The sequence below is a fragment of the Silene latifolia genome, chromosome Y (assembly GCF_048544455.1).
Source record: "Silene latifolia isolate original U9 population chromosome Y, ASM4854445v1, whole genome shotgun sequence".
NCBI lineage: Eukaryota > Viridiplantae > Streptophyta > Magnoliopsida > Caryophyllales > Caryophyllaceae > Silene > Silene latifolia.
In genome coordinates this window covers 399,706,455-399,778,543 of record NC_133538.1, presented here as the reverse complement: position 1 = coordinate 399,778,543, position 72,089 = coordinate 399,706,455, and the positions used below count along the sequence as shown (strand labels likewise).

General features: G+C 39.6%; 1 protein-coding gene and 2 long non-coding RNA genes across 5 annotated transcripts; all 3 read right to left on the bottom strand.

Annotated features, from left to right (window-relative positions):
• Window positions 1-42,028: 42,028 nt before the first annotated feature.
• LOC141631723 (uncharacterized) lies at window positions 42,029-43,691 on the bottom strand. 3 transcript variants are annotated; one of them, XR_012537697.1, is made up of 4 exons: window positions 43,638-43,691; window positions 43,497-43,544; window positions 43,312-43,386; window positions 42,029-42,363 (listed from the first exon to the last, which is right to left on the bottom strand). It is a non-coding gene; the product is annotated as an uncharacterized LOC141631723 (long non-coding RNA). The 3 variants fall into 3 exon arrangements; XR_012537698.1 differs by having other exon boundaries at window positions 42,497-43,544; XR_012537696.1 differs by having other exon boundaries at window positions 43,312-43,544.
• Window positions 43,692-43,696: 5 nt separating this feature from the next.
• On the bottom strand, window positions 43,697-45,539 carry LOC141631722 (uncharacterized). Its single transcript, XR_012537695.1, has 4 exons — window positions 45,266-45,539; window positions 44,959-44,992; window positions 44,490-44,608; window positions 43,697-44,348 (listed from the first exon to the last, which is right to left on the bottom strand). It is a non-coding gene; the product is annotated as an uncharacterized LOC141631722 (long non-coding RNA).
• Window positions 45,540-46,017: 478 nt separating this feature from the next.
• On the bottom strand, window positions 46,018-47,664 carry LOC141632186 (protein FAR1-RELATED SEQUENCE 5-like). The gene is made up of 2 exons (XM_074444753.1): window positions 46,977-47,664; window positions 46,018-46,583 (listed from the first exon to the last, which is right to left on the bottom strand). The coding sequence occupies exons 1-2, from the start codon at window positions 47,662-47,664 to the stop codon at window positions 46,018-46,020; spliced, it is 1,254 nt and encodes a 417-aa protein (XP_074300854.1).
• Window positions 47,665-72,089: the final 24,425 nt, after the last annotated feature.

Sequence of the window (72,089 nt, the reverse complement as noted above, 5' to 3'; positions counted from 1 at the left end):
TACTATCCTCGGGCAACCGAGATGGTAACGCCCTTATATGCTAAGGAAGGCCTAGTTAAGGCTCATCTGCATATGGGGGTGTTACAAAGTGGTATCAGAGCGACGATTTTGGAACCTGTAACAAATAAAAATAATAAACGTAGGGAGTCTAATAAAATGAACCTGGTGTATGTGGAATGGGAGCCCCAGCTGATGCTAGGTTTTGGGTGAGTAGGCGCCCTTATTTCAAAATCTTGGCACCATGATACTTAAGCCAGTCACATGGTACGGGAATGTGGAGTCCGTGTGTATATGTGTGACGTGTATGCTAATTGTGTCGGAGTTACTTGTAGTTGATTCTTGGTTAGAGTTAATAAAGATATGATAGTTGTATGTGGGTCGTGCTTAGTGAAGTTTTGGGCATGCTTAGTGAGCTTGTGTGATGACTGTGAGATATGTGACAGAAGTCTATTCGATAGAAATGGTTGGGAATGTGAATGGGTGTGCTACAATAGAAGGATGAACATGTTGGTGATTGCTGTAAATTGATGGTGATGGTAGTCATGTACGAGTTTACAAACTCTACCGTGAGTACAATGATGATAGTTATAGAATTGTTGAATTATAATTTGAAACATAACATATAGTAATGCGTTTATGCCTTGTTTATAAGTTGAAATTTCCACTGCGTAATAATTGATTTGTATAAAATGATTTGCTTATGATTGAAGGTAGAACATGATAGAGTAATTGGTTATGAGGATATACAATTATATGTTATAAGAAAGAATGGATTAGTGTTAATTATATGTTTCATGTTATTGTGAACGCGAGTTTGGCAGCGATATGTTAAGGCGAGTTTTAAGTGTAATATGATGACGTAATTATGTTCATGAATGACTCGGTAGCAGGTAAACCGAGTTGGGTAATTGTGTAGCGTAGTGTGACATACACCTTATTTGTCAAGACATTGTTTAATGCTTCAGTATTAATAGTAATGCGAGAATGAGCGTGACAATTTGTGCCGAATTCCGAACTTGGTTTGGAATCGACACGCGGTGTTGTTTTGCAGGTATTTTTCGATTTACTTTGTACTTCCGACTAAGCACTTAGCTATAATTGACCGAGTGCGAGTGTTTACTAGACCGAGTAGACCTCACTCGATCTAGTTAGGAAGCTATGACGTCGGGATGTGGAAAGATTTCCCGCAGATACTCGACGAAATAGCTCCTACTTGATCGAGTAGGGTGGTACTCGATCGAGTACCCTAGACACTCGATCGAGTAGGTTACTGTACAGAGAATCCTACGGGTTTCTTAAAACCCCTCTTCTTTCTATTTCTTCTCATTATTCCTCTATATTTCGAGCCCTAAAGATTGTTTCCTCTTAAAATCCTCAAAATCTCTCATACTCTTAGGTTAGTGATGATTCTTGGGGTTGATTTCTTTGTTTAATTTCGTTTCTTTACTTTGCTACTCAATCAAGGTATGCTTTTCTTCCTAATTTACATGATTTATTGATTGGAATGTGTTAGAATAATGATGCAATCCGAAATTTTCGATTCATATGGATAGATTGTTGCTTTTAATAGTTGCAATATGATTCACATGCCTTCATTCCATGTTTGTTGGTGATTAATTGCTGTAAATTAGACTAGAAACTGCAAAGTTGAAACCGAAATTTCTAGGGTTTACAAAATTGAAATTGATTTTTGATTGTTTTACTTTGATTAGATGATGGAGTTGTGTATCCTACATTGTTTATATCATGTTGAAGGATGATTTTTGATGATTTTTACATTAGAAAGTTGCCTTAAAACTCCGTCTTAAAAGTGCCTCAAATGGAAATTCGTGATTTATAATTGGAATTTGGTGTTGTGTATGACTGTTTAAGTGTAAGTTGAACTTCAATATGATTGTAGTGATCATAATGGATGAAAATATGCCAAAATTGTTACAGCTGTAAAGACCGTCTGAAAAATTTAATTAAGTTGTTGTTTCTAATATGGAAGATGATGATGATATGTTCTAAGTTAGTTTTTCATGAGTTAGTAAGAATGCCTCACATGTGATCAGGATGTGTATGGAACAACCTTAGAATCATGTTAGGATATCCGAATTTGTTGAGCATGTGCAATCACCATGATAAATTTTTCACAACTATGGCTTATGAGTAGTAGTAAACTGAGTTATATATCAAAATTGGGAGACTGCTGGTGAATGTGTGTACCTAGCTGAGTATTCAAAGTTAATGGCATGAATTATGTGCTTCACATGTCGAATTTGTTGGTGAATTTTAGTGCCTAACTGAGTATGTAAAGTCCAAATTACATGAAGTTTATGCTTTACGTGTTTATGCAAGTTGCTTAAGTCATATGCTGAAACAGATGCCGAGACTGAACATAGGAACTCGTCAAAGTAAACGGGGAAGAGGTAATCCGACTGAGGTTGGGGAAGGGAGTGGACCTGTGGTACCCGCAGTTCCGGAGTACCCTTCTGTTGTTTTTGTTGATTTCAAACAGCGAGAGCGTTTTGTAGTTTTACAAAAACGCAAGATGAGACCAACGAGGTGTATAGATACTACACTGTTAGAGGAGTTGGAGATAGAGACGGATGTCTGTCACATATTTGAGATATTATGCCTTATGGGTTTGTATAGGCTGAGGAAGAACTCTTATCCTTTTCTTACCTTGGAGTTTATGAGCTCCTTTATCTATGACCCCGCTGGCCAGACCGTTGAGTTTCGGTTGATGAACACTAGTTTCTTGCTTACTATGGACCAATTTGCTTCTCACCTTGGGTTGGCCAAGCCTCCCAAGGACTCCATCACTGATATCCCTGTTGAGTGCGGTGTCTGCCGCCTAATGCCTTGTCTGACCGGGAAACCAGCCCCCACCTCAAGTAACTTGCTGATTAATGATGTTCAGCATGTCACATTGAGGATCTTTCTTCGTTCCCTCTCGAACCTCCTTTATGATCGACCGGATATCAGTAAGCTGAACAACCATGAGGTGTTACTTCTTATGTCTTACTTGAACCCGGAGCGGACCAGGAGAGTGGTCTTTAATGCTCCTTCCATGGTTTGTGCGGCCCTTGCCTTGATGGCTACTGCCTCTTCCCGGTACTTGAGTTGTGGCGCTATCGCCAGTCGGTTAGCTGAAAAGATAACCTCTTTTGAGGCTTCTTCGGAGTACGTGCCTCTAGCTACCCCAGTGCCCACTATGGATCGTGACTACTATCTCGACCTGAAATGGTTGAGGACCTTGGCTGACGGTAGCCTAGCTTGGAGGGTGTGGGGCATGAGTTGGATGAAAATTCCAGCTCCTGAGCACCTCCCACCGACGGAGCCCTTAGAGCCGGCGGTAGTGACTGTGGACTCTGATGATGAGAAGGAGGAGGAAGAGGATGTTGATAGGCCCCGCCATCTGCAGACCTACCTCATCGACGACACGATTCTCGAGGTGATGCCAGAGCCGAAGAAGGGTGAGAATGCGTCGGTTGTGGTAGCGGAGAGACCTAGGTTGGGGAGAGGACCCCGTCGAGTGAGGGAGAGGACCTCGGAGACTAGGCCACGGCCGGTGGCACCACAAAGAAGAAGAAGAAGATCCTTTCCGTGCTACCCTTACCTCGACACCCCGGAGACGCGATCCAGCTACTTGGCGGAGAGAGTGTCATCTACTTTGACACTCTGGAACATGCACGAGATGGCGTACGCTCTGGGGATAGGGACCGAGGGACCGCATCCGGTTTGGTGGAGTGGAGTTGGGGACTACACATGGGTTTTCCATTCCTACGGGGTGGATCAGTCGACGTGGGGGACACCTCAGTCCTTTGCCTACGGTGGCTTGACCCCATGGTACGTGAGCCCAAGAGCAGGAGCAGGAGTGGATGAAGAGATTGGGTCATCAGGAGCGGGTACTTCCGGAGGTAGTGGTGATGATGAGGTGATGGTTGAGCAGCAACAGCAGCAGCAGGAGGAGTGATACTCCTTGTTTTTATCTTTGTTGATGGTAGTTGGTTTTAGTGGTTGGTAGTGTTGTTAGACGTTGGTAGTTGTTCCCATCGAAACTTTGATTTTGGACTTGTATTGTTGGCCATAAGGCCGGATTTGATACTTTGACCTTCTTGCAGGATGTTGGGAGTCGGGGAGTCATCCCGACTCGATTTATATGACGACTATGTACATGTATGTTGGTTTATGACGAGTTTTATAGGCACTTTGGCCTGTAGGTACTCGACAGAGTACCCCGTAATCTATCGAGTAGCTACAGGCATGTATGAAGTTAATCATTCTGATCTGTGGGCTACTCGATCGAGTAGCCAAGACACTCGATCGAGTAGCATGGCAGTCGATCGAGTACCGCTACATACTCGATCGAGTAGCACTGTTACAGGAGGTTTTCGAAAATTAAAAAAATGTTCAATTGTTTTATAATTGCAAGTTTGATGTTTAATGTAGTTGTTAGTGCGTAGTAACACCTTTGAACCGTTAATTTTATATGTTGGAAGTCAAGTTTCGGTTTTATATGCATATTTGTAACAATTAGTGAAGTGGTGACGGTTTCTTGATTGTTTTAATATTACATATGCCATATTACCATTCATTCATTGAAGTTACATTTCTTCATACGTTTGTGCATACGATATTAACGTACTTTATCGACAGCGGCGAGTTATCCCGATGTATGTATATGATTTATAATTTAACGAGTTTATGCTTAGCGAGTAATGTCCATAATAAATAATATGTTTCTAATACATGTTATGAATCAAGTAATTGATAATATGTGTTGTAATTTTGGTGGTGAACTTCGGGGACGAAGTTCCTTTTAGAGGGGAAGAGTAATGTCGCAAAATAAAAAGGCTGAATTTGAAGTTATATGGTTATACGTTTACAATTTTTTGTTGTGTTATGTTGTTACTCGTTACAATGTTTTGTTGTCATTGTAGTACTTTGGTCACATTGCTTATATGAAGTGTAAGTGGTTACTTTAGTTCATTGAAATGAATATGATAGTATGTTGTAAAGGACCGTCGTAAAGAGCTAGTTGTGGCGCAATGCGTCGTAATAGTATGAAGTAGTGAATAACACAGTGGTGTTAGTTCACAGTGGTGTTAGTTGCGCGGTATGAGGTTGATATGAGATACGTTTCGGGTTGATAGTTGTTATCATATGATGAGTGATGGTCGTTTGTGTTGGTTCGTATTGCGAGGTCGATGCTTGACATATAATAGTTTGTAAGAGTTGATGCATACATATAGAGTGACAGTCGATGATGATAATGTTTGTATGATAGTTGCAAGAGTCGATATATATATATATATATGTATGAATAGAGCGTTATACGGTGATGATGATGACATGGGGGATGGTATTTCCAGGGAGTAATGGTTTGAGTAGGAAGTTTGGTGAGGTCGTGTTGTTTCCGTGTCTTGTGCGGGGGATAGGTGAGTTGAACTTCGGGGACGAAGTTCTTTTAAGGGGGGAAGACTGTAATACCCGCCCTTTTAGAGACCCTTTGACCAGCGATGACTGACCTTGGGAGCGGGAGTAGTCTTAGAATTGCGTGCCAAAACCATCTTGGGTTGCGTGTTATGAGTGGTACTCGATAGAGTAGAGGCTACTCGATCGAGTAGCTAGGTTACTCGATCGAGTAGGGGGCCACTCGATCGAGTATGTTGGGTACTCGATCGAGTACCGAGTTTTCAGCGAGGGTTTTATATCGCGTTTTGTTAAATCCGCATATCACTTCCGCCACTTTCCTCCTATCCTTCAGTCGCCTCTTTCCCTTCCCTTCACCTCAAAACCTCCATGGAAGCCTTTTTGAAGATCCTTTTGCCTTAAGAGAGCGTCACTTTAGTCGGGTAGCGGTCTTTTGCTGAGTTTCTCCCTATAGGTATGTCATAATCATCACTCGTGCCCTTGTTCTTTACAGTTAGGGTTTGCTTGATAGTAATAGATATTTGTATTGTGGTTATAGGCTTTGCTTGGTCACTGGATATGTTGTTTGTCGGCATGGATTGGTTGCAATTGCTTAAAGGTAGGTTCGCCTACTCAGTTTCTGTAGACGGTCTAGTATGTCGGTCGTTGTGGTTGTATTGTGATTGCTTAGTATTGTAGTTGTATTGTGACGGTTGTGATTGTGGTTGTGGTTGTTGTCTCTGGTTCTCGAGATGCGTTCTCGGCTGAGTGAGGTCACTTGCGGGAGTGGCTTCACGCCCTTGTTTCGCCCTTCGTGGACCCCGCCACGGAAGGGGATGTGCACATTAATGGACGGGGTTATCGCTCGATATGATGAGCGGGGATTAGGTGGGAACGGCTGCGGTCCCCCACTGGCAGGGCTGGTCCAGTGGACAGTCAGTGACAGAGTTGGTTGGGTTATTGTGATTGTGTTTGAGATTGATAGCATTGTATTGTGTTGATAATTGTAGTTGCTGTTGGCGTATCTTATCTCAGTACAGACCTTGTGTGGTTATTTGTTTGTTATGTGTCTGCCGTGATCCCTTATGGGGAGCAGTCGGTCTTAGCAGGTGTTGATGTTGTTGATAGATGGAGTCCGGGCAGGGATGAGTCTTCACGAGAATTGATAGCTATAGCGAGTAGTCTTTGAGTTGTATCTTTCATATCGTTTGTTGGTTTAAATCGCTTGTAATATAACATAATAGTTCTTTTATCGACATTTGATTATTACTATCCTCGGGCAACCGAGATGGTAACGCCCTTATATGCTAAGGAAGGCCTAGTTAAGGCTCCTCTGAATATGGGGGTGTTACACTCTGTCAATATGCATCTGCCAGACTTCTGTCTCCTTGCTTCCCTCTAAGGTGAGGATCTCCGTATCTGCCAGATTTTGGATGGCTGGGCTGAAGTCTGACACGAAGTCGGCCAGTGCTTGCGATTTGATTGTTGTTCTGGGGTCATAATGGATATCGTACCCACTGAGGTGCACAGACCATTTTGACATTCTGCTTGATAGTTCAGGCTTCCTTATGATAGATTTTAGCGGGTAGTTGGTCACGACATGTATGATGTGGGATTCAAAATAGGGGCGCAGTTTGCGAGATGCTACTACCAATGCTAGTACTAATTTTTCAAGAGATGTGTACCTGGTCTCTGCCGGCAGCAGAGACTTGCTCACGTAGTATACTGGCTCCTGCTCTTTTTCATGCTCTCTAACCAGGACATCACTCACTGCCACCTCCGTGACGGCAAGGTATAGGAATAGTGGTTCCCCCGGCCGGCGACAACAAGCGGCGGGTCGGGCCGAGGTAGTGTTTTGACTCTCGAAGGCTTGCTCGTGCTCCGAGGTCCATTCAAACTTCCGGCTTTTCCTTAGTATGTCGTAAAAGAAATGTACCTGCATTTATCTCAAGATCTTGAAATGAACCTGTTCGGGGCTGCTACCTTTCCAGCTAGTCTTTGAACATCCTTAGGCTTTTCAGGTGATTCTAGTTGTAAGACAGCTTTGATCTGCTCGATGTTGGCTTCTATCCCTCTTTAAGTTACAATATAGCCTAAGAATTTGCCAGGAGATACTCCGAAGGTGCATTTAGATGGGTTTAACTTCATTTTGTATTCCCCGAGGGTGCTGAATGTTCCTGCCAGATGCCGCATGTGATCTTTGGCCTTCTCTGATTTCACCACCATGTCATCAATATACACCTCCATTGTTCTTCCTATTTGTTCTTTGAACATGCGGTTAACCAACCTTTGGTACGTGGAGCCTGCGTTCTTTAAACCGAATGGCATGACGTTGTAGCAATATATTCCTCTTTCGGACATGAATGCCGTCTTCTCTTGATCTGCAGGATCCATCTTAATCTGATTGTATCCACTCCATGCGTCCAGAAATGTCAGCATCTCATGTCCAGCTGTTGCGTCCACCATTGCATCAATGTGAGGCAGCGGGAATGGATCTTTAGAGCATGCTTTGTTGAGGTTGGTGAAGTCCACACATACTCTCCACTTTCCATTCTTCTTTGGCACCACCACTACGTTAGACAGCCATTCTGGATATTTTACTTCTCTTATTTTCTTTGCTGCCAGCAGGCTATCTACTTCTTGGTTGATCACTTTGTTTCTTTCCGCTGCAAACTTTCTTCTTCTCTGCTGGATGGGTTTACACTTTGGATCCACACTAAGTTTATGCGTTAGGACGGATCTATTCCTATCATGTCATCATGTGACCACGCAAAACAATCCATGTTATCCTGTAAGAACTTGACTAGTTGCTGTCTTAAGCTTCCTGTGCATCCTGCTCCAATGAGCACGGTTCTTTCGGGTGCAGCTTGTCCAGGTTGATTTGATCCGGCTCTTCCGCTGGGGTTCGATGTATTCGTCCCGGATAGGTCGCTTCAGAATTGCTATGCAGGAGTGCTGGCAGTGCACTTAAGTGCCTTCTTATAGCAGCCTCTAGCTTCCTCCTGATCTCCTCTTATTGTTTCTACTCCCCATGGCGTGGAGAACTTTATGCACTGGTGGTATGTTGAGGGAACTGCTTTCATCTGGTGCAACCATGGTCTTCCCAAGATGACGTTGTAGGTGGAGGGGCCGTCTACAACCAGGTACCTGACTTGCTTGTTGACTCCTCCCACATAGGTTAGGATGACTATCTCGCCTAATGAGCTGGCTATTTCTCCACTGAAGCCTACTAGCGGAATAGTCTTCTTCTACAAATCCTTCTCGCTGAATCCTATGTTTTCTATGGTCTTCAGCATGATTAGGTTGACCGAGCTTCCTGTATCTACCAAGACCTTCCTGAATGTGCAATTGGCCATTGACAAGGTGATAATAAAAGCATCGTGATGTTCTCGCTCGTCGTATGTATCTCCTTCATCAAAGCTGACCGCTGGTAGGTCACTATGAGAAATTCTGGAAGAATTGGTTGGCATGTCTCCTTTGGTCTCGGTGGCACGTCTTTTAGCTGCTGAGTATGTCAGCCCGCTTAAGTCTGAGCCGCCTGTTATCACATTTATGATTTTGGTGCATGTGGGCGGGTCTGCAGGCTTGGCGGAGCCTACCTTATCTTGCTGCTTGTCCCCACGTGGTAATAGGTGGCTCAGCTTTCCTTGTTCGTACAGGCGCTTGATCTCTCTTCGTAATGTGTAACAATCCTCAGTGTTGTGCCCAATATCACGGTGGAACTCACACTTCTTCTTGCTATCCTTTCTCCATGCTTGCTCTCCTACTGGTGGGTTGGGCCACCTAACTCCATCTCCCATCTCCCTGAGTTCCTTCAAGATTCCCCCGCTACCTGTAGTGAATCCATACTCTGCCAGAGTGGGGAGTTGCTGATTTTCCTCGATTCTGTTGACTCCCCTTCCATATGGTTTGTACCTCTCATCCTTCTTGTTGGTGGTTTGCTTTCTTCCCGATTTCTCCACGGCTGAGGTACTAGAAATACTTGGCGTACTTAGTAAGCTGGCTCTGGCTATGATATCTTCCTCTAATCTGATTGCGGCAGCTGCCTTCTCCTGCACTGCCTCGAAACTGTGGCAGGGATGCATAGTTAGCTGCTTGTATAGGTCGGAGTCGTGGTGGAGGACTCTTCTGAAGGCTTCTCTCTTTGCCGAGACATCGCACTCTCGTCTTTCGCTACCTTCTCGTTGTTGAACCTAGTATTGTATTCCACAATGCTCTCTCTCGCCCCCGGACGATTCCGTACGGATCTCCCGTGTGTTTTCGTGGTTTTTTCGCTTTTGCGAATCGTTGAGTAAATGCGTTCACCAATTCAGCAAATGTAGATATCGACCTGTTGGGCAGGCTCACAAACCATCGAAGTGTCGGTCTTGTTAGGGTGGACCCAAACCCTTTTCACATGCAAGCCTCCTTGACTTGCCCTACAGCTCTTACTGTCATCATTTTCTGCTTGTACTGGCTTATATGATCAATGGGATCTGCTGTGCCGTCGAAGAGAGGCATATTTGGATTTGTGAATCCCTTTGGCATGGCTGTGATGGATATGGTGTCCACGAATGGTGAGTCGGCATAGTTATCTAGTGCTGCTTTCTCGAGTGGGGGTGGCAACCCAGGGACCCTGCTCAGTATTTCTTTTAACTCCAAGTAATGTTGATTTGTTATCTTTCTGAACGGGGTCCGCCGTTGCGCCCTTTGCCGATTCAATATATTGCCTCATGATCTGAGCTCTTGAAGGTTCTGATGTGTTCCCGCTGCTAGAGGAGTCGTTGTAACGACTGTCCCCTGCTACCAGTCCATTTGTTGGTTTGACTCGGATCCTGCTCCATGTGTCTGGTTGATCATGGCGGGGCTGCTGACGGGGATGCCACCTGTTTGTGCTTCCACACAGCTAGCCGCGGGCTAGTTATCCGGCGTGAGGTATCCCAACCCTTGTGGGGTTATTGTTCCATCTGATGGTATTGTGGACATATCCAATCTGGTTACCAGTTCAGTCGGTATCTGCCGAAGTGGATTCCTGCTACCTGATGCCCCATGCGTCAGATCTACTAGTGGAGACCTTCCCGCGTCCGCCCGCCCCCATTTGGGGTGGCAGATCGCATTTGTTTCAGGATGTCTATCGTGCCGAGCTCCTGTCCCTTTTTCTTGCTTTGACCTTGACTTTCCTCTGGTCTTCTCTCATGTTTTCCATAGCTTTCTGAAGATTTTCTACGCCAGTGAGTAAGATTTGTATGGGACTAGGTGGCGGGGTGAGGCCTGAACTTGCTGCTACCTTATCTGATCTGGCTTGGGCCGCGACAGCAGAAGTCCTAGGAGGTAAAGAGGTTTTTGTTGTCGGTATGATTCTTGAGGTGTGTCCGGGAGCCTGTGTAGCAACTGTTGATGTTGGGTTTTGGGTAGAGGGAGATGGTGGCGATGGTTGTCTACTCCCTGACACGGCTTCCGATGCTTGCTTATCCATTGTGTATCTAGAGTATCAGCGATTGACGACCACAATGCCCCACGCTGGGCGCCCGGTGGACGCCAAACTGTTTAGGTATTTTTTACCAAGTTGATTAATTAAGGTCAATGCGGTCTTACTCGTTGGTTGATTGTATGATCGTTTGTATGTTAATAATCAAATAGAGCGCGTAAAGTAAATTGACACGTGAGATTTGGTGACGCGGAAAACCCAATGTGGGAACAACCGCAAGAGGGACGGTACCCTGCCAATTATTGCACTATACTTGAATAGGAGGATTATTACAATCGAGGCACAAAGCTAATCCTGCTGGCACTAGGCGTCTGGCCTGTAAGACGGGTGTATATTTGAGTATAATAATATGTTAATGCCGTGGTGTTGATGTTTATGTGGATGCGTTCTTGAACGTGAATGTGTGAATGTCCTTCTTGATTTGCTTCCTCGGCTATTTATAGGGTGAGAACCCTAGATATGTCCTACTTTGATTATGGAAAGGGAATATAATTTCCATAAGAACTCTTTCCATACTCGGCCGCCTTCCCCAATTCTCCCTGATCTCCCTAACTTCTCTTTCCTTAATCCGGACGCCTTCTATCATGGGCTCCTGATCTTCCTTTAGCCCGTTTCCCCTTTCTCCAAATTTCGGGCTTCCTCCCTCCTTATCACTCCTCCCTTAGCCTTTTATTTTATTAAGTGGGCCTTCCTTATTGTGCTATTTTTAGCCCAAACAGTTAGCACTGGTGGTGTAAAGATGAGTGGTAGGTGGTTCTGGCGTGAGGTGGCGCAACTGTGGTGGTTTGAAGTCGGATACACAGAATAGTACCTTAGATACACATATACAAACTCTAGATACATGTGTATTTGAAGTCGGATACATGTGTATCTGGGTTTGATAAGATGTGTATCTAGCTTTAATGACATGTGTATTTGGGTTATTAGTTTATGTATCTGAGTAGTTCGTGGCACACCAGTGAAAGGTAGTTAGGCGGTGATTTGTGGATATATTTAACTATCAATTCAGATACATTAGTATATTGCTCTAGATACACAAATGAGCTTGTGTATTTCGGGGTACTAGTATGTGTATATGGGGGTACTACTATGTGTATCTAGCTAATTCGTAAAGTGCACACCGTCACATAGTTCGTAAGGGATCTCTTCGTACTTATATGTGATAATTGCGGACCTACAGTGATGCGTAGTGGTAGCTAAAATTGAAGTACCTAAGAAATGTATCTACTATTTACTTAAATTATTAACAAAGGAGATTAGATACACTTCTTAAGTTGCTAGATACAACCTTTTAGTTAGCTAGATACACTCTTTTAAATTACTAGATACATGCTTTTACCTTACTAGTTACACATCTCTAACAAGTTAGATACAATCATTTACTTTGTTAGATACACATCTCTGACAAACAAGATACACACCTTTAGATTGCTAGATACAAACATTTACCTTGCTAATATTAGTCTAACCGACTTAAAACCGGATGATTTACACCGAAAAACCATACTTTGTTAAATAACTTATGAACTTACTAAACGTGAAAAGACATCAAAAACAATATAAGAAACCAAATAAAGCATTACAAATCAAATATTATAAATATAATCATGGAAGATAACATAATCAGTGACTTTTCTTTTTGAGCAAAATAGGATGGATAATATTATTAGAGTAAATCAATGTCCGCTAGCGTTAAGATAGCTGGCGGAATGTCCAACAAACAAAAAATTGGTGCGGCGGTATTTTCTTCCCGTTTGACATGAATACAACGAAAAGAATAAAAACATGGGATGATTCAACTATGTCATCGATGATCAAGCTCCATGGGCAATTTTGGGACCTCTGACTAGTAATTATATTAACTACAAATAAAGAGTTGTTTTCAATGATAGTCTTTTGAGGACCAAGTTGCTTGGCCACATGCACACCATATCTAGCAGCAATCCCGTCTGCAATTTTTCATTCTCAATTGGCCTTTACTCTACAACCTGCTACAATTTTTGATTCCCAATTGGTCACATGCTGCTTTGCCCATAATCTCCATCTTACTCAACTACCCCCAAGTAACAGTAAATGAACCACCAGCTTGTGACTCGCAGACATACTGCTCGAGTGCTCGTCATCAGTATGTATCGCCCATCAAAACAATCAAAGAGTTTGCTCGGATTTTTTATATAATAGACTTAGAACAACAATACTTGCTCAAGGAGAAAGGCAACTGAAGATTACAATGATATTGGAGGATTGGAGAAAGAGGCAAGTTTAACTTTTGATTTTCTAGTAAGGCTGATATCTATGCCTAGTACATCAATTAACTACTTTTTGTCTTCATCAGATTCAAGAGTTAGTTAGGTGAGGCTATAGTTTTGCCAATGATGCACCAAGAGAGGTTTTAGGCTGTAGGCAGGAGTACTTCTTTATGGACCTCCGGACTACTCTGTTGGTATGGATAGACTCAATGCAATTACAATTATCTCGGAGATGAGGGCAAGCTGATGGTCGTTGGGCTGATTATGGTCAATCGCAAGTCGGCAATCAAGCCTTAGCTATTGCACAAGCTGTGGAGGATACCTTTGTTGCTCTTTTGCGAGGAACTCCAACTGAAAGGCAATCTGAGAATACAAGCAATCAACAGTTGGATGCAACGGATGGACAAGAGAAGGGAGTGGGGAATAGTTCAGCTGAGCAGACAAACATGGCAGCTCGTATCGTTTCAGTTGGAGGTGATGTCAGTGCAATCCCTGTGGTTGAGGCGGCGTCTGATTGTGCCTATGAAAATGAACCTACATTAAGTTTTTCACCAAATCTACATACAGAACCACACCACATGTCATCAATCAAAACCGTGAAGTTTTCAACCACAAAGTACAAATTATGTATCATCTACTGTCATATAATAAACACATTGATAAACTCTAATAGCAAATGATAAAAGCTCACAAATTTCAGTCAAAGCTATTAATTAAACAGAAGGATCAGCGTCATTACTCAAACTAGATATAAGCCCAGTAAATTTCGAACTATCACGAGATGACTGACTACATTGATACTCCCGAAGACTGCTATATCGATGATCAACATCATTCATATCACTAGAATGGTTGGGACGGACGGAGTACTTGCTTACACGATACTAGATTCAGAATTCGGAAGCTAGAATTTAGACAATGCATATCCAAAATACCCAACTTGAAACCCAGTTCAAACCAAGTGCTCAAAAAACTTGTCTGTCTTTAATTGCATAACCGAATTATACATATGAACTCCAAAACAATTTAAGATCAAATTCATCAAACCCTAGATTCATAGGGTCTAATTACAACAATTCAGCATATACGTACAATCCAGAAAATAAACTGAAATCAAGGATCCAATCCGACCGAGTTACAAGCTCATTTATCGACATGTAATTCACCAGAGGTATCAGGTCTTTTCTGCCCCTAATCTCCATTTATGCAGTCCATATTCAATACAAACATTTCCAAACACTAAATTATGACCCTAAAACAATTGAAAATACGAAAGTTTTAATGACCAATTTTTAACCCTAAATTTTTATTAAAATTCACACCTAAAGATCAAATTATTTGATTATAATCTTATGTTTTACCATAAAACTACTTCTTAAACCTTAACAATGGAATAAATTCAAAATACTAAACAAATCTTCAAAGATTAAAATAAGAATTGAAGCTAACCTTTTTGCGAGAATAGACAAAACTCCATTCTTGGGATGGATCATCGACGAGAATATAGGTGGTAGAAGCGGCGGTGGAGATGGAGATAGAGGCGGCGGCCAACAGTGGAAGTGCTGGGAGGCGAAGTTCAGTGTTTGTGGTGGGAGGGTGTCGAATTTTGTCTGTTGCGGGTAGAGATCAAAATAAGAAAGCTCGTTGAGAATGGCTTTAATTGGCTAGTTCGTACAGTTCGCATAGTACTTTAGTTGGTACAGGACCCCGCCCATATATATATATATATATATATATATATATATATATATATATAGGGGCGGGATCCCGTGCGAACTAACTTACGGTACGAACCGTACGAACCAACCCATTATACACTGTTATCTTCTTCTTACGCGCTTATATCTTCTTCCACAAAACAAGAAACAGCTTCCATGGTTATCTTCTTCAACCTCTCATGATTCTCTTCTTGGTAAACTAGTTTCTACCATCACTATGCTCTACGAAACAAGCTTCTAGATTTACAACATTCAGCTCATCATTAATTCATCAAACAAGGTTAGCTTCAATTACTGTTATTTTTTCATAAAATAATTTAATCGAAAATTTTACATTTAATTGATTTGGTATTTTAGATCAATGCACATATATGGATTGTAGAGTAGTTTAAGAGGTTAATTTTATGAAGAAATTTCAAATTGTTTGATAAATTAGGGTTTGTACTAACCGAAAAATTCAAATCGTTTTTTTAGGGTTTCAATTGGGTTAAATTCTTCAAAGATGGTAACAGTCTCAACCAATTGTTCTTCAACTTCAGGTACAAATTCTTCATTTTGTTGTGCGATGAACATTTTAATTGCAGATTTTTAGATGCACTTACTAAGATACTATTGTGATTTTAATTGCAGATGTATGTACTCAAGAACATGCCTCAATAACCGAAACCGTAAATGATGAAGATGATTCCCAAATGGTAGATGGTACGAATTCTTTCACTCTTTTTGCATTGATTCTGCATTTTATATTAAAAAGAGATCTCTGCAAATTTGGTTCGTAAAATCTGAAAAAGAGATCTTCTTCTTTTGTTTGGTTGTGTGTATGTAAGAACTGGGTTCATGATAAGTTGGTTATTATTACATTCAAAAGCGAACAATATGGGTATAACAGTGAAGGCCCTCTTTTATTACCTTGTGATGTTAATTTATTCTGTAGAGTTTTAGCTGAGATGGATAATGAGAGTACTGAAGTTATTCATCCTCATTGTTGTGGTAGTTACGGTGCTTATAGTCTTCTTAGCCTGTCTAGATTGCTTAAACTTAACCATGTTTAGCTGTATAAATTTTGTGTTTCGACAATTTGTTCTGATTAAACAGTGCTCATCATATCTTCTGCCTTTTTCTCAGTATTTAGTTTCCCTAAACCTTTGTGCTTGTAATCTTGTTAATGTAAATAGAGTCACAGCAGATGTACCTTAAACTTAATTTGGTTCATAGACTTCAAACTGTCGCATCGAGTCAGGTGACTGCAATTCTTGCAACCATTTTTCTTATGAGTCTCATTAGGTTAATGTCAATACGGGTGAAGGATCATTGCATGTTTGATGTTACCCTGTCAATTTGGGTACATGCCCATTTGGGTATGGATCAATTTTGGGTTAGTGGTTACAGACTTAATCGTCTTAAAATATTTTGAGCGGGAATGGGTTATTTAGACGAAACGTACCCACAATATATGTAAAACGAACCTAAGACTATTTCGAAACGTACCTAGTACGTAAAAGGGATTAAACGGGGGGCGGGTATCCTAAAACGGGACGGGAAAGGGTTAATTGAATAATTTTAATTTTTTTGCTGTGTTAATTGAACAATTGATTATTTGATTGATTGTTAAAGTTAGGTGTTTGCCTGTTTGTATGACAATGTTGGCAATTTTGTTGTTTCGTACACTTTCCCTCGTTACTTTTCCTAATACCCTTTCCCTTGTGACAATTTTAGCTGTTGAATTACATTAGTTCGAGCTAGGATAATCATCAATTTTCAAAATTATTAGCGAATAAGTGCTCATTTGGCCATTCGTTGTTTCTGCAGCTATAGTTGGTGATATTAATGACATGGATATTTCAACAAATCCAGAAGAAGATATATTATTGCTTACTAATTGTCCAGATCAATTATTTGTGAATGATGTGCCAGGTAAATCATTTAGTTTTATTTATTGCATTTTGTTAGTGTGAGGCAAGACGGCAGTTTATAAGTAATTGTTGTTAATTTGAGTCTTCCAGATAGCCCGGAAGTTGTTGCTAGTAGTGAGATTCACGGAGTGCCTCATTGTTCAGAAGAGCTTAAACCATTTGTTGGAATGAAATTTGACAATTTGGAGCAAGGGTTGGATTTCTACAAAGCATATGCCAAAGCTTGTGGCTTTAGTCCGAGATTGGATTCAAATAAAATCATTCAAGGAGTTACTACACATAAGAGCTGTGTGTGTAACAAAGAAGGTAATAGGCAGCATGGTGGGCAAAAAAGGAGGAGGGCAATAACAAGAGTTGGGTGTACTGCCAAGATTAAGTTTAAGAGACTTCCTGCTGGTGAGTATTAGGTGTATGAATTTATCGAGGTGCACTCACATGCAATGGTAACTCCAGCCACAATGATTCACTTAAAGTCATTTAGGAAGCTCAAACTTGTGCATAAGAAAATGATAATGGATAACTCACGTGTTAACCAGGGGCCTGTGAAGACATTTCGAATGTTTAAAGAGTACGTTAGGGGATATAAAAACGTAGGGGCTTCCTTAGAAGATTTTAACAATTTTTCAAGGGATGTAAAGAAATACATCAAAGAATATGATGCGGAAATGCTGATAGAGGGCTTCATGCAAAAAAGTGCTAGGTGTCCCTCATTTTACTTTGATTTTGATGTTGATGACAACAAAAGACTCACTAAGGTTTTCTGGGCTGATCCAATTGCAATTAAGAACTATGCACTCTTTGGTGATTCTGTGTCTTTTGACACCACATTCAATTTAAATGAATACCGTATGGTGTTTTGTCTTTTTACGGGGGTTGACAACCATAAAGAATGTGTCACTTTTGCGGCTGGTTTGATAATGCGGGAGAATGAAGAGTCTTTTACCTGGGTTTTTGACAATTTTATGAAGGCAATGGGTGGGTGTTATCCTACTACTCTGATTACTGACCAATGTCTGGGTATTAAAGCGGGGGTTAAAAATGTGTTTTCAGGAAACACAACACACAGATTCTGTATGTGGCATATCATGAAAAAATTGCCTGACAAAGTTGGTTCAACCATTTACAAAGACACAGACTTTCTAAAAGAGTGGATTTGAGTCGAGTTGGTGTTCAATTATGGAAAGCGGGTCCGCCTAATCCAACCCTAAACCCTTTCCCTTGATATCGGGAATGGGTTATTTAGACGAAACGTACCCACAATATATGTAAAACGAACCTAAGACTATTTCGAAACGTACCTAGTACGTAAAAGGGATTAAACTGGGGGCGGGTATCCTAAAACGGGACGGGAAAGGGTTTAGGGTTGGACTAGGCGGACCCGCGTTTAATCCAACCGTAAACCCTTTCCCTTGTTATCGGAAATGGGTTATTTAGACAAGACGTACCTACAATATATTTGAAATGAATCTAAGACTATTTCGGAATGTACCTAGTAGCTAAAGACGTATCTAGTGCATAAAATTCTCCTTTAAGTGGAACGAGAAAGGGTTTAGGGTTTTGATTAGGCCGCTCGCTACGGGTAAAATAAAATTTCATCTATGTTTTTTTTCGGAGAAGCTCAAAGTTCATGAAGATAGAAAAAAATGAGACCGCTACCAAACAAGGAATTCCGTCAACATAACTTTGACAAGTTTTTACAAAGCGTACAGGACGAAAGCGCGCCATTCTAATTGGACATACAAAGGAATCATAATACTAGTTTGGGAATGATGTCATATATGACACATCTAGAAGGCCAAAACCAAGTCATATTTCAACCAAGTTATATTTTAAAAACGTTGACATCAAACATATGAACCATCATAAATGAGGAGGAAAACTTGGCAACATTAAAGACATCAAAAATTAAAGAAACTATAACAAAGCTTTCACAAATTTCTTCCGTCCATCTCATATGAAGACATGAATTTGTTGTTTTAACATTCATCAAACGCAACATTGAAATTCAACCTAACTTGAAGACCTGCATAAAAATCAAATCATAAGAAAAGTGTCTAAATGGGTGCCATAGTGTTATGAGGCTAGGTCAATTAAAATGAGGAATATTAAATATGTACACTCATCAAAATGTTACCTTTACTGTATTCTTGTCCCATTTTAAAAGTTCAAGCATAATATACCGTCGATAAGCAGCCATATCCTAGGGAAAAAAATAGATTAGCTTCAATTTCATATAGAATGTTTCAAAAGATGTAACATTGAATTAATTTAATTCAAACTTTGTAGTGGTTTTTGTTTTTCAATAAAGTCTCATCAGTTGTTACTGACTTCTAAGAACTTAATAACAAACAATCCACGATCATCCTGCGCAAAAACATAAAATTAGATCTTATAGTGATGTGAATAAATTTTGCTATGGAAAAAAAAATAATGTAGTCGAAAACTAACAAATTGTCTTCTTTGAGGACATTGAAATTGTGATTGTAAACAAGACCATCGACTAAGGTGTCCATAACCAGGTTGGTTGGCGAGAACATTTGCAACATTGCGGACGACATGATAATGGTCTCAAGAGCGCTGCAAGTTAATCTAATAATTAAAAAAGCTGCTAAGTAAGAAAAAACTTACAATCTCTTCCACATATTCATTTCGCTCTCGAAAATTCGTGTAGTTGATGCTCTTGGCTTAAGTGAATCTAATATATAATTTTCCCTTTTCTTTATATCAGAGAGTAAAGCATACCAATGATCACCATCTTTATTACCAATTGTCCAAAACACCTGCAACATAAATTAATGGATGTCACATAATATGTGACACTGAATATATACAATTCATAACCATTGTCCAAACCCGATTACCTTATCAATAGTGCTTCCATTAGCAGGCATATAGTGCATCTTAAGATAGGGCGTGAATGCAATTCTTTGTTTCTGAATCAACCTTAACACCCTGCCATTTTTTGCAGAAAAAGCTATGTTATATACTACTAACTACTATCAACTTTAACACCCAGCCATTGTAAGACACACTGATTTATCACCTTGATTGTTACGGGCAAGTAAAGAATATTTGGCTTATTCAATGTCCACATCACTCCAACTGCATCAATAACCTACAAATATATATATTTGAAAATGTCTAGGTTACACAAAATGTCGAGATAAATGAACCTAGGTCTCTTAAGACTTGAACAAAAGTAAACTATGAATAAATATGAGGAGTCCTTACACTGTCTATTAACCATTTGCCCGCACCGAAAGTTCTTAATTCTTTTCGATTGACATTAATCCACTCTGTGTTAACTAGAATCTCAAACAAGTATCTGACAGGTTCAAGTTCAATGTCAGTGTATGTATAAAATTATTGATGTTAATAAAATCAGTAGTAAATAAAAATATGATAGTAAATTGAGAGCTTACGGTATACTTCTGCGGTTGTTGAAAACTAGATTGCGAAGCTCATCGTCAGTGTATGGAAATGGAGGCTGTGTTCTATTCAATTATTTCTTACTGAAATGCAAATGAATAAAATGAGCATAGATTAAAAAAAACCTGGTACAACTGTCAAGTATAAAATTAGTATAGGTAATACAGTATATATGTATTATTACCTGACACGTGAACAGAGAGCATGGGCATCAAATAGAATTTTGTCTTTGAAGCGATTTTTAGTGAAAGTTACTATTTGGTAGCAAACCCTTGCACCGAAAATTTTGAGCCGCTGCTTCTACAAAATACAACAGAACATCCAATAATTTGGCATTCAAGCTTGGGATTTGGTAGTAAACACTTTATCTACTGGTAAAGTTAATATAACACTTTTAGCAATGAACTTACACTATGTAGATCACTGGAATTATCTTTTTTATCACCTTTGTAGGTCTCTAATAAGCGGAGCATTTAAATCCCACTATCAGCTTCATCAGCAACACCAATAACTGATTTAGGAACTTCCTCAAGTGTATGCCCATATACATTCTCGATAGTAGGCATTTTCTTTCTCAAGTACTTAGTTACATACTTCCTCTGCCAAACAAGATTTAGAAAAACAGTGTTGATTGCTACTTAACATTACTAATTACTGCATACGCATTTGATAACATTGAAACACATACTGCATATTCAATATGATCTGCATAGTCCAGGGAATGCTTCTCCATATGGTGTAAGACTTCTAACTTTTGTTTGGGGAAATTAAAACAAAACACAAATTGCTGCGTGTAGTTGTATGGAACAAAAATCTGAAGATAGAAAAAAAGTCATAACATTTAGCTACAACAAATATCACATGTCAATAATTAACATAGTCATTAATAAAGACTCACAAGAGCCGCTCCTGCAAAATCATCAAAATCTCTTCTAGTCTGAAAACATTTGGAGAAGTCTCTAATTATATGCAAGACGAATAATTTTAATAACATAAGAAATAACAATAAGAAGTAAAAGACTGAAATGACACTTACGGTACACATTCTGAGAGGCATATAGAACCTTGACAATGATTCACATGATTTTGATTTTTCACTTTGATTCAACATGTGACACCACATACATGTAACCGTCTCAGACAGTCTCTCACCGGAGAGTATAGTCTTCAAATCTGCCCGAGCAAGTGAATGGATGGCGTTTTCGAAAAGAATTTCACTGCAAGGGTAAATAGAAAATTTAGTAGAAGTGTATGTACAAGATCAAAATAAAGTATCTAACCTGACTAGTTACAAGTGCACCTGTCATCAAACGACTCCCCAAAAATATACTCCAATACTTCTTTTTCAGACTGATTCAAGTCCCCCACGACACTAACATTCCTCTGTAGAAAAGGTGATCTAAACACCTCAGCAAGCACTCTACTCCTCTTATGTGGCATAATTTCAGCTGGTGGAGATGCAGGAGACGAAGGAATAACTGGCTCTCGCTCTGGTGATAAGGAAGAGACAGGTGACACACAAAGAGGTGATCCAAGAGGGGGCACTTGTGGTGATTTTTCACATGGAGGTGATTGTGGAGAGTCACCTTGTTGCGACTCTGAACTGAGTAGTTTAAAAGAAGGTGGCGTAATAATAGGAGGTGACGGAAAAGAAGGGGGTGTAAACCTTGGAGGTGGTGTAAACCGTCGTGATGTAGATGCTTGCTTCTCAAAGTTCAGTGGCTCAAGTTCCTGAGACTCCGAGTCCACTAAAATGACAGGAGACATCTTTGAGGTGGCAGGTACACTTAAAGGCTCCTTTCTTACCTCACTTACAGTCTCTTTTGGTACCTTACTTAGAGTCTCCTTTGTTACCTCACTTACAAGCTCCTTGGTTTCACTAACGGGGCGTTTACCCAAAGCAATTTCAAGTTTCACAAGGGCTGCCCATAACTCGTCTTCGCTTGAGAATTTGCGCTTAGCAAATTCACTACGTGGATCAGAAGCTAGATCATCAATCCCTCCGGCCATGTTGCATTCATCAGTGTCATTTTCAATCCCCTTTCCATTTACAGAAGCCGTTCTAGCTCCATGATTCACTTCATCTTTGCTTGGCAGAGACGATTGGTAGCCTTGACCCAATGCTTCTGCCATGGACTCCATCTAACGCACAAGATCACAATCGGGCCGCTCTATTTTAGCTTCAGACAGGACATCCAAGAATGTATTATAAGCAACAACAAACCCGTTTGCAGCTTCCGCTAACTTCTTAACAATATAGCTTCCTTCTTCTTGACTTATCTATCGTCTCAGGTGCTTGATCAGAAGGTCCAGCAGGTGGGTCCATGGGCTCTTGGACAGAAGGCCCAACTGTGGTGTGTGATAGGTTGGGATTGCTCTCTCCATCAACAGTAGGCTTAACTATACGAGGTTGAACAACTCCCCTCCCAAACCCTGCCGGATGCTTATCTTTCATCCGTTTTGAAATAGCATTTTGGGACCATGAAGTCAATGTCGGGAAGACTCGTGGAATCTTGTCATGCTTGAATTTAACTCTATCCAGATAGATAAAAACCAGAACCATGACTGGACCTCCAAAATTAGATGTGTCATAATTGGTGCGGTTCCAAGAATCTAAACTGTTAATTAGGTGCTTGAGTGTAAACCCACACCAGTTCAAAGATTGAACACAAGAAAGATCCTTAAGACACTTCAAAATTCGAAGGCTTGCATGAGGACCTTTAACACCCATTAAAAATGTTGAGATAATAAAAACTATGAAGTTCCTTTTAAAGTCATCTCCACCTTCTTTTTGGGTAATCAGCAAATCAAATAGTTCTGATGTCGTTACTTTTGTGTGTCTATCAGTAAACTGCTTCAACCAAGCACCTTTTAGTTCCAAAAACTCCTCATTCGGGTCATTTAAGCTGGCTATTTCTACTTCAGTAGGACCCATGGGAATACCCGTAGCTAGGTGAATATCTTCTTCGGTAATCACAAGTTTTTCATCCATAAGAGATGTTGAACACGTGTTGAATTTGGAAACGAACCAAAAAGATAAATACCCGGGGTACCATGTCAGTGTTAAGCAGTAATAGGCCACCAAAACCCATTGACTGGATATCTGACTTTTGTTTATCACTCATATGTTGCTTGATAAATTTTAAAAGCAATTTTGGTGACATTCTGGTCCTCAAAAATACATCAGGAACATCATTTCTGTCTCCCTCCCCAATGACAATAGCAGTCCGAGCAGGAGATCGTTTGGATGATATTGGAACTAGAGTAGACTTACTTGTACTTGCACGGGCTTTGAATCGTTTGTCGTAATTGCTTGAAAGTTGCCATTTATATATAAAGGAACATGTCACAACGATGATTTCATGTTATGGTAAAGACTGACTAGCAGAAAATGGAAATGCTAAGAAACTGACCTTCAGGTAGAACCATAATGGAAGCATGATCTCTTTTTCTTTTCCTAGCAGGAGAGCCCTTCGTCTTGCTTGGACTTGGACTAGGATCACTTATCGCCTTTTTCTTCATTTCTGTTGAACCAGGAAAAACCAATTTAGAGGAAACTCTAGCAAAGAACTTGTAAGAAGAAACTAAGCTAGCAGAAATCAAAATCATGAGTACAAGCATAGATAAATGCAACAAAATTTGTGTATGTAACGAAATTAGAGCATTCACAAATGCAATGAAATTTGAGTATGTACAAGCATAGATAAATGTATCTAGCATTAAAAGGACAAATGAAGCTACCACGGGAAGCACAAACTAAGCTATCATCAAATCAAAATCAGGAAAACGGGTTCAAATCAAAATTTACGAAACCCTAACTTTCAGAATTGGAATTGTTTAGTAAACCGGAGTGTTTCGAATACAAATTGGTAACTAAATAAGAAATAAAAGTGTGAATTGAAGCTTACCTTTAATTATAATGGAGCCGTAACTATGGAAGTTGATGAATTGCGGAAGAGACGAAGAGTAAGTAGACGAAAGTTGGAGATGAAATGATACTCTTGGTCAGAGCACGACATGCGACGGTCGTCTGGAAGGTCCGATGGTCGGTGGCAATGGCGGTGGCGGTGGAAAGAGACGAAACTCAGGTGGTAGTGAGTGAATAAATGTGTCGGGGGTGTTTGTGTTACTGTTGTAAGAATTGGGAGGTAATTAAATGAGTGTTTTAATATTGGGTCGCACGGTTCGTACCATAAGATGGTTCGCACGAGAACCTGATTATATATATATATATATATATATATATATATATATATATATATATATATAGAGAGAGAGAGAGAGAGAGAGAGAGAGAGAGAGAGAGAGAAAGTCGGGATCCGGTGAGAACTACTAAATATTTGAGGATTGAGTAAAGAGTACAATATCGCGCATTATACTAAACAATAGCACTTCTAAAATAAGGTAACAAAAACAAACACGCACGCTTGTTCAAAATTCATAAACGCGCGACAATTTTTTCGACTATTCACTTTCTCTCTCTAAAAACTGGAAAAAAACACAGAAACTCACGATTATTAAGCGCGAATCACTAACAATTTACGAGAAATACTAATCATTGTTCAATTCAATTACGTTTTGAGTAGAAATCAGGTACAGTTTCTATCTTAATTGTCTCGAATACTTGAATTTTAATGAAATAGTTGTTAAAATGGAGTATTTATGCAGTTGATAGTTTAAGTATCAAAATTATTGCTAAACTTCGTTAATTTCCAATAATTTTCATATAATTGTACAACTTCTTAGTTGTTAATTGCATGTATTTCTGTTACAATTGATAATTACATATTTTTCTGTTTAAATCTCCTAATTTAGGGTTCAAATTGTGCGATTGCAAAATTTAGGGTTCGACATTGTTCGACGTGGAAAATTAGTACTTCGTATTGTTTTGATCAATTAAAAATAGGTTTTAACCTATTCAATTGCGAAATTTAAGTTTCAAAACTGTTCGATTGTGATATTGAAAGTTCAACATTGTTTATTTGTGAAAAATTAGGGTTAAAACTGGTTAAAAACTGTTTAATATAGTACAGTGTTTAATTGTTCGTTTCAACACTATTCGGTTGTGAAATTGAATGTTCAAAACAGTGTATTTGTAAAAAATACGGTTTCAAAATTGTTTGAATCGCGAAAATTAGGGTTAAAAGTTTTGTTAAATGTGCACATATACAGTTTCATATTACTGAATTGAATTTGTTTAACAATGAGGTCCATGAATTGATGGTTTTTGTTCAGTACAATGAGTAATGTTGATATATTTGTTGGCTAAGATAAAGAAAAACTTGTAATACTGTTATTTGTATGCTTTGATATTGAATCTGAATATTAATGGTACTCAATCTTCATGGATTCTGAGTAGTTGAAATATATTGATAGTGTTTAACAGAAATACAATAGTGATGTTGTTTTGAATAAGGTGTGAAATTATTTCTAATGAAGTGTGATATTGAATCAGCAGAATGGAATTGACACCTTCCAACCAACCTGAGAAAACATACAGCAGAAAGAGGCCATCAACAAATGATAAAGTTGAACAACAACCAAACAAGAGGTCAAAGGCTGGTAAAGGCGACGAAATGGTGATACAAGATGACGTTGAAGAGCACCCTATCCTCAAGGGAAAAAAAGGGGCAACCATCAACAAGAAAATCAAAGTCTGATAATATAAAGAAAAGCAACGAAGACGAAATGGTGATACAGGATGCAGTGGTAGAGCAGCCTGAGATAAAAAAAAAAGAAGGCACAACCATTTCAGATTAAATGTAGGCCACTAAAGTCGGTTGAGTTGATTAGAAACTTAAATGAAGAACAAAAGAAGGTTGTTTCTGATGTTGGATTTGGTGGATTGTTAGAGTTGAAACTAACAAAAATTCCACATGGAATTCTGAAGTTGTTGCTGAAGGCATTTGATTACACATGCAACATGTTCAAAATAAAAAAGTTTGATTTTCTGTTGACAAAAGACGATGTGCATGACATATTTAAACTTCCTCGAGAAGGTCATAAAGTGGACGTTGCTCACATGGGAAACACCACTGTTGTGACAGCCACAAAGCTGAAAATGCATGGAGGGCGAAGTTTGAATTGAATAGTACTTCCGCTCCAATTATGGTCAAGGATGTGCATGACAGATTGATGGCATGTAATGACGCTGGAGATGAACTTAAAAGAATGTTCGTAATTTATAGCATGTCTATTTTCCTAGCACCGTCTTCAAATAAATCTCTGGACTTGAAACTGGTAAAGGTTGTTGAGCATGTGACAAGGATAAGCCAATTTGATTGGTGTGATTACGTATTTGAGGAAATGGTTAAGAGTATTAAGGTGTTCAAAGAAGGGGCAAAGTCAACTGTCAGTGGATGCATAATAGTTCTTATGCTAGCGTATATGCATAGGTTCGATTTCAAGGGCGATGTTTTAGAACACACTTTTCCACTCATCCAACATTGGGACGATAAGAAATTGTCAAAAAGAGTGGACAATGAGAAAAAAATTGGAGCTTTGGGGAATGCTCCAATATCAAAGATTCTGTACCCCATCTGCCAGCAACAACAAGTCCCTAAAAAAACACCTTCTTCAGTAGGTCCAGAGATATTACTGACTCAGGCGTCTAATCATGAAGCTGACACTGAAGCTGAAGTGGAAGCAAAAGAGGGGTATATGATAGTGAAGTTGCCCAGTGGTGTTGAAACTGATAAACAAATTAGAGTAAGGGCAATGGATGTAAGCACTAATAAAATCATTCCCTATCTGATAATTATTTTAGCTATGATATTGTTTAATATATTGTGTGATATTGTTAATTGATAAATGTGATATAGTTTTGAAAAGAAAATGGTATTGAATAAAAGATTGTTGTGATATTCATTAAAAGATTGTTGTGATATTGTTTTTGCACTAGTGTGATATTATTTTCAGTATGTTGTGATATTATTATGATATTGATATTGAATAAAATCATTTGATATCTGATAATTATTTTAGCTATGATATTGTGTGATATTTTTAATTGATAATTGTGATATAGTTTCTAAAAGCAAATGATATTGAATAAAAGATTGTTGTGATATTGATTTAAAAATTGTTGTGATATTGTTTTTGCACTATTGTGATATTATTTTTAGTATGATGTGATATTGTTATGATATTGATATTGAATAACCTAATTATTGTTTCATATCTCCTTATTTTCACATATCAAAGAGTATATCTTAGTGTTTAATATATTTATTTTGTAATTTGGCAGCGTGCTCATGAAATTTATCTACGTATGAAGAGGGACAATGAATTGTTCATTGGTAGGTATGTACATAACATGAAAAAGCTCATCACTATAAAAGCAAAAAGTTCAATGGGTGAAGCAACTACATCTACACAATCTGGTGCGAAGGTAGATGGTGCTGAAGATGTTGATCCTTAAGAACATGCTGCTGCTGAATAAGAGGTTGAGAATCCTGAAAACAGTACAACAGAGACTCAAACGCTGCCTTTTATGAGAGATCTTGGATATCATAACTTGATGGACATGTTGATAGCGAGGTCATATGAATTAAAGAAATCAAAACAAGGGCTACCATCATTCGATGTTTGGACAGAAATGTTGAAAGTGCAATACAAAGAATTGCACAAAAAATATGGTGGATGTACAGATAAAGATCTTCAGAACAGTGATGATGAGTTGGGATGCGATGACAAATAGCAAGATGATGATATTAATGATGTTACTAACTTGGACAGTGGTGATGATAAAGACCAAGATGATGGGCTGGATAATGACATGTATTCCTATTTGAACGATTTAATATCCAATATTGGTGTAAGAAAAGGAAGTGCTGTTGCGGAGGAATTCAATGAAGAGTTTAATCGTGATACACTTAATCAAAAAGGCATTGCAAAAGAGAATGAAAAAATAAATGAGGAGACAGATGTGTTGACACAGCTTGATGAAGGTGTAATCAATGTTAGTGTAGGAGGGAGCAAGACTGTTGAGGAGGTTAACACTGATAAACCAAATGAGGGCATTGAAAAAGAGGTTCAGGAAATGAATGAGGAGGCTGGTAAAAGGGATGACGATACGACAAATGTTGAGAACGTACCAAATGGTGACGAGGGAAGTGTAAAAGATGTTGGGAACAATGTTGACAACGTACCAAATGTTCAGGACTTGGATACTAAGCAACCACACACGGAAGGCAGTGGAAATGAGGCTGGAGAAATGAATGATGATAAAAGTGTGTAGCCTCATATGAAGGAGGTTGTTCAAAATGTTCAGTTGGAAACAACGGGAACGAGGAGCATCAATTACTATTTGTTCCACACAGACAACATAAAGAAAATACCTGAATCAACAGATATGGTACCTCATAATTTAGGGTGTACTATGGACTGTGGTTTGCCAGATAAGGATGCTCAACTTGTCTCAGATTCCATGTTCAGACAAGACAATTTATTTGAGACTGTCTTGAAGCGTCGGAAGGAAGTCATGGATTATTGCTTCCTTACAGATCATGCAATTAAGAAGTCGTAAGTTTATTTTTTCAATGTAAGACATTAATTAATTTACTCCATAATAATAATTAAAAACTAATATGGTAATTTTTTTGGAAAATGGTACAGAGAGATTGTCTGCGACTTTGGTATTTACCATGCCATACCAAAGAGTGATATTAAGTCTTTGTTGCCTAACACTAAAATAGAAGCAGTGGTTATTGAGTCATGGGCAATATTGCTCAATCACTTCCAAATGGCACAAAAGGACAGCAACAGACCGATAAGGATTTTCTACGGCCTTGCCCACTCGGTATGGAAAACATAAACTTCATGTGTTCCTCGTGTTTTAAATTACGTAGTGTAAAAATGTGTGTCAATAAGACTAATCAATTCTCTTATAAACAACAGGGTGCTATGGAGAAAATCTTACTTGTAGATGAAGAAGATGTTGATGAACTGACAAGACTTAAGGAAGACGTATGGAGGACATGGGATATGTAGTCAGAACAGTATAAACAGCCACTGAATTTGAATTCCGATATGGTAAGAATTTAAAAATACTTTTAGTTGTGATACTATTAAGTATATTATATGATATTGCCAGAAGTAGGTATTGATATTGTTCCTTAAATTAGTACGATTTCGAAAACGAGTTGGACAACCGAAAATAGGATGATTTTGAAAACGAGGAGCATGTACACCTGGCTCATTTAACTGTAAGTACTATTTTTAAAAATAAGAACTAAGGATATAATGCTTTTGTTAGCTAAGATTGAAATTTGATAGTTATTTATTATAAACATAAACAAGGGGCTATTTATGGGCACTACCTCAACAATAAAGGCAATGAAAGTGGGGTGAAAGTACAGGAGTACGTGCTGATAAATGTGGCCTTTGATTGGCAAAAAAAAGAGTTGAACCTGGATTGTGGATTATTCATGATGGTTCACATAATGTTTTTTGTGGGTGGGGATTTAAAAGTGATCAGAATGATGAAAAGAAGAGGCAGTTGTATATGGGGGAGATTGCAGCGACGCTTATCTTGAGTGATTTAAATAAATGTAGGAGTGAGGTCCTGAGGAAGGTTACAAACCTTAATGCCATCAAAGGAACATTGTTACCTAAATTGCTGACAAAGAGGAAAGCAGCAAGCAAAAACAAGACAGAGAAACGTGGGAAAAAGAATGTTCAAACTCCTGTATAAAAAATAAAAGGTTATTTTCTTTTACACTGACTTATTTTCATTATATATACTCATTGTGTATGCAATAACAACAATTTTTATTTTTCTAGCTATAGTAGAAGATGGTTCTTCCAGTGTCATAGGAAGCGGTAGGAAGGGGAAATCAGATGGCCTTGGCAGCACGTACAACTGTGGTGTGACAGATTCTAAGTTGAAGGCGTCTCAAGGTTTATGAAGGCCAACAAATCACTGTGTGCAAAGATGTTGACCACGAGGAAACAAGTGCTTGACTACTACCTATTGGACGATCACAGTTTCCCATTAAAGTATGGTTATTTTAAAATCTATGAATATATCAGAACTGCTGTTTTTTGTGATACTGTTTCTTTAAGGGTATGATATTGTTTTTAGATTACTCTGTTATTGTTTGGACTATGTTAATTTATTTTGTGTTAATGTTTGGAGCAGTGAGGTGATTGCAAAATTCATTAATGATGAATATCTTGTCAGACACGATATATTGTCGTTGCTTCCAAATGCGCACGTCAGTAGCAATGTCATTGAATGTTGGCCGCTAATTCTGAACCAGATTGAGAGAAATGTGAAACAAGTTTAATGTTTTTTGGGATTCGACACATGGTAAGCTGTCAATTTAGTTTGATTAAATGTAATAACTCTTTAAACAAAATGAACTTTTAACATATATATACGCAACATGAAATAAAAACCGAAGGAACTGGAGATAGGGAATTGGTTAAAGAAAAAATGTTCGTAGAATGGGACGAATTCATTAGAAGAAACACAGTTCCCTGTAACCTGGAAGCAGATCTGGTTTTTATTCCAATGGTATGAAAAGAACATTATTTCTGTGTTTGTATAAATTTCAAAACCGAGACAGTGTAAGTGTTGGACAACACAGAGTACGCCGACTGGAAGCAAACACAAATACACAAAATTGCAGATTTAGTGGTATGATTAATTGATATTTATTTAAATTATTAATGTATATTAACATTGAAATAATGGATTTAAGTGTGTGTGAAATTATCACTAATGGTTAAGCTTAATATTGTAGGCTGAACACATGAGTGACTACCTAGCAAAGAAGAATGTTGAAAGAGAGGATGATATAATAACGTTTGACGTTGTCAACATCAACTTCTCTTGGCAAATGACAGAGATGAACAATACTGAGTCTGGTAACTTCTTACTGATGCACATGATACGGTATGAGGGTTTAATGTTTGAAGCCGACTTGAACCAGAAAGTGTATAGGCGATACTACTGGCTAGAAATGGCAGCAGCATTGCTTTTAGCTGACATAAATGAGAACAGGACATCTTTGATTGAAAAGGTAAAAGAATTTTCAGCTGGAAAGGAAGAACTTTAGAAGACATTAAAGCAAAAGAGGAAGAACAACAAAAATGTGAAGGGCAAGGAGAAAATTGTTAAGAAGGAGAAAGTACCAAAGGTTGAAGTTCAGACAAAAGAGAAGGTTGATGTAGTTGACCAGGAGGCAAATAAAGAAGATGTTCCGGAAACAGCAACGAATGATTGTATGAAGATACCCATTATTAACACAGAATTGCCAATTCTTCGGCAATCTCCTAGGAAAAGGTAAAACCAAAGCATTTACAGTTTTTTTATGCAAAAAAGGTATAAAAGAATTTGGACTGACTATAATTATTGTCAATAGTAACTGACTGTTATTTTGTATTTGCTTTACAGAGAGCTGATTCCGGAAAATATGGTGAAGATGGTAAAAATGAGCCAACAATAACATACAAACATGGTAGGGTAAAGACTGTTGCAAATCCTAAGAACCGAGGTAGAGGTAGAGGAAGGAATTAGGATTACTAGATTTGTTTGCAGAAAGTTGTAATTAAACTAAATAGAATGTAATGTTAGTAGGACAAGGAGTCTAATGGTAACTTCTTATAATGGTAAAGTAGTTGTGGCTCTTTTGGATCTGATATAACTATTGGTAAAGTGTGATATTCTTTCAAGTGTGGTGTGATATTATGCTATAATTGTTGTGATATTGCTTACCAATAATATCACGCAGTTTGGTAAACAATATCAGCACATAGTTTGCTAACCAAAATCACAAAGTTAGTGATATAGTGTGATATTGTTTTTCGAATGTTGTGATATTGTTGTGTACACAGGTTGATACTGTGTTAGAAAAACAGCAAAAGCATAATAAATGGATATGGATAGTTTAATCTTTACTTTGGTATATTGGTTTTATGAATGTTGCGATTGTTGGAGCTGGTGTCCTCCACAAATTAGTGTGATAACATTTGTAAATCTCTTACAGGTTCACAAGGGTATACTTCGTATATTTAATCAGTTGATTAACGTTTACCTAATAACTGTTGGCTTGCTAGAAAGTTTGACGTTATTATCATACAGATGGCGGTGATCAACTGGTCCCTAAAGGTCACACCTATAGGACGTGTTTGAGAAATGTGGTTATAGAAATATAATTACATTGATGCCCAAAATGACTAAAAAGTTAGTCAATGTGTTGATGAGATAATTATTTAATGAAAATTAAATAATATTAAGTTGAGACGAATTAACTGTCAATTCGTAAATTAAATATAATAAGTTATATTTAAATTAAATATATATAAGGTTAGTTTGGACGAATTAATCTGTTAATTCGTAGTTAAATATAATCAGTTGTATTTAATATCAACAAGTTGAATGTGTCATAGTGGTAATAGTGAGGGTACACAAGCCAAGAGGTCATGGGTTCGATCCTCACTAGATGACAATTTAACACACTTTATATATTTTTGGAAAGACCAAAATAAGGAGAAAAATACTCCTTATTTCGGTTCACTTGGCCGAAATTAGGGAAAGTTTTTCTTTTCCTAATTGACTCCAAGTTTCGGTCTGTATAAAAAGAAAGGCAGAGAATTATTTCTACCCTAATGCTTTTTATTGACCTGGCCTCCTCTTTCTCATCATAAGAACACAAAGACAATTAAATTTTACAGAAAATTTTAGATTGATTTCTAGCATAATCAAAGGGCATATCTCAGATCATCTTGGGTCCAACTAATTGGCGAATATCAATTTTGATATTGTTCTTAGGCCATATTTGCTAGGACCGAAGGTTAATTCTAAATCTTTTTACTTATGTTTATGTATTTTATTTTATGACCACTGATCATCTTTATTAAATCGTTATAATCCTTCTAGTTTAAGGGAAGTATACAGATTTATTTCCCACAAGTGGTATCAGAGCACTAGGCCACGATTTTAATTTTGATGATTTTCATAAATTTTGTATGTAAACTATAACCTAATTTTCGAGAAAATAAATTAGGGTTTCGTTTTTTATTTTCGGTTGAAAATTTTTTTAGCCGAGACCTTTTTTTTCTTTCGGCCTGGTTTTTTTTTATTTCGTTTTTCCTTTTGTTTGATGATTTATATTCAATTTCTTTTCATCATATCATTGTTTTAATCGGTTAAAATTATCATATGAAGTATTGGGAAATTTTGATTTAATGCAGATTAAGTTAGAATAGATATAGTATCATCATGTCATTGATACAAGAACTTGTTTTTGCTATATAGTTTTAGCATATAAGATTAATCATGATTGTTAATTCATTTGCTAAACCATGTTCTATTAGCAACTATAAACTTTGTTCTTCATCAATTTTTGTATTAGGGCTTTTTGCCGCAAAAGGAAAATAATTTTGACGGCTCAATTTTTTTTTGGTATGCCGTGGAAAAAAAAAACGTTTTTAGGTTATTTTTTTTCTCTATTACCGATTCATAAAAAAAAAGGAAAAGAAGGAAAGTTTTTTTTGAAAAAATTTTTTGGAAAGTTTTTTTCCTTTTCTTATTGCCGAATAAAAAAAAAGGGGAAGGGGCTGTTTTTTTATGATCAGCCGTGTAGTAGTGGTTAAAAAAAAAAATTTGTTTAATTTTTTTTCAGCCGAACCAATTTTAACTGGTTTTTGGTTTTATTTTTATTTTTGGCCAATTAGTTATTGTGAATCGGTTCACAATTTAAAGATACAGAGTTATTTTAAAGCGGTTTAAAATTTTGACGGATAGAATTCATATTACAAGTTTAATATGGATTGAAATGAAATTAATGTGATTAAATTGCGGAATTTTCACTTAATTTAATTTAAATAGGTGGTTTGGATAAATTAATCAACATAATTAATGTATTGTATTATGTATGTTTAATTTATTTTAGTTGATGCTTTTAATTATGTTGAATGAATCGAATGAATGAGTTTTATTTACGTATTTAATTTTGCAATCGGTTGTAATTTGTAATACTTAGTGTGGCCTTAGTCAATTATGTTTTCGTAATGAAGGAAACATGATTTTTATGTAATTATGAGATCTCGAATCTCCTTTATTTTAGTTTTGGGTTTTGAAATTAGAATGTAATTAATAGGTCAATTATGTAATTTTATTTATTGTAATTTCAAAGAAGACTAAAGATGAAGATTCAAGCTCACTCCCGCTACATGGATCAAGATGGAACATCAAGACAAGCTTCTCGGGTCCAAGGATGGATTCCAAACTTGTATTTATTGTTTATTTTGATAGGATAGGCCACACTAGGACTTTTACTGTTTTTTACGTTTTTCATTTTATTGCTTTTCATTCACATGCTAGTAATTGCATCATATTCCGCCTAAAACCAAACCACCTACTACTAAAATGCATGAAAATTGACTCATATAGTTGTATGTTAGTTTTCATGGACATGCAGATGCCACAGTCTATAAGCCATCACTTTAGTTTAAATCATTCTCACATGCTAGATTATAGTTCAATTAAAATGAATTAAAAATAGTTGATGGGATCTTCCTCTAAAACGGAAATTGAGATTAGTCTTTATAAGGGCAAACATCTATGAGTCCCTTCTTCGTCGGTAGGCCTAATATGACCCCTTCTACGTTGGGTAAGTAGTTGTGTTGACTTAGTTTACCTCAACATCATAGTCCGAAGAGTTTCTCGTGATTATGATGGACTACGGATAGAATTTACGTAAATTTATCGACCGGGAATTCTAACGGTAGAATTAGCTAACAGGTTAGCTTATCAATTTCAGAGAATTGAGTCTTGGGGTCATTTATATAATTCTTGAGGGAGGTCAATTGTATAAATGTTTTTGAGTCTTCGCGTTATGACATTCGTTCATTAGACTTAAAATAAAAACGATGCATGCTTATTATTTTATTCTTCTTTCGCAGTGTAGAACACGCTTATTATTATCAATATCTTTGTTACAACAAATGGCGGAAATAACGCAATCCCAATGCCTAGTGCCATACTAGATCGTTCGTCCTGGCTTAAAATGTTCATGGACCAAATGAATTAGTCCACTCGATCGAAGAATGATGGGTCCAATTTTGGATCGGGAGGCGGCACTACGGAATGTCGCCATCGCGACGGTAAGCTCAAGTATTTAACTGAGCCAATACCGGTCAACCCAGGCCCAAATGCATGAATCAACGAGTCACTCGCTTATAGTGATTTCGTTATGGAAGCGGGTGCGATAAAGAACGTACTCATCTTTGCAATGGAAACCAATTTGCAGAGACGCTTCATTGCCCAAGGTGCAAACAAGATTTTCACCACGCTCACTAACGAGTTCTCAAAGGCACCGAGAATCGTTACATATGAGCATACCTGTCGCTTCTTTGATGCGAAACTCCAGAAGGGCCAAATGGTTAGCCCACACATTCTTCACATGATTGAGAATGTCGAGAAGCTGGAGGCACTGAATTGTAAAATCAGTGAGAGCATTGTCATTGACCGAATGCTTCATTCTCTTCACGATGGTTTTGCCCTTTTCAGGGCGAACTACTACATGAATGACTTGAAAAATAGTCCTCATGAGCTACACTCCCTTCTCGTACAGACCGAGAAGGATATGAAATTGAGTGGGAGCATGAAGCAGGATGTTCTCACAATTTACAATAAAGGTAAAGGTAAGGGCAAGGCTCATGGCGACCTAGCTGTAGGTAAGCCAAAGTTTAAGAAGCCAGGAAACGGTAAGAGTGTGCCTGGTGAGACTAGTGGCTCACAGGGCAAGACAAAGAGCAAGGGCGGTGACATAGAGTGCCACCATTGTCACAAGACTGGACATTGGAGGAGGAACTGTCCCGTCTACCCTGAGGACATCAAGGCCGGCCGCGTCGTTCGTGTTGGTATGTCATCTTATATTCATATAATTGAGATTAACCATGCAAGTTTCGGAACTTGGGTACTAGATACTGGTTGTGGTTCTCATCTGTGTAATCATTTGCAGGGCCTAAAGAACATCATACCTCTCGAAAAAGGTGATGTGGACCTGCTAGTCGGGAATGGAGCACGAGTAGCTGCTGCCTCGAAGGGAACATATGTAATCCAACTCCCTAGTGGTTTTGAGTTATCTTTAAATAACTGTTACTATGTACCCAGTTTATCTAAGAACATTATTTCTGTTTCCGTACTAGCTAAAGACGGTTTTGCATTTTCAATAAAGGATAATAGTTGTATTTTCTCTTTCAATGAAATGATTTATGGCAAAGCTGTTTCCATGAATGGAATTTATATCTTAGATCAAACCACGAAAATATTACACATGAATAATAAGAAATTAAAGGTTGGTGACAAAGATCAAACCTATCTATGGCATTGTCGAATGGGACACATAAATGAGAAACGCGTAAAGAAACTCGTCGATAATGGGACTATTCCCTCATTCGGATTTTCTGCATATGGCACGTGTGAATCATGTCTCATTGGCAAGATGACTCGAATTTCCTTCAAATGTGTTGGAATGCGCGCTAGTGACCTATTAGGACTCATACATACGGACGTATGTGGACCTATGTCAATTACCGCTAGAGATGGCTATAGATATTTCATCACTTTCACGGACGATTTGAGTAGATACGGATATGTCTACTTAATGAAGCATAAAAGTGAGTCCTTTGAGAAATTCAAGGAATACCAGAATAGGGTACAGAACCAACTGGGTAGAAAGATTAAAGCACTCCATTCAGATCGTGGTGGCGAATATCTTTCAAATGAGTTTGATCAACACCTAAAAGACTGTGGAATCTTTTTGCAGTTAACTCCACCTGGAACCCCTCAATTGAATGGTGTGTCCGAAGGGAGAAATTGAACCTTACTTGATATGGTTCGATCCATGATGAGTCACACCATAGTGCCTGATTCATTATGGGGTTATGCTCTTTTGTCAGCTGCTCTTATACTTAACCGAAGTCCGTCTAAAGCTGTCGACAAGACTCCATATGAAATGTGGAAGGGAAAAGTACCTAACTTGTCCTTTATTCGGGTTTGGCGCTGCGAGGCTTATGTCAAGTGGAGACACGAGGATAAGCTCGGCCCGCGATCGGTCAAGACATACTTTATAGGTTATCCAAAAGGAACATTTGGTCATTACTTCTATTCACCAACCAAACATCGAGTTTTTATTGCGGCTAGTGCGACGTTCTTAGAGAAAGAATTTCTCGAGAACAAGTCGAGTAATAGAACCTTCGAGCTGTCGGAGATTCCAGAACCAACAACCGAGGAACAGATGGAGGAAGCTGTACCTCCAACTGATGATACGGTTAATATTCCTGAGGAACCTAGGAGGTCGGGTAGAGACTCTCATCCTCCGGACATATACATTGGTATGGTCGAGGAGAATGACGTTTTACTTCTAGAAAGTAATGAACCCGCAACCTATAAAGATGTTATGGCCTGTTCCGACTCAAATCTATGGCTCGAAGCCATGCAATCCGAGATGGACTCCATGTATGAGAATAACGTATGGGATCTAGTTGATTTACCTAATAAGGTAAAACCTCTACAGTGCAAATGGCTCTACAAAATAAAGCGTTCTGTAGACGCATAACCAGATATCTATAAGGCACGACTTGTGGCAAAAGGTTTCACTCAAGTGCAAGGATTGCATTATGATGAGATTTTTGCACCTGTAGTCATGCTACGTTCCATTCGGATAATCTTAGCGATTGCCGCATTTCATGATTATGAGATTTGGCAAATGGATGTGAAAACCGCCTTCTTAAACGGTTATTTGGAGGACGAGTTGTACATGGTGCAACTCGAAGGTTTCATAGATCCTAAACATCCGAAGAAAGTATGCAAGCTTAAGCGTTCCATTTATGGACTTAAGCAAGCTTCTCGGAGTTGGAATCATCGTTTCGACCAAGTGATAAAAGAGTATGGCTTAACTCGATCGGTCGAGGAACCATGCTTATATATCAAGTCGAGTGGGAGCAAGATTGTATTCTTGATATTGTATGTCGATGACATACTCTTGATTGGGAATGACATTCCTCTCCTATCTTCGGTTAAAGAATGGTTGAAGAACCATTTCCAGATGAAAGATCTGGGTGACGCACAGCGTATATTGGGAATCCGTATCTACCGAGATAGATCACGACGGACGTTATCACTTAGTCAGGAGTCTTATTTGGATAAGGTTCTTGAGAGGTTCAGCATGACCAACTCCAAGAAGGGGAACCTTCCTATGACGCGGGATGCGTTGAGCAAGTCTCGATCACCCATGACGCCTGAAGGGATTGAGCGCATGAGTCGTGTTCCTCATGCATCTGCAATAGGATCGATCATGTATGCCATGATATGCACACGTCCAGGCGTGGCATATGCATTGAGTATGACGAGTCGGTACCAAAAGACTCCGGTGAAACATCTTGGATAGCGATCAAAAATATCCTCAAGTACCTACGGAGGACTAAGGATTGGGTATTGACTTATGGAGGCGATACTAAGATATGCGTAACCGGTTACGCAGATGCTAGCTTCCAAACGGATCAAGATGATTCAAAATCTCAGCCCGGATTCGTCTTCACTCTTAATGGTGCTGCGGTCAGCTGGAAGAGTTCCAAAAGAGTGTTGTAGCAGATTCTACTACTGAATCCGAGTACTATGCCGCTTCGGAGGCAGCAAAGGAAGCGATATGGATGCGTCAATTCTTACAAGGGCTTTCGGTAGTTCCTAGTTCGAATAACCCGATCACCATATATTGTGACAATAGAGGTGCCATCTTCCAGGCTAAGGAGACAAAGTCTAGCAACAAATCTAGACATGTACTTCGGAAGGCTCACCTGATCCGTGATTACATGGAGCAAGAAGAGATAGTGATTGACAAGATTGCGACGGATGATAACATCGCGGATCCTCTCACCAAACCGTTGAATTATGATAAGCATGTAGGGCATGTTAATTCCATGGGAATTAAACATGTTCCAGAGTTGTAGTACTTGATTATGGATTTGATACATTATCTTTTTCATATATTATTTATAACTATATCGTTTTATATATATAATATTTTGTTTTTCATGTGGATTGTACTGACAACATTGAACGCCACAAAGTGAACTGAATTACATTATATTTGTTTTGGACCGTAATCGCCAATGTGAGATGATAACTCCGGCTATTATATTGTGCAGTCGATTGATGGTGGGTTCAACGAGCCATAAGTTAAACGGTTGACTAATCGATCACATATACGAGATTATGACGATACCTCATAGGACAACTTTTTGTGACAACGTAATGGAGTCCTAAATGTTTAAAAACATTCGGTGCCAGGTCGTGGATAGGACATCCATTATGTTCCTAGAGTTGATTCTTTTGACTATCAGCTGTCTCTTGAGATTAAGGCAGTTTTTGGGTGACTTTGGTTTCTTTCTCACGGTCTCACCGTGAATCGGGGCTAAGTAGATTTTTCCTGGGTCATTTTCATCGTGCTTAAATCTGCAGGATTCGAGTTGAAGAAAATATCCAACCCTTATCAGGTATAGTTATTTCTCAGGGCCACTCGAGGAGTTGTAACTGAAATGCATAGCCATGCTCGAATGTTGATTCGTTTATCAGTTACGTTACTCTCTAGTCGGGAAAACCACACTTGATACAGATCGCTTGTAATATACGACCTTTGTGAATTCGGATTTGCAAATTGTTTTACATTGAGTGGGAGAAATTTTATAGGATATGAGAATCGGTTATCGCACACACACTTGTGAGGACAAGTGGGAGTTTGTTGGAGCTGGTGTCCTCCACAAATTAGTGTGATAACATTTGTAAATCTCTTACAGGTTCACAAGGGTATACTTCGTATATTTAATCAGTTGATTAACGTTTACCTAATAACTGGTCCCTAAAGGTCACACCTATAGGACGTGTTTGAGAAATGTGGTTATAGAAATATAATTACATTGATGCCCAAAATGACTAAAAAGTTAGTCAATGTGTTGATAAGATAATTATTTAATGAAAATTAAATAATATTAAGTTGAGACGAATTAACTGTCAATTCGTAAATTAAATATAATAAGTTATATTTAAATTAAATATATATAAGGTTAGTTTGGACGAATTAATCTGTTAATTCGTAGTTAAATATAATCAGTTGTATTTAATATCAACAAGTTGAATGTGTCATAGTGGTAATAGTGAGGGTACACAAGCCAAGAGGTCATGGGTTCGATCCTCACTAGATGGCAATTTAACACACTTTATATATTTTTGGAAAGACCAAAATAAGGAGAAAAATACTCCTTATTTCGGTTCACTTGGCCGAAATTAGGGAATGTTTTTCTTTTCCTAATTGACTCCAAGTTTCGGTCTGTATAAAAAGAAAGGTAGAGAATTATTTCTACCCTAATACTTTTTCTTGACCTGGCCTCCTCTTTCTCATCATAAGAACACAAAGACAATTAAATTTTACAGAAAATTTTAGATTGATTTCTAGCATAATCAAAGGGCATATCTCAGATCATCTTGGGTGCAACTAATAGGCGAATATCAATTTTGATATTGTTCTTAGGCCATATTTGCTAGGACCGAAGGTTAATTCTAAATCTTTTTACTTATGTTTATGTATTTTATTTTATGACCATTGATCATCTTTATTAAATCGTTATAATCCTTCTAGTTTAAGGGAAGTATACAGATTTATTTCCCACAATGATATTGTTCTGTACACAGGCTGATATTGTGTTATAATAATTGTAAATAACAATAATGTGATATTGTTTATTATGAACTGCGACATTTTAATTTGACGTTTGTGATATTGTTCCACAGTTAGTGATATTTCTACACACTGGGTGTGATGTACTTTGACAACACACAAAAAACAAGTCGTAAAATTTTTAAAACAAATAGACATGTAAAAGTACTACTGAAGTAGTGATACTGTTTAAAGTAAGATGTGAAATTTTTAAATATAAAGTGTGATATTGTTTCTCAGTATCACAATAATTCAAAAAATAAGACAAATGAGACGAATAAAATGATCCAATATTATACCCGAGTATATTCTATATAAAAGTAACGTATAATCTATACTCTAATAATGAAGTTTGTGGTGTATATAATAAACTAGTAATAAAGTATGTCGTCTATTTGCTGTTGCTATCATTAATGAGCGCCATCAACAACAAATCCTTCGACCGATCAACCATCATCAGCATCATCCTCATCAGAACTCCCCTGAAAAATACAAAAATAAGATGAATACAGTGATATTGTTTTATATAAGGAGTGATATTATTTCTAATAACGTATGATATTGTTTGTCACTCGCGACCATAAGAAACAATAACATTTTGATATACTTAAATAGTGATATTGTTTAGTATAATGTGTGATATTATTTCTAATAACGTGTGGTATTGTTTCTAATACTCCTTAGGAAAATATAAAAATAAGGTACAACCACTACTAGAAAAACCGACAAAGAGGATGGTTCAAAACCGTCCTTACTTCGTAAACAAACCGTCCTTAATTCACCCGTCCTCGTTGCCTACGAGGACGGTTAACATAAAGTCAAACCGTCCTCTTATATTTTTAAAAAGAGGACGGTTGTGTATATGAACCGTCTTCTTTGTGTTTTTTAAGAGGACGGGTGCGCGTCACAACCATCTTGTTTTGGTTACATGGCGCGCGCCATTTTTGCGCCAACTTCATGACGCTTTGTCAAGGAACCGTCTTCTACACTTTTTTTTTTTGAAATCAATTTCGCGCGAATTTTTGAATATAGCCTGCACTAATATTGGTAAGGATCCATACTCTTTCACAACCAGATTTTTTAAAAGGAAATTGTTTCATTCATAGCCTACACGACAATAGTCGTATAGCTGAAATATTATATCCGGTTACATTTAAAAAAAACCAGCAAATCTTACAATTATACTCTAAAATCCAACCAAACAAAACCAAATAAGTTTGAACTTCCAAAATACAAGCTATCGACACTTGATTTTTGAACACAAGCACTAACACAAGTTTCTTCATCCACAAACCATCACATAAACTATCCGATGTAGGTAATATCCAAGCGTTCGGCCTAAATACTTTAGACGTTGCCATCAAATACTTGCGCCTTAAACACCAATGCATATTTAGCCCAAATTTCCCGCACCTCATCAATTTGCTCAACCGAGCATGTCTCTGGAGCTTTAATCATGAACTACATAAAAAGTAACCAAAAAACACAATTACAGTTATTTACATACCAACAAGTGTAATTTATATAAAATGAAGTAAATATTGAAACAATATAAACAAATGAAAGGAGGGGGGGTTTTTCTTTGAATGCTTACTGAAGTCATGGGAAAGAAATAGAATGATCATTTTTCCCTCTGTCCAAGTTTAAATCCTTCAAAAATAGAAAAGATAGAAGCAAAATCATGGAACCTTTAAATACAAGAATATGACTATGAAGTCATGTTAGAGTGATAGACCGTTAAGAGTTCGGAAGCTGTCAGCCCCATTGCCAACAAATCAATGACCTAACACACACATAAGTCAAATATACAACACTCTCTTGCCTAACCTACCTCGTCAAAATTTCTGCCTTTGATTGTACTACCTTCATGATCAGTCACCGGCCATAAAGCAGTCATGAGTACTCACACTTAACTGTTACAGTTACAGGTTGCTGAATAGTTTGCTACTAATAATAAACAAAATAGATTCTGAACACTTTATTTCCTCGAATCATTGGACCTTTCTACAGCCCATCATAGTTAGCCCATTATAGTTAACCTAGCCTATTAACCATTCATGTCGAGCGTAGGCCCTCAAACAAGGTAAAACAGCAGACCAAACAGTAGACTAAGTCAGCTTTTATGCTTCCTCTTTTTCAATCATTTATACAAATTTGTTGAATATATGTGAGTTATATTTTAATCAAATGTATAGAATTGATTGAAATGAAGGAAGTATGTTTTTGATAAGTAACCAAGTCAATTAAAAAGTCGTTCAAGAAAATGACCAAATATTTTAAAGAAAATGATGACCCTAACATGCAAAAGAAAAACTTACGTTATGAGCTTAAATTACCTTGAGAATTGTCCAACTGAAAAGGGCTAAAATAAAACAAAGACAAAACACAATCAGTGGCTGAATCACTTACAACAATTCCATGTGCCCCACGATAATAGCTGCCTGTGATCGTCCTGAAACGCTCTTGTGCAGCAGTGTCATCCCACTGAAGCGCAATTACAAAAAGTACACTAGTTTAGAGTGAGATCAATACGCCATGTTAAGAAGCACTCATTATGGAAGGTATTACAGAATATAGATGGAAAAGAATCTTACAATTTGAAGTTTGATAGTCTTTCCTTCTTGTTCTACAGTGCTAATTTTCTACAACAATTAATACAAGAATACGAGAATTAAGCTGGCAGGCAACAGAAAAAGTTCTCTCAGTGTTCAAACATTTGGATAAAAGAGACTCACGAAATCAACTCCAATGGTGCTAATAAAACTCTTCAATACGAGTGATCCCGCAAGGTGAGGAAGTGGCATAGATGAATGGTATGCCGCATTGAAAACAACTTAACAGTTCATGAAAAGTCAAAGCTGGAATATAGTTGGAACACAAAAAAGTAGACAGACAAATGCCACACCTTGGAATCCACAGGGGGAAAGAAAAATGCAACACGCCATACAAAAAGTCATATAATAAGAGGAATGCAATACAACCTTGACAATAAACTAGAGTTTAACACCAGCCAGAATGCATCTCAAATCTCATACTCGGTATTTAATTTACTATTTGTACTATCGCAGTATCATCCACAATAACCCTGATAGTGAATATCACAATAATGCAACAGTTATTTCAATTTTCTATTTATACAAGTGAAGTATCATCCACATCTTGTTTACATCGCACAACAAAAAAATGTTATAGTCCAGGATTATACTTAAGTTGAAAGAACAAATAAAAGGAAGTATGTATAAAACTAGCATCACTCTTGAAGTGCTACCTCGCCAATCAGTTATTAACAGGGATAGTGAGAAGGATGCACAAAAGCACTAAATTAGAACAAAAAGGGGTAGGGGATTTAAACTAAGATTTCAGTCTTAACCAAAACATAAGAGAAACTTTACCTTACAATATGAAATTCAGTTCATGCCTCTCTTAGCCAAAAAAGGAACTACAGTCTAAAATTCAACTCAGAATTAAATACAGATCAGCCGAAAACAGCAAAAGAAGTCAACTTTTAATTCATACTATGCTAAATTTCTATATTCCGACACACAACATTCAACAGCAAAAGGTAAAATATGGTGTAGTTGACTCACCTGAACATCGAGTACTGTCGATAAAGTTTCCATTTGTTTTAATAACCCATATTTAATACGCTTGCTTTTCACAGAATCCCGTAGTTCTGTATCTTTACTCCCAAAGAATACAATTGTCTCTGCAAAACAGAAAGGAGTACTTGTAAGCGAAACTCGATGCCCAAAATACTCGGCATGTATTCTGAGAAACATCCAATTTCAAGCATCATCTGTAAAGAAGAATTTAAATTTTAACTAAGCAAGACTTAAACTTTGAATCACAAAAGAGATGGTATGTATAATGATTCTCGAAGTTTTAAACCAATTGCTCATTCAATCCCATTGCTCTACTTAATTTTTCACCCAAAAATAATCTCTTCCAAAGCTATTTGTTAAAAACAGACAGTTTCAAAATTGCAGGTTCAAAAACTTAAAAATGCAAACTAGAAATAAATAAAATAAAAAATACTTAATAAACAACCAATTTTACCTAATGAACCTGTGAAACGCCTCTTCTCTTATCACTGCAAATAAAGATGACAAACAATCAACATAAATTGGGAACACGGGATTATTAAACAATAATCTAATGACGATAATATGTGTGCTAAAAAAACGAGATGGAAAGCCTAAGTAACCCAAAAATCGATTGAACAAAAAACCCTAAAATTGATTGAACGAAGAACCCTAACATGTGAGACCGTCATCAATCAGACGCACGTATCTTTCAAAACGAAACAAAATCATGAGCAATATAAGCAAAATTGTGAGAAGTATAAGCTTGAGTAACTCGGTACCTCGATAAAAAGATGAAAGAAGTCGATCACTGATGTTGATGAGGATTGGTGATCGTGGTAACGAGGCACGACGGTGACAGCGTCAAGAGAGGCGATGGTGGTAGCGTGTCGCTGAAGGTGGCTATGGTAGGGTAGAATAGGTGTTGGTAGTTTGGTACTGTGTTTGAAGAAGAGGGGAAGGCAAACGATAGAGGAGTAGTGGGAATATCAATCAACATTGATCCATTATTATTACGGAGTAAAAAATAAGAAGACGGTTCAAGGAATTAACCGCGATGCTTATTAGTAAGAGGACGGTTATATTGACCAACCGTGATTGTTATTTTTACAACGAGGACGGGTCTATTTTTTAACCGTCTTATTTATTTGTTCACTAATAGCGGGAAATTAGTTGGCCAGTATAAGACGGTTCCGTCCTCAACCGTACTCTAAGAGGCGTCCTCTTAGCCTAAAATTGTAGTAGTGAACGGTGATATTATTTTATATAAGCAGTGATATTTTTTATAATAACGTGTGAAATTATTTATGTCTCATGGCCATTACAAACATATCACATTCTGTTGTCCTGAAATAGTGATACTATTTGGTACAAGGTGTGATATTATTTCTAATAACGTGTGGTATTGTTTCTAACTCGGGACCATAGACCATATATAAAACCTTCATACAGAGACTTGACATGGTGAGCATACCTTATTGTCAGCATCAGGTACAAAAGCATTAAGATAGTTACGCTTATCATGGTGAGCCATTTATTTGTAATTACGGCAAAGCCTTTTAGTCTTATCCGCTTTGGCTATGCATTGTTGATTTTTGGGGATCATTCTCTTCCCACTACCCTTGTTCTTTGCCTGACGAGGTGGTAGAATCCTCACCTCAGTTGAGGAACTGCATCCAAGAAGCATCTCCAACTTCTGCTCTTTGGTCATTGACTCCGATTGCGGATTGAGTTTGACCCTAAATTGCTTCAGTGTGTCAACAAGATCAGTGATGTCATTGGTAGGCACATTCTTGAGCACACTGTTAGTCACGTAAAACTCTAACCATAACTTGCACATCTCCAGCTTTCGTAAATCAGTGGCATCAAAGTCATCCATTAACTCACCATGTAGACCATAAAGAGGGATCTTGTGTGCATTCTTGGTCCACCGCATAAGGATGTACTTATCAGGCAAAGTGTGAACTTGTTTCCCAGAGTAAACCCAGATAATGTGTCTACAAATAATACCCTTCCTATAGAACAACTTGCAAGAACATTCATCATCGTTGGTTATAGAATTGTAGACGACTTGATAGGTCTTCTGCGTTCTAGCATCAGCTACAACAATTACCTATATACCGTTGACAGGTGGGGTGAAGCCACCAAGACTAAGGGAACAAATAGAAGCTGTAGCTTCTAGTTGAAAATCTGCGAAAGAAGAATTTGTATAAACCTTGGAAGCTCAACTTAAGAGAAGTTGATAATTGTGGAAGAATACAATCATCGTCTCTATCAAGTTGCTTTTGAGTATGGCGCTGGACATCAATGGCGCTTTGAAACCTCATCCAGAATTCAACAAGTGTACCATGTGCATTTTCAAAATGCTTGAAAAATTATTCTGACTCTCAGATCGTTGAGTTGTTCTTAGTAGACAACCCATAGGAAAATCACGAAAAAAGGTTGGGATCAGCTTTCTCCTTTTTCTAAACATTGTTGACAACCAGGAATTACCTTCAAGATTATGTTCATTAACTAACTGAGACCACTTTTCTTCAAATTCAGAAAGTTCTAACTCAGCATCCCAAATAATAGCATTCAAACGGCTGACAAAATCAGTCTCATTCGAGATTGCAGGCCCAACCTTATCAGTCAGCTTTTGCATGATATGCCACATGCAAAATCTGCGCCTAGCATGTTTGAAGATAGCACGCATACCCGTCTTTATCCCTGCACATTGATCAGTTATTATACAGTGTGGCTCTCGCTGACCCATAGCATCTAGGAACTTCTCAAACACCCACTTGAACGAATCTTCATCCTCATGAAATAGCAAGGCAGCAGCAAAAGTAACTGACCTTTTGTGGTGGTCTACACCAGTAAAAGGAGTAAAAACCATACAATACTTATTTGTACTGTAAGTTGGATCATAAGTGATGTAATCACCAAACAAAGCATAGTTTCTACCAGACTCTGCATCACACCAAAACGCACGAACCAAACATTTCCCAGAATCCACCTCATAAGCAAAGTAAAAACCTTCATTGGTATCACGTTTATCCTCAAAATGGTTAACAAACAGTTGAGCATCCCGGTCTCCTATGAAACATTTGATATCCCTTCCAAAATTCTTAAAATCAACAAGTTGAGCTCCAACATTCTCATAGCCATCTACATATTCCTTGACATTTCTAAATGTCATTGTTGGGCCTTGATTAACCCTTGAATGATCAATAATTGACTTTTTATGGTAAAGATGGAGATGACTGTGTTTTTTTTTTAAATTGTTGATTTCTAAGTGAACAAAGACGGTGATTATGCCACTCACGAAACTGGAAAACAACATGCATATCCCCATTATAGCGAAACTCAATCATAGTAGTACAACCAATCCTAGTTAGTTTAGTGTTGCTAATATCAAATGGCTTGGGAGTTGCCTGCTCCTCTCCACTATCTAAAACAATAGCCTTCCTCTTACGATCTCTAAAACCTTCACGGTTACAAACAACAAATTTATACTGGACATCACCAGAAACATACCTTTTTTGGGAAGACTTCCTAGGTTCAAAACCACATGCTTCTGCATACACACCATAAAAACTAATACCTTCTTCAAACGTCCCAAAAAACTGTCCAATATGAGGTTGAAACTCAACTGCAACTTTCCTTGTCCACAATTCACTAGCACCAGGTGTGGAGTCCAAAAGTAGTTGATGCACACGAGAAGGAACAGAATGTTGTTCAACATGTGGAGTAGAGCTAGATGCATCAGCTGGTTCAATGTGTACACTAGAAGTAATTGAAGACTCAAGAATATCGTTACTATCCTTAGAGATAATTGCAGACACATGAATATCATTATTGGAAGAAGAAGTAACAATATTTGTAGGATTTGGCAAGAAAAGTACAATGTAAACAAACAAGAAAAAGTTTAAGAGATATGAAAGAAATCAATATCACACAGGTGTCTGAACAATATCACAAATTCAAGAAAACAATATCACATATTTTGTAAACAATATCACATATGGTGTTGAAAAACAATATCACACAAGTGACTGAACAATGTTACATACCCCCATAAACAATATCAAGAATTCTGGAAAACAATATCACATATTGTGTAAAACAAAAACACACTTGCTGTAAGGCACAAAATGAAGCTACATGCATATGACACCCATCAGCTTTTACTAAATTAGACAATCCATATCACAACAAGCATATTTTGGAATAATATGAATATGACAACTTAATTAAATCAAACTAAAACGGATCACTTGAAATAAGAATGTAAATGCACATAAAATATTTTTAAGTAATAATTATAAGAATAATAAAGACGACTAGTAATTGAGAATATTTAGCAAAAAATTAAAGAACATGTGATTGAAAGCTGAAAGTACTAAATAATGAGAAAAAAACGCTGAAATTAAGAACAATAACGTACCAAACATCGCAATGATGATTGAATACACGGAGATTAGAGCAGAAAACCTAAAAATCAAACAAAAACGTATCAAATTTTGGGAAACACAAAATTTAAGTGAAAATAACAAATATATCAAGAAGAAAGTGAAAGTATAGAAACGAAAGCAGAAGAAACGGAGTAAGATAACAACGAATTCGAAACATAGGGACGAAAAACGGAAAATATGTGATTTAAAGATGAAATTACAAATTAAAGAGAAGAAGAACGTACCAGAGCACACGAATTAATTGGAATAGTATGATAATTGAGAAGAATGAGAAGGAAAAACTGAGATCACGTCTAAATTCTAGGGTGCCCGACCTCAACAATGGAGAAACAAAGCTACAGTAGAGAGAAGTTAGAGGGAGAAGCAAATTAATGAGGAAATAACGGTTTTGGCTGGGAAAACACGTTTATATAGTGGCGCATAAAATTACAAATTTGCCCTTATTTGTTTCCGCCGTAAATAACTATGATAGTATTAATCCTCAATCCTCAAATATATAAGTCATACTCACATGATCTCATTCCTATATATATATATATATATATATATATATATATATATATATATATATATATATATTAAGATACGGTGAGTTTGCCACTTTTCGTGAGTTACCCCCGCGTATATAAACAATTGATCTAACAAAATTAATTGCTCACAATCATACGTCACACAAACAATCCCTGTACACTCTTTCTCTACCAATCCCTACTTTCTCTCTCTTTACAAACCAATTGCTTTTTTTTCGTAACAAATAAAAAAGGTTAAAAAATCAAACAAAATCGTCCAAATTCATCAACAGTTTCATCAGTTCTTCCCAAATTTTTTTGTAATTCCAGTCAATTACACTAAACTCATTCACAATTTTAAAAAAAATCGGTCAAAATCGTCCGAAATCTTCCAAATTCATCGTCAAATTCATCAAATTCTTCTCTGTTCTTTTGTAACTCCATACGATTACAGGAAATTCATTCATAATTTTGATTATTTAATTAAAACGATCAATTGATTGATGATTTATTATCATAATCATCAATCAAAAAAACTGGAAAATCAAGGTATGAATATCACTTACAATTTCATAGCTAATAATCGTATAACTTCTTTGATTTACGTAGCTATTGCAATAAAATAACTGTGTTCTGATTCTACTTCGTTAATATGCTTGTTTAACATACCGTTGACATTTTATTGTTGATTTATTATCATAATCCCGAAATTTTTTTTGTAATCTAGATTAGCACACCAATTGTTTGTTAAAATGTCTAGTTGAATTTAGAAACTCAGTTATTTTAATGAAGAAACGTGGTTATTTAATAGTTATTCAAATTCAGAAACTCAGTTATTGTAATGTAGAAACTCGGTTATTGTAATGTACAAACTCAGTTATTGTAATGTAGAAACTCTGATATTTGTAATTATTGTAATGTAGAAACTAAGATATTGTACTATAGAAATATGGTATTTGTAGTTATTTTAATGTAGAACCTCAATTATTATAATGAATAAATTGTGTTATTGTAAAACACTAAAATATTCAAATTTTTTGTTCACTCGTTAGTTGTTTAAAGTCAGTTATAGTTATTTTATAATCCAGTTGTTGTAATATATTTACAGAGTTATTCTATATGATGTTCTTAGAGAATGCAGTTGATGTAATATTACATCTCGATTATTGTATTACTTTAACTCAGTTATTGTATTATTAAAACACGATTATTGTATCTTCGAGTTACTTCTTGGATTTATATACTATATTCAATGAAATAATTCATTATTTTTGGTGATTTACAGGTTGAATCACGATGAACACGGACATTAGACGTTCACTGGAATAATTGATGTATATACTTGGTCATTTAATAGTTAACTCAGTTGTTTATTGAGAACAATGTTCTCTGATATTTACAGTTATTGTAATGTAGAAACTCGGTTATTGTAATGTAGAAACTCAGTTATTGTAATGTTGAAACTCAGTTTTTGTAATGTAAAACACTAGTATTTGCGGTTATTGTAATGTAAAAACTCAGATATTGTAATGAATAACTCATGTTATTGTATGGACATGAAACTCAAATATAGTCAACTTTCTATCGATTGTTTGTTTTCATCTTGTTTAATTGAATAAGTGGTCTTTTCAATATAACAACTTTTAAAAAAATGGCTTGCTTTCATTATATAACTATTTTGTCTCCATCACATTACACTTAAGTTTCTCAAACAAACTATGAATCTTCATCAATACATCTAAGCATCTCAAACAATACATCGTGTTATTGTATTGAGATGAAACTCAAATATATTCAAATTCTATCTTGTAATATAAAACCACTAGTAGAAAAAACCCCTATTACGACGCGGTTATCGTGGCGGTTCTAATAGAAACGACGTGAAAAGTCCAATAAATTGGCGGGAACGAAATTTTCATGAATGTAGGGGATCTATTGTGGCGGTTTAAGTAAGAACTGACGTGATAAGAGAAGCTTTTTATGGCGGTTCCAAATAAGAAACGCCACTATAGATCAATTGTGGCGGTTCTATTAACAACCGACGTTATAAATGACGCTAAAAGTTAATATAAAGTGACAATTTTTTTGGCTAGAAAACCGCCATTATATGTTTTTGTGTCAGTTTTTAACTATAACCGACCTAATAGCAAAATTAAAAAAAAAACTAAAAAACCTTTTAGAATTCTGTGATTGAGTTTCCTGATTTACCTATACTTATTTACTTCGTCTTCTACTCTTCGTCATCTGATCTTCACTCATCACCATCGTTCTCCACCTCCCATAGCCACGACGCTCACCCGACTCCTTCGATAGCCTCACTGTTCTCCTTCGTTACTGCCAATGCTTTCCCATGGCACTCAATGCTCTCCCTCGATCCAGCGCCTTTAGGTACAACATCCGATCTAGGGTATTGTTTTTTGTAAATTGTGGAAATGGCCCACCTCCAAGCCCAGCCGATTTGTGGACATACAGCGGTCTTTTTGAAAGCCACGCTCGGCGGCGTAAAGATGCCTTCGACCGGATCGTTTTAGATCGGTCGGTTTCGTCTCGGTTAGGGTCTCGAAACGATTAGAGATGTTCGGGGTCGCCATCAAGCATTTGTGGGATGCCTGGAACCCGTTCGAATTCCACTTTATACCTCGGTCAAATCGAAGCACAAAGCAACGTTTGACATAGGTACTAAAGAAAAGGAAATCGTCCCTCTTTAGCATCCTATCTCTAGAATGACTCTCGTACGCCCTGGATAAGGTCGTCCACTATCCAAAGTTTCTGAGTAAGAGGTGAAGGTACGTATTGGGAAGCCCTTTAATCAGACACCCAATCCCGCCCGCGTTTAGCGGCCTCTACTGATCGATCTTGGTTGGTTGAATGAAGAAGTTGATAAAACGGTTTAAATGCATGAATGCGCATCCAATGATTTAAACCTAACATGTGAGAACTTTCTAAGTCGGTTGATTTAATCCACGTATCAAGTATAAGATGTCGAGTTGGATTAATGATTGATTTGCATGCAAGACGGAAATTAAACATCCATTTACCGAATTAGGTTTAGGGTGCATAACATGATCCATTTGTCTTAGTAAGGCATTTTGCAAATATGGTTTTGAATAATTGAATAGTCATCTGATTCGTCCTATATCCGGGTTAACCGGAGTCTGGATCGTCCTAGACTAATGCTGGAAGGGAACAGGCCCTGTACCAGACGGCTATAAGAGGCGCGAGCCAGCCGGCGGTGTAAGGGGCCTCCCTATGGTTTTGAAATGGAGAAAGAAAAGGCCTGCTTGAGGCGCGGGTTAGCCAACGGTTGTATGCCGTGTTCTGACTATTTAGAAAATGTTATATAACGTGTTAAAAATGGATATTTGAACCCGGTTTGATTTGAAAGGGTCGTTTAGACCTCATTTGTCGATTTGAAGAACTAGACTCGAATAATCATCATTATTTTATAATATTCGGTGTCGGGTTCGGTTTGACAAGCTTGACATGAATAGTTTTGAAAATTATTATGGACTAATTATTTTAAGTCCATTTTGAATGTAATTAGTCGGTACTCATCATCGTACCCGGGTTAAAATCCGGCATGGTATGCATAACCAAGGATGACTTTGTGTTGGTGACTAATATGTTTGTTTGAAAATATAAAGAAATGAAATAAAAGGCTTTAAAATACCTTTTAAATGTCATTAACCAAATATTTTCACCGAAACACGGATTTAACCGTCATGGTATGAAGAACCAAGGGTGAAAAATGCTTTATGGTTAAAACATGTGAAATGAAACAAAAAGGTTTCGAAAATACTTGAAATGGTAAAAACCGATTACAAATATGAAAAATGGATTAAGGGAAATGACGAGAACAAACACGGTTGATCTCTAGTCTGATCACCCCATTTAGGCGCGAGCCTGTTGGCGACCTAAGGGGCTTCTGCCTTAGACCAAAAATTAGTTTTGGCTCGTTTATTCCATGTTTTGGTTCATGTTATGCATGTTTTAGCATGTTAAAGTCATGAAACAAATGAAAACATAATAAAAGAGGATTTTTACACCCTCATACTTACATGTTTGGTTATGGCGAGTGACGACGTAAGTGTAACAACTCGTTTGATCGGAAAAAACTCGGTTTAAAACCGTTTTGGTAAGTAAAAGAGTGTTTTAAAAGTTTAGTGATGGTGTAGTGGTCAAAGTGATCGGACAAGTGATTTAATGCACGATGACGGTACCAAACATGGTGTAAGTCTTGTGTTTACGATCGGTAGGTCGTAAACACGCGTCGGATTGTGACTTTAGAAGTCGAGTCGAGAATTTTAAGGGAGAAAAGAGGGGGCGGACACTCGCGTAAGTCTCAAATGGGTGGAATTTGAGGGGTATTTATAGGAGAATGAGTGGTTGTGTGAGTTTTGAGCGACGTGGCCATCTTGGCTGCTCAAAGAGGCGCGAGGCATGCCGCGGGTCTTTGAGTTGTGTTGTCTCTTTCACAACAAACGCAATCATGATTTGTTCTATCCTAGGTTTTGTAGTCACATGTTTGGTACTTGACCATTCTTGAATCCGGGGAAACTTAGCATAGAAGGCTTGAAGATATTTTGTGTTTGGGGTTGACTCGGTTTGACTCGTTGTTGGAGTCGGGATTTGAATTTTCGAGTCGGTTTTTGGTCCGGTGTCGGTTTTGACTATAGTTAGTGTCATTGCGACCCCGTCGTCGTGCATTAAACACTCCAGGTATTTTTGAATTTTTTTGTTTTCGAAATCGTTTTAAGTTTTCCGACATAAAGTTGTACACAAACTGTCGATCAAACGTTGCGACCCCAAAACATGTTGTAGTCCGATAATCATCGGGTGTTTGTTGGAGTCTCAGCAGATACTGGGTATCTACAGAGTCCCCACTTTGACTGAGGCTTGGACAGGGCGAAAGTCAAAGTAAAGTCCCCAAGTCAATCGAAGATTACAACCTGAAGACCCAAGCGACGTCGAGGCGGCTCGAAAGGATTCTGGCCAAGGACCTGCCGTCGGGAAGGCCGACGCCGAGGGGACTCGAGGGTACGAGTCAAGGACCTGTCATCGGGAACGGTTTAGAGTCTGTCAACTTCCTGTTCGGGTCGTTTAAAGTCCATTAGACTACGTACGAAGGCTCGCCAGCCATAAGAAGGAGTCATACCTGAGGCATCTTCGGATATGTCCTTGCATGGTTGCGGATAAATGCTCGCCAGCTGCGGTGCGTACGTGAGGAGGGCTCGCCAGCCGCGGTGCGTTGTAAAGCTCGCCAGCCGAGACAAGGAAATGTACCCGAGGCATCTTCGGGATGTGTCCTTGAAAAGGTAAGGAAATGTACCCGAGGCATCTTCGGGATGTATCCTTGAAAGAGTGCGGACAAAGGCTCGCCAGCCATGGTGCGTTGTAAGGCTCGTCAGCCGTGGTGCGTATGTGAGGAGGGCTCTCCAGCCGCGATGTGTTGTAAGGCTCGCCAGCCGTGGTGCGTTGTAAGGCTCGCCAGCCGTGGTGTGTTATAAGGCTCGCCAGCCGCGATGCGTTGTAAGGCTCGCCAGCCGTGGTGCGTTGTAAGGCTCACCAGCCATGGTGCGTATGTGAGGAGGGCTCGCCAGCCGCGACGCGTTGTAAGGCTCGCCAGCCGTGGTTCATTGTAAGGCTCGCCAGCCGCGATGCGTTGTAAGGCTCGCCAGCCAAATGATATGGTCGGGTTAATGGACCATGGGGGTAGCCGCGTCGAAGGGGTTTGTTTTGAAAGTAGTGAACTCGTGATGCCGCTGTGGAAATAGTGAGTAGTGGTTCTCACTATCACTTTTTTTGGAATGAGTGGGTTTCGCGAGGAAGCCCCCTGCTGGTATTTGAAGGAATAGTGAATTTGGAATCTTCACTATTAATTGAAGTGACGGTTTATGTGTCGCCGTTGATATTTTGAAAGAAACAGTGAAATTGGAATCTGCACTATCGATTGAAGTGACGGTTTATGTGCCGCCGTTGACATTTTGAAAGAAACAGTGAATTTGGAATCTTCACTATCGATTGAAGTGACGGTTTATGTGCCGTCGTTGACATTTTGAAAGAAACAGTGAATTTGGAATCTTCACTATTGATTGAAGTGACTGTTTATGTGTCGCCGTTGCTTGAAATAGCGGTTTTTGAATTTTCGCCATTATTTTTTGAAGTTGGCGGTTTTGATCGCCGTTTTGCTTGAAGTTTTTTGAAAATAGCGAATTTAAATTTTCACTATTTGGTTTTGTTTGGTTTTCGAGGAAATTATAATATTCAATATTGTCAACGAAAATTTTGAAGTTTGTCATGGGAAATTGGGCCAAAGCCCAAATTTCGCTGAAAAAGAAAAGGGGAGGCCTGGTTTAGGCGCGAGCCACCTGGCGATGCAAGCCGGCTTCCCTATTTCTTGTTAAAAAGACGCGAGGTTGAGCTGCGGATGATTATTCATCTTCAACCTCGAAAACTCGCCAAAATCGCCATTAAAGGACCTTCAAGCTTGCTTCCACTTGTGCCATTGTCAACAAATGTCATCTCAAGGTAAGTATTTCCTCTTGAATCCTTTCAAATTTTTTGATTGTTAGCTTAGTCGAATTAGGGCAAATTTTGCCCTAAAAAATCGAATTAGGCGATTTTGATTGAGCCAATTTCGAGTGAAATTGATGTTTGCATTAGGTTAGAAACCTGTTTAGGAGTATAGGGGTGCTTTTGGTTTGCATTTTGGTCCCCGTTCCCGCTCCCTAGGCTCGAAAAACGTGATTGAGGCAAGAAGCCGTCTTAATTCACAATGCCAAGTTTATTTTCTTGGGTAGTGGGTCCCACTAGGTTGCATTGTAGTTTGGAAAAACCGTATTTGCCATTTAAGGACCTTTGTTGGATGTTTGTGGGCAAAATTGAATTTTTGCCTTTTGCGACGGTCTTACGTCTGACCAAATAAGCGCCTGTCTGGGCTTGAATTGAGTCAGTTTTCCTTGAAATGGACCCTATTGGTAATTTAGTTCGTGTTGAAGCGTGATAAAATCACGTTTGCCGTTTTGCGGTCGTTTTTGAATTTTTGACCGGCTCGGGCTCAAATTAGCGTATGAATTTCTTTTTTGAGCCGCAGAAAAATCCCCATTGTGTCGGGAATGTATTTTGGGTTATTGGCAGACCTTGTATGGTCTTGAAATGCCGTTTTTGTGGTTTTGACTCGTCTTTTGCTTGAAAAGAGGGGCGAGTCGTTTTTGTGTGTTTTTTTTGTGAACCGTTTTGTTTGGTTGGATTTTGGGCGGGATTGCCCTTGCTTTTGCATTGCAGGTTGTTATTTTTGTTTTTGGATTTATCCATTTCATGCCGTCGTAATGCCGAAATTTCAGCTGACGTTTTCTTGTTGTTTTTTTTTTTTTTTTTTTTAATCGCAGGGTATCGTCTGGGACCGATGGGGTCCGTTGTCGAGGCTTTGGAGGAGGAAGTCGATCCTGGAGGGGGAGAGTCGACTGTTTTTTGTTACAGGCTTGGTTGTGTTTCTCCCTGGTGGCCTTTGTCCGGCCAATGATCGGGTATCGATCGTTGGTCGTTGTCTGCAGAGATCCGGATAGGCGGCTAATATGGCCGATTTGTCCTTTTCGTCGTGGCTCATGGGCAGGATGGCTGATGATTGGGGGTCAACACCGAAGTGGTGCATCGCATCATGGTTCTTGGCCTCCTCATCATCCAAAATCTGCCAGGCATTGTCTTCTTTTTTGTCATGGAGCAGGAGCGTAGGGTTATCGTCATAGTAACCTCCTCTGCTTTCGCTGTTGCTCCTCCGTTTCCCATGTTGCTCTCTTTCTTTTCTGTTTGAGAGGATAGAGAGTGCTTAGTTCGGTAGGTGGCGGATAGCCCCCAGTTCGTTGTCTTAGGCCAGTGTCTGTATGATAAACGTTTGTTTTAGGCTAGTGTCTGTATGATAGACATTTGTTTTAGGCCGATTGTCGTATGATGATAGACGTTTGTTTTAGGCCGATGTGTATGATGATAGACGTTTGTTTTAGGCCAGTGTCTGTATGATAGACGTTTGTTGATGTATTTTACGTAAGGCGGTTTGTATGTACGTGTTTTTGGATTGTGGTTTGTTTCGTGATTTTTGGCTTTTTGTGTTGTGTTTCGGAGGAGCGCTTGTTGGCTGTTGATTCTCCTTTTGATGTTTGCACCAGTTCCTGCATCGTTAGTGTAGAAAACAGGCAATTGATAGCATATACGCATAAACGTAAACACGTAAAAGCATTTGATTGAAAAAAACAAAAATTAACCAAGATGACTTGAAGTTAAAATTTGAAATTTTGAAATGAATTTTAAAGATTCCGTGACAAATCGTCGAGTTTGGAATTCAAAAGGAATTGATTTGAAAATTTGAGCAATTAACTCGTGTCGTGAATTAAATTGCATCGAAATTTTTTGAAAATTGACTCGAAAAATATAAAACTCAAACCGTCAGGAAAGAATTTTAGAAAAGGATTTTTGCGAGTATATTTGGGTTTTGATGTCAAGACTCGAATTTGTGAGTACTTGAATTTATGAGGAAAATTGATGTCGTGTTATCAATTTTCGATTTTGATTTTTTTGATGGAAAATTGCAAAAAAGCGAAAAAATTTCCGGAATTTCGACTGACATGGAAATGATCCATCGCGGATCGAGGCGACTAGCCCTTTCCCCCTAAAAAAAGAAAGAAAAATCTGTATGTTTAAAGCTGCGTCATGGAAACCGTGTCGGATTTCGTCAAACGCGAAAACAAGGAAATGTGAGTGTGAAGAAAGAGACAAGTCAACAGCGGGAATCCTGGAGAGGCCTCAAAGAGGCGCGAGCTGCTCGGCGATGGAAGCCGGCTCTCCTCTTTTTCTGAAAAAATGCGCTGATCGTTTTGTATAAATAGGGACGTTTGCGCTTCATCGTTTCATCATCCGAAACACAAAAAACATCTCTACGAAACCTCTTCTTCTTCCCCAAAAATATTTCATGGATGCTTTTGAGAACACATTGCGACAATGGTGCCGGGATTTGTCGCCTCCCGAGAAGTATCAACTCGATTTCATGGGAGTTGGTCAATTGTTGGTGCTTCGTCAAGTCAAGGTGCAACCTCCGTTTCTTGAAGCATGCTCTCGGTTTTGGGATTCGAAACATCATGTTTTCGTCTTCCCGAAAGGTGAGATTTGTCCTCTTGCCGAAGAAGTTGGAGTCATTGGTGGGTGGCCGGGTTGTGCTCCGGTGCTTCCTCCGACTCGGTTGTGCTACAAGGAGAGATTCCGTTCCATGTTGGGCTTATCAACAAGCCAAGTCAACTTCCTTCTTGCTCCACATGGTGTAGATATGTTGGCTCTTATCAATATCTTCTCGAATCGGTTAGATGCTAATGTCTCGGAGGTGGCTAGGAGAAGGGCTCTTCCATTTTGCCTTGTCCATGTGTACCTCTTTGTTGATGTCTTGAAGAAGGAGGGGCTAAGATGTCATGGTAGCATGACCCTCATCCATGTGATTGAGCAAATGGAGCATGCTAGAGATCTATCATGGTTGGTGCTTGGAGAGATTATCCAAGCTTTGGACAAGGAAGGCTCTTGTGGAGAAACTCCCTCTTTTGGATCGCCAAGGATCCTCCAAGTGTGGCTATTGGAGAGGATAAGGTATGTAGAGCCTCCGGTTAATCCTTCTTCTTACTCCTTCCGTCACCTTTCCATGAGGAAGAAGTTGTACCCGGATAGTTTTGCTTCCACCGAGGCCTATTGGGCCGCAAGATTGGCGGAGGAGGGTGGTCCTCATATCCGTTGGGTGGTGCCGTGGTGGCACTTGAGGTCCTTCACGGGGTTGCCCGCTTCGGGTGCTAGTCCTCGTTCTTTGATGGTGGTGGGTTTGAAGGTTGTTTCCTTCATTTATCCCGAAAGACTCATGAGGAAAATGGGGCGTCAACAAAAGGTGCCCGCTCAAGATACTCTTGTCCAACAGAATGTTTTCCAGAACTCCGAGCTTGTGGAATTCTTCGAAAGGTGGTGGGCCACTCGGCCACTTTGGGAGGTGCCAAACCCCGTTGCCACGACATGGGTGACTCCCGCTTATGTCAAGTGGTCACGTGCTCCGTCCTTGGAAGAAAGACCCAAATTCCGTAAGGACGAGGTTGTCGACTTGAAGTACCGAGTGGTTGGCAAGGCCAACCGTGCCTTCTTTGAGGAATATGTTGATGGAGCTACCCCCGATGTGATGAGACCACCTAAGAGGAGGAGTTCCGGCCCCAAGAATATGGCGAGTCGTGCATTGGCTCGTCTTGGGTCGAATATAGGGTCTTGTGCTAGACCGAAGGCCGTTGCCGTCTTAGATCCGTTCCGAGGAGGAAGTCCATGCTAGGCGGGCCAACAAGAAGAACAAGGGGAAGATGTACCCCGAAGGAAAAGGCTAGGGTAGAATGGAAGAGTGAAGACCTCCATTACCCACTTTATTATTATGTTATATTATTGTTGTGAGTTTGTATTATGTTGTACTAGCTAGTTATTGTGTGTTTTGTGCTAGTTTTGAGGTGTGTTAGTTGACACCTTAGCTTTGACAAGTTGCAGACTCATCGAGCTTTATTTGTTGTTGAAATTGTAATCCCTCCCATTATTAATTAAATAAGAGGATTGCTCGTGTCGAAAAGTTGTGAACGCTTGTTTCTTCCATCCGTTTTGTGAAGGCAACTCGATTTGAATCGTCCTAAACAATTGCACTTGGGAAAGTGGTATTTTGTGGAAAGGGAGAAAGGCTCATTTTTGTATTTTGTGGGAAAGGGAATGGTTTTCCCTTCCTTCTTTTTTGATGGGGATGTTTTTTTGTATGTGGGTAATGTTTTATTGTGGGGATGGTTGTATCCTTCTTGTGTAAGAAAGGACTGCCTACGTATCCACCTGAAGAGGTGAAATCAAACCATGATCGTAGTTCGAAATGTTTTGTTGAATTTGAATTTGAATTGGTTTTTGTGGTTGTATCCCTCAGGCATAAGAGGGACTGCCTACGTATTCACCTGAAGAGGTGAAATCGAACCATGCTCGTAGTTCAGGGGGTTTGTTTTTGTAGTGCAAATGGACGTTGCCTTTGACGGATCAAAGGACATTCGAAACGGACAAGGTGCCGCAGCTTAGACTCGATTAAAACATGCAATTTCAAATCAGAACATATTGAGGAACTTGACTTGAAAAGGTTTGAGGTGGTTGCTAGTTGCAAAAACTAGGCTAGGTTGTTGGTTGATAGGGCTCAAGGGTAGTATTTTTTGAGTTGCTCTAGGTTGGTCGGGTTTGTAAAGTCCTCCCCATCTAGGTCACTCAGTCTGACTGCTCCCCCCGAAAGTATTTTCTTGACCAGGTATGGCCCGGCCTAGTTGGGTTTGAATTTTCCCCTCGGATCGACGGGTAATGGTGCTTGAACTGACTTGAGGACCAAGTCGCCCGCCTGGATGTTTCTGGGTTTAACCTTCTTGTTGAATGCCCGTTGTATACGTCGTTGGTATAGCTGGACGTTGTGCACGGCGTTGAGTCGCCGTTCGTCTAGAAGAGTGAGTTGTTCGTACCTTCGACGGGTCCATTCCGCCTCAGGGACTTGACTCTCCAGTAGGATGCGTAGAGATGGGACCTCTAACTCTACCGGTTGAACCGCCTCCATACCGTATGCTAGGTAGAAGGGTGTGGCGCCTGTCGGTGTTCGAATGGAGGTTCGGTATCCCCAGAGTGCGAATGGGAGTTTGCTCGGCCAATCGCGGTAGTTGTCTTGCATTTTCTTGATAATGGTAACAAGAGTTTTGTTCATTTGCCTCCACCGCTCCGTTGGTTTGGGGACGGTAGGGGGATGATCGATGTCGTTTGATCTTGTATTTGTCCAGCAAAGCTTGAGTTTCCGCCCGGAAGTGAGAGCCTTGATCGCTGATGATTTCATGGGGTACCCCATATCGGCAGATGATGTTGTTTTGAATGAACTTGGCCACTTGTTTGGCAGTCAACACTGCATATGACTGTGCTTCCACCCATTTGGTGAAGTAGTCAATGGCGACGAGGACGAAGCAATGCCCCTTGGTGCCTACCCGGTTGACTTTCCCGATAATGTCGATGCCCCAGGTTGAGAAAGGCCAGGGTGACGTCATGGTGTATAAAAGGGATGGTGGTATATGTTGTATATTGGCGAAGATTTGGCAATTGTGGCAATGTTTGACGTAGTTATGGCAATCGGCTTCCATGGTTGTCCAATAGTAACCTAGCCGCATGATTTTCCGTGTAAGCATCATTGCACTCATGTGAGGGCCACATTCTCCGTCGTGGACCTCTCCCTTGACTTTTTTGGCTTTGTGATAGTCAATGCAAAGGAGGAGAATTCCTTGGGGTGTTCTTTTGTAGAGTTGATTTTGGTTTATCAAGAATTGTGATGCAAGTAAACGGATGGCTCTTTGTCCTTTTTTATCAGAGTTGGGAGGAAATTCGTTTTTGGTTTTGTAATTGAGGATGGCTTGGTACCAAGGTTCATCATGGCTTTCCTCGTCGTCGATAATGGCACAAATATGAGATGGCTCGCTCCTCCTCTCGACACATAGGGGCATCGATGTCATGTCGTCAGGTATGTTGACGAGCGCGGCAAGCTTTGCCAGGGCATCAGCAAATTGATTTTTCTCTCGCGGCAAGTGGAAGTAGTCGACTTGGTCGAAGAACTCGGCCTCTTGATTGATCTTTGCTTTGTAGGGAGCTAAGCTGTCAGATCGGATTTTCCATAATCCGGATACCTGATTGATGATGAGTGAGGAATCGCCATGGACCCTCAATCTCTTGATGCCAAGTGTGATGGCTGCTTGTAGGCCGATGAGGCATGCTTCATATTCAGTGGCATTGTTGTTGACGGCGAAGTCTAGCTTGATCGAGATCGGAACATGTTCTCCCTCTGGTGAAATTAGAAGGATTCCTACCCCGAAGCCTCTCAGATTAGATGCACCATCAAAATATAGGTCCCATGCGTCGGAGTCGGCACAAAGGATGTCTTCGTCAGGAAGTGACCATGTGTCGGTCATTGGATCCTCGTTGACGGGATTTTCTGCTAGGAAGTCGGCGACTGCTCTTCCCTTGATAACTTTGAGGGGTACAAACTTGAGATCGAATTCAGACAGCATGAGTGTCCACCTAGACAGCCTTCCGTTTAGTACGAGATTTTCGAAGATGTATTTAACCGGGTACATCTTGGAGTAGATGCGGACCGAGTAGCTGAGCATGTAATGCCGCAGCTTCTTTGTTGACCATACTAGGGCAAGGCATGTCTTTTCCAGTTGGGTATACCTCGTCTCGTACTCAATGAACTTTTTGCTGATGTAGTAGATGGCTCGCTCCTCGTTGCCAACTGTTTGTGCTAGCATTGCTCCCATGGCCGTGTCGAATGATCGAGTGCATGGGATAGAGGAATCCCCGGTTGAGGTGGCACGAGGACAGGAGGTTTGGATAGGATTTCCTTTATTATGTCGAAGGCTTTTTCACAGTCGTCGTCCCAATCGGTGTGATCGGATGCACGAAGTTTCTTGAATATCGGTTCAGAGATCATAGTGAGCTTGGCAATGAACCGGCTGATGTACTGGACCTTACCGAGAAATCCCCGAATCTCCTTCTCGTTCTTAGGCCGAGGCATTTGTTGAAGGGCTTTGATTTTGGTTGGATCAATCTCAATGCCTCTTTTGCTGACGACATGTCCCATGAGTTTTCCGGAGGTGACCCCGAATCCACACTTCTGAGGATTTAGTCTCATGTTATATTTCCGCAGACGAGGGAAGAATTTCAGGAGGGCGCTGATGTGGCCATCCCGTTATTTTGATTTGACAATCATGTCATCGACATATACCTCTATCTCCTTGTGCATCATATCATGTAGGAGAGTGGTAGCGGTTCTCTGATAGGTTGCTCCGGCGTTGATGAGGCCGAAAGGCATGACCGTGTAGCAATATGTACCCCACTGTGTAGTGAACGCAGTCTTGTGCATGTCTTCCTCAGCCATTTAAATCTGGTTGTACTCGGCATACCCGTCCATGAATGATAGGACAGCATGTTTGGCGGTGTTGTCTACCAGAATGTCAACATGTGGCAAGAGGAAGTCGTCTTTTGGACTCGCCTTGTTTATATTTCTGAAGTCGACGCAGACCCGAATTCTTCCGTCTTTCTTTGGTACCGGCACAATGTTGGCCACCCAAACCGAGTATTCAGATACTTTGATGAACCCGGCTTTGAACAGTTTGTCCACCTCTTCTTTGATTTTCAAGGCCCACTCAGGACGCATCCGGCGTAGCTTCTGTTTCACAGGTTTAGCCACGGGTTTGATGGGTATCCAGTGCTCTGCAATTTCTCTGTCAATCCCAGACATGTCTCTGTAACACGTCCTTGTATTCGTGGAGGAGGTCAATGAACTGTTGTCTTTCCGAGGGGTCCAGGGTTGTCCCTATCCTAAGTTCTGGAGGTGTATTGTCGGTTCCTACGTTAATAGGCCCGGTTTCCTCAATGATGGGGGTTCTGGTTTCCCGTTTGTCAAGTTCTTTGGCTAAGTGAGGTGGGTAGTCACTCAAGTCAAATTCCTCATAATCATTCAAAATCGCATTGCAGTTAAATTTAGACGAGTCATAAGCAAACATAGCGTTCATTAAGTTGACACGAGCGAAAAGCTCGGAGAGGACAGACATCTCGTGGTCAGTCAGAGGTGACACGACAGAAGATGTGGCCCCTGGAACAGGCTCCAAGTTGTCACCTTTCATGGGAGTGGGGGTGACCTTAGTAGACTCAGCCTCTGAATCAGCCACGACTTTGTGATAAAATAGTGGGAAGGGGACCTTGACTGGGACTTCCGGAGTGTTAGGAGTTATAACAGACTCTGACTCTGACTCTGACTCAGACTCAGATCCTTCTTCACTTTCCTTCTTGAACATAGGGCCTTCTCCAGTTGTGATATTGAGAATGCGGCCTTGGCAATCGGTCCACTTGACGGTCTTCCTCCAGCCCTGGGTGGCTTTCTCCGGGTCAGTATCGGAGATCAAGGCAGTTGGATCAAAATGATTGTCTTTCAGGGCGATGTTGATGATGTCCTCATAGTCGAGGCGTTTGACCTTATCTTCCCCAAAGAGTAGTGTGAAAGCTTGTCCGTCGAGGCATGGTGACGGTTTGGACTCGGTTGATGCAGCTTCGATGTTGTCGGAGATAAAGTAGCAGTCCTGGAAGACTTCCACTCCCGGGTATCTAGCCCTGGCCACAGAGTCATAGATTGGCTCCAGAAAGCCGTGGTAGAGTTCAGACTCTCCCTCACGGACGAAGTATCCGTTGAGGGTTAGGTGGTACGGATGGAGGATGACTCCGTGCTTCTTGCGTTTTCGGACTAGGAGGTTCATCTCCTGGATATCTTCATCAGTAGGTTCGTATCCCATCCCAAAGGGAATGTTGGGGACCTTAGCCTGTTTCAAAGGAGGTAATGGGTCCTTTAGTGGATTGAGCGGCAAACCCGGGAAATAACCCTGACGCATCATGATACGGTTGATCGTGAGGTTGGTGAACGGGTCACCACCAGAGGTTGCCAATTCATCACTTATGGCGTTTACAACCTGGAAACTCCACATTTCATTGTCGTCCTCCTCAATGGCTTGGGAGGCTACCCCTCTTCTCATAACTGCTTTGATTGGGGAAGCGGGGATCGTGATTGTTTTCCCGATGAAGGGGACCCTGATCTTTTGGTGGAGCGTTGAGGTGACCGCTTTGACGGCGTGAATCTAGTGACGTCCCAGGAGTATGTTGAAGGATGCGTCGATGTCGACCACTTGAAAACTGGTTTGTCTTTCTAATGGCCCGGTTGCGACGGTCAAAGTGACTAGCCCAGCGACCTTGCGACGAGTGCCGTCGTAGGCGCGTACTCCTTGATTCGTTGGGATTAAATCAGATTCCTTGATACCTAGCCTGTGGGCAGTTTTGAGAGGAATGACATTCACAGCGGAGCCGTCATCCATGAGGACCATCGGTATATTTTTCTGGAGGCATTGTGCGGTGATATAAAGGGCCAGGTTATGATTGGCTCCGAACAGGGGGATATCCTCGTCGGAGAAGACGACCGGGTTACTCAGATCAGAGGCGTCTCTCATCATGTGTGCCACTATTTCTTCTGAGGATGAGGTAAAGGGCACGGTTAATTTCCCCAAGGTCTGCAGCAAGGCATGTCGGTGCTGAAAAGACGTTGCGATCAACTGCCAAATTGAGATCTCGGCTTTTGCTTTCTGGAGCTGTTTCGGGATTGAGTTCTCGGGAGCCTTTGGTTGAGTGTCCACCTCTGGGAGGATTTGGTCATTCGTTGTTGGAACGACCGTTGGGTTGCTCGGATTTTGATAGGGGCGTCCGGACCGGGTGAGATGTCCAATTTCCTTCATCCGCTTTTCCTTCCCCGGGATGACATAAACATCCTCAACATCATCCCGCCATATGCCGTTAATTTCAGGGTCTCGAGGATACCTTGGAGGGGTATTCCTCGGTGGGTAGTTCTTGTGGGGGATATTTTTGTGAGAGCAATTTTTGTGAGGGTAGTTATTTTGAGGGTAGTTATTTTGAGGGTAATTCTCGTGAAGGTGGTTATTTTGAAGGTGATTTTCGTGGGGTCTATGCCAGAATGGTCGCGGGAGCAATCCATCTTGGGGTGGGTAGTTTTTAATGCTTGGGGAATTCTCCCTCGGGCGTGGTGCCGGGGGATTGAAGATGAGCCGACGGTAGGCGTCATCGAGTCGGGTGATTCTCTCAGAAAGGCTGGCAATGGCCTCCTCAACTTGCTGAAACATAGTGAGCATAGTGGCAGCACTGAACACAAACACTCCGTCTGAAGGATCCTTTTTCCAGAACATTCACCTCGTCGTCAATTGGCAAGATGAGATGAGAGCACTCTAGGGTCGGCTCATCGTCAGAGATGGCGTGAATTCCCAGAGGATTCGTCTTGTTGTTTCGCTTAGTTGGTGGGGGTATAGGAAAATCTCCCTTCTCAATCATGTCTTGAATGAGGTGCTTGAGTTTGAAGCAATTTTTGGTATCATGCCCTTTCGCTCGATGATACTGGTAGTAGGCGTTGGGGTTCCAAAATCGGGATTTCTTGGCGTCGGCCGGGTCCGGGGTGGGCCCGATCGGTTGTAGCTTCCCTTGGTCCATGAGCCTTTTCAGGGCACTTGCATAAGTTGACCCTATGTTGGTGAACACTCTCTGGGGGCGTTCAATTTTCTTGGCAGATGGTTCGACGAGGTTAACCTCATCAATCTTGTTTGTCTGACCGTAAGGGCGAGATCCGGTTGAGGTGGATCATTGATAACCCCTGCCAGTGGTCTTTGCTAAGACACCCTTTCGGAGGTCGTCCTCAATACGTGTCCCCAGAATCTGCAGATCTTGAAAAGTTTTGATATTCTGATACCTCAGTAGGTTTGCATAAACCGGGCGGAGGTTGTTGACAAATTTTTCCACCAGAGTTGACTCACTCGGCTTACTGACCAACTGAGTACTCACCCTCCTCCAACGGGTTAGGAACTCAGTGAATCCTTCCTTGTCGTTTTGGATTAACACTCGAGAGTACGGGTGTTGGCCTGGATCACGACATTGTCGGCATACTGTTTGGCAAACTCAACTGCGATCTCATCCCAGGTGGTAAGGTTTTTCGGGTCCAAGGAGTAGTACCATTGGCGAGGAAACGGCGCCAAAGAGGATGGGAAGATCCTTGTAAAAAGTTCATGTTTGACCCCCTTAATGGCCATGTAGTCTTTGAAAGCACGGATGTGGTTGAGTGGGTCCTCCACTCCCTTGAACTTAGGCACATCAGTCAGGGTGAAGTTGTCAGGTAACTAGTCCCCAACAGGTTCGAACCTTCGGTTATTTTCAAGGTCGATGTTGTTACCCCGGGCTAGGAGTTGTTATTCCAAGAGTTTCGGCCTCTTTTCAGTCTCAGTTAGAGGTGGGGTATTATGTTCCCCAATTTCCTTGTTCTCCAGGGCGTCGATATGGGTCTCGACACGATCCAGGGTGACCTTAAGAGCGGTAAGCAGGCTGGTTAGCTGATTTGTTGTGACATCTCTGTTGTTATCATTGTTGTTGTGGTTGACAGACGAAGTTGATGACGGGGCCATGGCTCTGAGGCAGAAAAACGGCTCACATTACAACTCAATCCGACACGGTTCCAAGACTGAACGCAGACAATAAAGAGGACGAGACCAAGACCAACTCAACAAGACGGGGCGACCGTGTGTGGTCCCTCGGTGCTGACTCGATTTATAATGTGACGGTGTTTGACCAAACCTTTGACACGAGTCCAATCATGACGGCGTGACGCCATTGGACGGGTCTCGTGGTGAGACGAATCATAAGTGAAGACCCATAAGTACGTTTGCTTTGACTCGATAGACACGAGGCGGAATTGGAATGGTGGACTGAAGTTTTCAAAAATAGAAATTTTCAAAAATATTCATTTGTCGCTTTGATGGGCGGCTTCCGAAGATAGAGATCTCCGCAAGTCGATCAGTTGAAAAGGGTTGTCTTAAGTTTATTTGCAAAAGACGGTTTGAGTTTGAGTCGGCTCGGAAAGCGGTGTATTGTTTCCCAAGACGGTTTTGAAATTCAAAATTGTATGTTTTGAAAATCGAGTTTGAAATGTTTGAAGAGGTCTCGGGGACGGTGCATGGTCCTCGGGATCCCGAAAGTGTCTCGAGAAAAGGGTGTGTGTGCTTTTCTCGGGTTTTGAAAGAGCCATTGTCGACGCGAAACGGGTTAAAATCCGTGTCTAGACGCGGCGATTATAACGGTGTAAAAAGGTGATTTGAAATGGTTATACAAAACCGGGTTTGAAAATCGTCATTATGACAGCCTAGAAAGGCGTGTTGAAATGGTTATACAAAACCGAGTTTGAAAATCGTCATTACGACGGCCTAGAAAGGCGTGTTGAAATGGTTATACAAAACCGAGTTTGAAAAATCGTCATTACGACGGCCTAGAAAGGCGTGCATCGGTCCGCAAAAGACCGAGGTTTGAAATGGCCATTATAACGGCGCAAAAAGGTGTTTCGAAAGTTTGAAATGACACGGAAGGATTTATGATCAAGTTGCACATAAGCACTCACGGTTTCATTATATTATGCATCATGCTGACACGGGTTTTGGCTTAAAAGGGTGGGTTACACACCAAGCAATCAAACCCCGATTTGCGAGAGGGATACCAATCCAAACAAAATGTGTAAGGAGGGTGCCCTAGCCTCGTGCTCGAAAGTGATGAGAGCTCTTTGACGAAACAGAAATATGTAACGTCAATGGTATGCTTGACTCAATCGGGATTCGAAACGCGGGGATGAGAAAACTCACGCCGACGGGACGAGCCAATTGGTCGAAAAGGGTTAGGTTGTGGGCCCGGACAAGGAACCCGACCGTGACCGTAATATCAATTAATGCATTCCAACCAAGACCTCGTTCGAGTCTCACCATCTAGGGATCACAAAGACGTAAGTGTCCTAGTTTTCCCCAGCGGAGTCGCCAATCTGTGGACATGGCCCACCTGCAAGCCCAGCCGATCTGTGGACATACAGCAGTCTTTTTGAAAGCCACGCTCCGCGGCGTAAAGATGCCTTCGACCGGATCGTTTTAGATCGGTCGGTTTCGTCTCGATAAGGGTCTCGAAACGATTAGAGATGTTCGGAGTCGCCATAGAGCATTTGTGGGATGCCTGGAACCTGTTCGAATTCCACTTTATACCTCGGTCAAATCGAAGCACAAAGCAGCGTTTGACATAGGTACTAAAGATAAGGAAATCGTCCCTCTTTAGCATCCTATCTCTAGAATGACTCTCGTACGCCCTGGATAAAGTCGTCCACTATCCAAAGTTTCTGAGTAAGAGGTGAAGGTACGTATTGGGAAGCCCTTTAATCAGACACCCAATCCCGCCCGCGTTTAGCGGCCTCTACTGATCGATCTTGGTTGGTTAAATGCAGAAGTTGATAAAACGGTTTAAATGCATGAATGCGTATCCAATGATTTAAACCTAACATGTGAGAGCTTTCTAAATCGGTTGATTAAATCCAAGTATCAAGTATAAGATGTTGAGTTGGATTAATGATTGATTTGCATGCAAGACGGAAATTAAACATCCATTTATCGAATTAGGTTTAGGGTAAATAACATGATCCATTTGTCTTAGTAAGGAATTTTGCAAATATGGGTTTGAATAATTGAATAGTCATTTGATCCGTCCGATATCCGGGTTAACCGGAGTCGGGATCGTCCTAGACTAATGCTGGAAGGGAACAGGCCCTGTACCAGACGACTATAAGAGGCGTGAGCCAGCCGGCGGTGTAAGGGGCCTCCCTCTAGTTTTGAAAGTGAGAAAGAAAAGGCCTGCTTGAGGCGCAGGTTAGCCAACGGTTGTATGCCGTGTTCTGACTATTTAAAAAACGTTATAAAACGTGTTAAAAATGGGTGTTTGAACCTGGTTTGATTTGAAAGGGTCGTTTAGACCGCATTTGTCGATTTGAAGAACTAGGCTCGAATAATCATCATTATTTGATAATATTCGGTGTCGGGTTCGGTTTGACAAGCTTGACATGAATAGTTTTGAAAATGATTATGGACTAATTGTTTTAAGTTCATTTTGAATGTAATTAGTCGGTACTCATCATCGTACCCGGGTTAAAATGCGGCATGGTATGTATAACCAAGGATGACTTTGTGTTGGTGACTAATATGTTTGTTTGAAAATATAAAGAAATGAAATAAAAGGCTTTAAAAAACCTTTTAAATGTCATTAACCAAATATTATCACCGAAACACGGATTTAACCGTCATGGTATGAAGAACCAAGGGTGAAAAATGCTTTATGGTTAAAACATGTGAAATGAAACAAAAAGGTTTCGAAAATACTTGAAATGGTAAAAACCGATTACAAATATGAAAAATGGATTAAGGGAAATGACGAGAACAAACACGGTTGATCTCTGGTTTGAGCACCCCATTTAGGCGCGAGCTTGTTGGCGACCTAAGGGGCTTCGACCTCAGACCAAAAATCAGTTTTGGCTCGTTTATTCCATGTTTTGGTTCATGTTATGCATGTTTTAGCATGTTAAAGTCATGAAACGAATGAAAACATAATAAAAGAGGATTTTTACACCCTCATACTTACATGTTTGGTTATGGCGAGTGACCGACGTAAGTGTAACAACTCGTTTGATCGGAAAAAACTCGGTTTAAAACCGTTTTGGTAAGTAATAGAGTGTTTTAAAAGTTTAGTGATGGTGTAGTGGTCAAAGTGGTCGGACAAGTGATTTAATGCACGATGACGGTACCAAAGAATATGTAAGGCTCGTGTTTACGATCGGTAGGTCGTAAACACGCGTCGGATTGTGACTTTAGAAGTTAAGTCGAGAATTTTAAGGGAGAAAAGAGGGGGCGAACACTCGCGTAAGTCTCAAATGGGTGGCATTTGAGGGGTATTTATAGGAGAATAAGTGGTTGTGTGAGTTTTGAGCGACGTGGCAACTGGGCTGCTCAAAGAGGCGCGAGCCATGCCGCGGGTCTTCGAGTTGTGTTGTCGCTTTCACAACAAACGCAATCATGATTTGTTCTATCCTAGGTTTTGTAGTCACATTTAAGGTACTTGACCATTCATGAATCCGGGAATACTTAGCATAGAAGGCTTGAAGATATTTTGTTTTTGTGGTTGACTCGGTTTGACTCGTTGTTGAAGTCGGGATTTGAATTTTCGAGTCGATTTTTGGTCCGTTGTCGGTTTTGACTCTAGTTAGTGTCATCGCGACCCCGTCGTCGTGCATTAAACACTCCAGGTATTTTTGAAATGTTTTGAAATGTTTTGTTTTCGAAATATTTTTAAGTTTTCCGACGTAAAGTTGTACACAAACTGTCGATCAAACGCTGCGACCCCAAAACATGTTGTAGTCCGATAATCATCGGGTGTTTGTTGGAGTCTCAGCAGATACTGGGTATCTACATAAATAATTGGGATAAAATTGATTTTATTTATGTTAACAGTATGACCAGACCACGGATGCCCAGACACGGGTCCTAGCCGGACCTCTGCTACACCGCCCTCCGTCGCTGACCGCTACTGCTGTAATCAACCTTGCTCTCCCACCACTGATCTCACACTCCACAGGTAATCCGATTTTTGAGTTTAGACTTGTGATTTTGTTTTATTGTTATGAAATTGAAATAGATTTTAACTTGTGATTTCATTTGGTGGGACTTATTTACCAACAAAAATTGTATAATTAACTGAACTGGTACTGGGAGCAACGATAATTGTTGATTTTAGGTCATGAAGTTGAAATAAATTGAGATAAAGGGTGATTTTACTAGTAACTCTAGTTTGAACTACATCCCAAAACCATGTTTTTCATTTCTGCATGTGCATTATATTAGGTGTTTGGATGTGCATTATATCAGGTTCATATCTTATTCACTTTTTAATATTTAGCTTCCTTAATCCACACTGATAGGACTGAGCATGTCTTTTGTGCTGTGTCTGGTGTTCTGTGTACTTGTCAAGCGAGCATATGAGAGTGATTGTTGTCTCATAGAAGAGCATATTGGTCAGGCGCCAAGCTAAGATTCATATAACAATTCAAGTAATCTGTATAGCTTATTGCTTTATTTATATGAGTTTTCAATTGT

Excerpts from the sequence above, each read along its gene's own strand:
- LOC141632186 (XM_074444753.1), bottom strand. The coding sequence starts at position 47,664 with ATGACATTTAGAAATGTCAAGGAATATGTAGATGGCTATGAGAATGTT. Across the intron at positions 46,584-46,976 it reads TAATGAACATAATCTTGAAG|CTGATGCTAGAACGCAGAAG; the intron begins GTAATTCCTGGT and ends TAATTGTTGTAG.